Source organism: Chionomys nivalis, chromosome 17 (assembly GCF_950005125.1).
Source record: "Chionomys nivalis chromosome 17, mChiNiv1.1, whole genome shotgun sequence".
NCBI classification, from domain to species: Eukaryota; Metazoa; Chordata; class Mammalia; order Rodentia; family Cricetidae; genus Chionomys; species Chionomys nivalis.
The window spans coordinates 13,974,986-14,047,074 of NC_080102.1; the positions used below are offsets into that span (position 1 = coordinate 13,974,986).

The 72,089-nt window shown below is 40.6% G+C and overlaps 1 protein-coding gene across 2 annotated transcripts; it reads left to right on the plus strand.

Moving 5' to 3' along the window:
• The first annotated feature begins 25,304 nt into the window (after positions 1-25,304).
• On the plus strand, positions 25,305-57,333 carry Slc30a8 (solute carrier family 30 member 8). 2 transcript variants are annotated; one of them, XM_057792578.1, is made up of 8 exons: positions 25,305-25,375; positions 34,119-34,318; positions 42,538-42,684; positions 47,171-47,324; positions 50,886-51,036; positions 53,823-53,928; positions 55,646-55,780; positions 57,188-57,333. In XM_057792578.1, exons 1-8 carry the CDS (start codon positions 25,305-25,307, stop codon positions 57,331-57,333), a joined length of 1,110 nt encoding a protein of 369 aa, XP_057648561.1. The 2 variants fall into 2 exon arrangements, with proteins under 2 accessions (XP_057648561.1, XP_057648562.1); XM_057792579.1 differs by having other exon boundaries at positions 34,122-34,318.
• The last annotated feature ends 14,756 nt before the right edge of the window (positions 57,334-72,089 follow it).

Consider the following 72,089-nt stretch of genomic DNA (forward strand, 5'->3'; position numbering starts at 1 on the left):
AACATTCCCAGATGCTAAAATAAGCAAATGGTATTTAGAACGATGTGTCACAGAGAACATAGCAGGTCTGTTATGTTACCTTCAGATTTTTCCAGGTTCATTTGTGTACAGAATTATCAGAAATGTCTTGAAGAATGAGTTCACAGTACTGCTTTCCAAAGAGAGAGGGAAAGAATGTAGAAGATGTTTTCAATGCTTAGTCCTGATTGATAAACGGAAAACAAATCTTCCCATCCAATGTCTCTTTTGCATCTCAAAATTGTCCTAAAACAAGTTTAGAATCTCTCTCTCTCTCTCTCTCTCTGTCTCTCTCTCTGTCTCTCTCTCTGTCTCTCTCTCTGTCTCTCTCTGTCTCTCTGTCTCTCTCTGTCTCTCATATATATATATATATATGTGTGTGTGTGTGTGTGTGTTTCTGTGTGTGTATTAAGTGTTTGCACTTGGAAATCAAGAGCTGAGGTCAGGTGTCTTCCGCTATTGTGTTCACCTTTCTGATTTTCAAGACAGGGCCTTGCACTGAACTCAGGGCCCTTCAGTCTCTGCTTCCTAGTTCTAGAATTACAGGTGGGTAACACCATACCTATATTTTTTTAACATGGGTGTTGGGAGTCTAAACTCAGTTCTTTGTACTTGTGTGGCAATCATTCTCTCTACTGAGACATCTTCCAGACCAAAGAAGAAACTCTTTTGAGGGGTTGCTCCAAGAGAAATGGGTACAAAGCAGGAAACACCTTCTCAGAAGAGTCAGCTCAATGCCTGAATGATGTAGATATTTAGAATCTTCGACTTTTCCAAGTCATCTCTTTCTTGAAAAACTGAATAGAAGTACCAAACATTTTGCTCCCTAAAAGGATAATTTCCCAATTGTTTTTATGCTAATTACTTCTCCTCAAGTACAACTGTTAAGGATATTAGGATAAATGGCTCTTCCTTAAGAGGAAGACATACTGTTATTGCTGTGTGGAGTGGGTATTTGAAAGAGAAATGGAGGTATGTTCAAATTCCTTTTAGTCTTTAAATTTCTACAACCTCCTTCCTTTTTAAAAAAATCTTACCAAACAGGTGCAAGAGTAGTATAATACCATGCTTTTTGATACTTGTTTATTCTGTTTAGAGATAATGACCTCACTCTAGTGCCAAGGGTACAATCTGTGTAAGTGCTAAAAGGATAATAAACTGTGTATGTATGTGTGTGTGTGTGTGTGTGGTGCCACAGCTTAGCACATGCCATGGTGCCTTGGGTAGGAAACAATGCCTCGGAGAGTAGGGATATGTCCTTCTAGAGGCAGTCATTGGATGTATGGAGCAGGATTTGACCTGGCTGGATACCAGGGTGTTCTTAGGACATAATATGAAGCTTTGCTTTTAGATGGATAAAATAAAAGAAGACCGGGAGTTAGCAGAAAACGATTCCCTTTTCCATTGGGCTGGAAGTGATGAACTGTTGTTTCTATTTCATTGCTCTGTGTCTTTCTGCAACTTTCCTGGATTATGTGAGCAATAATTAGGGTCATCATGCTCCTCCTCTATGTATCCTGCCTCATTGAAGCCTCACAATAGCACCATGAAATGAGATAAGCATTTTGGAAAGGGATCATCTTTCTCACTTCTCAGAAAAGGATGCTGAGGTCAGAGGGCGCCAGGTGATTTGTGCTCAAACAGGCAAGCATTAATTGCGGGCAAATCTGTGACGATATAACCTTGAAACAGAGCCTAGTGATTAATGGCTTGGACCGTGAAATCAAATACTTCCGTATCCAGGTTCTTCTATTCTCGTGTTCTTAGGGGAGCTCACTAAATACGGTTCCGGTTTTTGTTTTTGTTTTTGTTTTTTTTTTTCAGCTAAAGACAGAAGAAGGATGAACACATGATGATAAAACAGAAAACACAGCTCCAGGAACAAATAAAGGATGAAGTACTACCAGGTTCTGCTCCCAATGTATTCAGGCAGGTCACTAAAATAGAGCCCAAGCTGCCATGTCAGGTCTGGGTTTCAGAGACGACAGAAATCTAGTGGCTAGAGTTTAGGCAAAATATGAGCTCAGAATGAGAAGTGGACCCCTCCTTTGTCTGTTTACCTTCCTGTTTCAGTTTTAGTAGTAGATTCCAGGATTCTTTCTGGGAACTACCCTGTTTAGGTTTAATTGAATTCTTCAATGTTGTGATCCAGGGTATCTGATTATTTAAGGGCTATTGTAACTGGCTTGGTTCTAACGTGATCAGCGCATAAAGCCAGCCTCACATTGGAAATCACTGTGTAGCAAAGGGTGACTTTGGATTTCTTTAAAGAAGAATTTTAAGGATGATGATGATATGTGTCTATGACATGTGAATGCCCTCATGTGACTACCATGGCTCATGTGTGGAGGTTCAGAAAACAATTTTCTGGATTAGTTTTCTCTTCTTCCTCCTTCAAGTGGGTTCTAGGGATTGAATCAGACCATTAGGTCTGCTTGGTAAATATCTTGACTAAGTGAGTCATTTAGCTGGTCCTGACCTTGAACTTCTATATTACTCCCTCCTCCCAGGTGCTGAGTTGACAGGTATACCAGTCTATCTGGTTGGATACGGTGGGGATTGAACCTAGGATTTTTAAAATTCCCCCCAACTCCCCTTCTCTCCACCCCTCTCTCTTGCATCCTCTCCTCTGTCCCCCTCCCAGTTTACTCAGTAGATCTACCTAGGATTTTTTGCCCGCTATTCAAGCACTATACCAACTGAGCTATAGCTCGAGTCCCAAATTTTGGGACATCTTAAGGAGATACCATCTTTCCATTGGGACTGCTATGTAGGGGAATAAAGATGGGAGGGACATGAAGCCATTTTGCCTGTAAAAGAGAAGCAACTTACTGGTGGCAAAGTCAGCCTGGAGAGGTGCAAGCCTGGACATAGAGCCAGTAGCCCTCCAATGACACGGCTTGAGTTTGCTGGCAATTAAACCATCTCTGTCCCTAGCTGAGGCAGTTCCGGCTTCCATTTTCTAATCGCATACTTTGATTAATACTAAAGCATCTTCCTCAATTATCACCCGGAAATAACTAAGCAGTGAAGTGACCTTGGGGAGGTCCACAGTGGTAAGAAGATGAAGGCTGTGGAGACTGCCCCACAAGCAGCAGCCTCCCACTGGCTTCATTTCTAAAGAAAGGAAATGTCGAGCTGGAGGGTTAGTGGCTAAGAGTGACTGCTCTTTCCGAGGACCTGGGTTCAATTCCCAGCAACCACATGGAGTTTCGCACCCAACTGTAACTCCAGTTCCAGAGACTCTGACACCCTCGTTTAACCTCCTGCTGGCACGGGACGTGCATGTGATGCACAGACTCACCCCTACACATAAAAGTAAACACATCTCTAAAGGAAGTGAAAGGGACTGCCCTTCTGTTCCTCTCTAGTGATGTTTTGATTTCCTCTCCTTTAACTCCATATCGAGGAACTGCTGCTTGAGTTTGCAAACATAACACTTTATAGGCTCCTTTATAAATGCCAGATGACGTCATGCTTTATCTGGCAGATTTAAAATGGCATCTTACACTGTGTGAGGTGGGATTGCTGGAACATGGTTTAATGTATATTGTATTGTGCCATTTCTAACCAACTGTTCACAAATGTTTGCTTGTTTGTTCATTAACAGCCCCAGCGCTGAACCAAAAAACCATGTGTATGCCAGGCAAGAGGTCTAACGCCAAGGTTCTCAGCCCTGTCGAGAGAAGTTTTACCAAGCTCTGTTGTGTTCATCTCCTTATTCTTGATAAAGCCCTTTATCTCATGATTTATTCAGAACAGAAAGTGTTTTGTTTGTAGCACAGACCCCAGCTATCACATAACAAAGCTGTAGTATTGTGCAGGAGATGGAGGGTATGAACATGCCCTTGAGAATCACTGAAAGGTCCAGGCCTAGGCTGTGATTTCAGCAATAAGACAGACAGCACTAACCCAGTCCTCTTTCCCCAGAGCAAAAAATAATATGCCGAAATTGCCTTATTTCACTCGGCTGTGGCAAAGAAGGGTTGGGAGGCAAAGTCTCAAAACATAAAAACACTTGGGGAAAAACTCATCACTGTGCTTATAGGCTCAAGAATTCACTCCGGTGGATGTGGTCGCATGAAGAAATTGTGTTATGAGGGACTCAGTGTTAATTTGGGCAAATTCAGGGGGTTGTCCCAAGGACTCTCTTGCTCTGTAAGTCCTCTATTTCTTGCAGAATGGTGTTGCATGAAGTCTGTGTAGCCAGTGCTTTCATTGATGGCTAATTAGATCATTAATTCCCGACTTATTTCCCGAGGGCTTTTCCTATGTGCTCAGCACTAGAGATACAAAAGTGGGTTGAGCCTGGTTGTTCTTTCATTGAGTCAGAACATAGTTGTTAAATATCCACCACATGCCATGGAGTCAGGGTGTAAAGGTGGATTGGCCACAGCCCTGCCCTCTTACTTCCCAGACTTGCTACACAAATTGTAGCATAGGACCAACAGCTTCGTCTGAGTTTGTTAGAGAAACAGGTCCGCAGGCCCACCTTCAACAAGCTGAACCAGAATTCGCATCCTAACAGGATTCCAGGTAATTTGTGTGCTTGTGGATGTGAAAAGACCAGCTTTAAGAAGGTTTGCGAGAGGGCGGGGAGATAGCTGGAGGTAAGAGCAGTTGCTTTGCGAGTGTGAGCACCTGTGTTTGGATCTCCAGTACCTGTAAGACCAGCCTTGAGCGGGTGAGGATAACTGCAGCTTGTTTGCTGCTGGTCTAGCCCAAAACAACCCAGATAGCTCTAGGTTTTAGTAAAACTCCTTGTCTTCCAGGAACAAGACAGAGAATAATAGAGGAAGACCCCTGACATCTTCTTCTGACTGGTACACACACACACACACACACACACACACACACACACACACACACACACACACACACACACGACATACACCTCCCCCACCAGCACACACAAAGGGAAAAGAAAAACAACTGAAAGAAAAAGCTTGTGGTGCAGAGGAATCTAATTGAGAGAAAATGAGTGAGTGGCTTGGAAGGTTGGCTGCCTCTGCTCTGCGCTTCTTGGTCGGAACTGAACCAAGCCTCTTATCTATATTAGGACTAAGCGTGTGACTTCAGAGCAGAAATGACCGTGGCTGCTCTGCCTCCTTCATGCGCTATTGTAAAAAGCCAAATGGAAAAGTGGCTGCAAACTGTTAGCTCCATCTGAGAGTTAGGCATGGCTATTGTATCATTTTGAGTTTCGAGAAATATCTGTGCATCGGGCCTGGCTTCCTTGCCCAAGAACTGGGATTTAATACTGACTTAAAAATTCCCTATTGTGCTTTGCTGTAAGGGCATTTTTATTTCCACTTTTCAGAAAAAAAAAAAAAATAAAAGTCTTCTGACGGACCGATCTGCAGTCAGTTTCCAGGGCTCTTAAGATCTGAGTAAATAGAAATAGTCTGTTTCGTACATTTTATATTCAGTTCATTCAGTAAAACTAACCAAGGGCTTGAGCACAGGTCATGCTTACTTGGTTTCCACCCTCAAGTGAAGCTTCTATTGGGACTGGGATAAAGAAAATTCTCCACTGTACAGTAGTGTACGCTCCAGGATATTATGGGCCTGGTATAGAAAACAAGGGAAGGCACTGGGCATATTTATAAGAGAGAAGATTTGTAAACCAAACAACACAATAGGCTGACACATTGTTATTACTGTTGCCTGGGCAAATTTTTGGGCAGAAATGTTGTGAGACATTCTGACATTTCATGAGAAAACTTTTGTTAGATTATTAGAAAAAGCCAGCTCCTGATGGGAGCAAAGACCCACTCTTGGCTATGAAGGCTCAGGACATAAAACATGTAAGAGTAGGGGTTAATTTCCTCCCTGTGGTCTCTGAGACTCTCAGAAATATATTGCTTTTACTTATTTTACTAAAATAGCTTTTGACTTGTTTCTACACTAGGAAAAATTGTTGGACAAAATCATAGTAGGATTTTGGTGAGGAAAGCCATGTCGGGATTCTGTGGGCAAGAACTAGAGCTGAACACTCTCTCATGTTCCATAGCTCCTCCTGTCTTGTCCCTCTGAATCTCTATTAAAAGCAGTATTAAGATAGCGAATGAAAAGATTTGGTGTTGCCCATGTTAGAGAGTGGGAACCAATGTGGGGCATTAAATTTTCGGGCTGAACAATGGGACAATCCCTAGTGTGGAACTCTTGGCTAGTACTCCTCTTAAGGAGAGGTTAGGGGAGCACGGACGATAGGTTGGACAATTGAAGGCTTAGCTTGTAAAGTTTCAGAGGGAAGCAAAGACTCCTTCAGTGCCATTTATGCAAAGTGTTGGATTAAGAATCTGTGCAAGTAAAACTTTGCTTCACTGGAACAATCAGTGCTGGTTGACTGGGGTTGGAGAATTAGCAGTGATTAATAAGAGGCTAGCATCACTGAGATGAAATCATCGGAGAAGTATTTCCCGTAGTCAGCACAGAGAAGCTATCATGCAGAAGGGAGGCAAAGATGCATCTTAAATAGTCAAACAAGTTTACTCATTTGCAACCATCTCCACACAGTACTAGTTTAGATAGCATTGAGGTCACAGAATAGAAGGGGTCATGGAGAGTAATCGAGGCTTGGCATGGAGAGTTTGGGGGAGACCACTGATGAAGAAGCAGACTTAGATACAGTGGAGACCACAGATCAGACCATTTTAAAGATATTTTATTATTTTATATGCATGGGTGTTTCACCTGCATGTATGTCAGTGTAACACATGTGTACCTGGTACCTGAGGAGAATGGGATATTGGATCTCCAGGAACTGGAGTTACAGGTGGTGGGGGTCAGCATGGGTATCGAACCCAGGTCCTCTGGAAGAGTAGTCAGTACTCTTAACTGTTGGCATCTTTCCATCTCTGAAGTGAGATTGCTTTGATGCAGGGTTTCTTCCCTCTTGGAGTAAGAAAGCAGTTAATTTGTTTTTGAGACTTTAGATATTTTAAAGATACCTTGAACTTTAAAATGTTTGAGTTTTTAAGAACTGTGGTACTTTTACAGTGTTACAATGTTTTATATTGTGATTTTGACATGAGATCTTGGGATAAACAAAGGCAGTTTTGCAGTTTACTAATGTGATCGTTGTGTGTCTGGATGACAAGGGTGCCATTGTGCTGGCTAGTTTTTGTCATATTTGGCACAGACTAGAGAATCCTGTGAAGAGGGAACCTTAGTTGAGAACGGCCTCTCTTAGACTGGCCTGTGGTCCTATGTATAGGGCATTTTCATGATTAATGATTGATATGAGAGGGCCCAAACTGCTCTGAGCTCTGCCACCTTTTGGGCACGTGTCCTTGTTTGTGTAAGAAAGCTAGCTGAGCAAGCAAGCCGTGGATAACAAGGAAGAAAGCAGCATTCCTCCATGGTCTCTATAGTTCCTGTCTTCAGGTTTGTGCCTTGATTCCTGCCTCGACCTACTTTGATGGTGGTCTGTATCATCTCTAAGCCACACAAACACTTTCCCACCTTAAGTTGATTTGGGTCATTTCTTTACCACAGGAGAGAAAACCTGACATGGGCTGGCATCTTTTCTCGGCCATGCATAAGCTCTATGTGAATCTCCTCTGTCACAAGTCCAGGTCCTCCTCCACATTTTCCTTGCAAATTTTTTAAATTAGCAATGGATGTTCTCATTAAAATCATCCTCCCATGAGTAGGTGTTGAGCACTTGCTGCTGTATATTAGATATTAGGTCCTTTCTTTCATCAAGACTCTATGTTTTTGTCAGTGAACCAAATACATAGATAAACCACCAAATGAATGAATTCTCAGTTTGTGAGACATGGGAAGACAGTTCAGAAGAGACCAGGCTGAAGATGGGGTAAAGGTTAGGGGTCTCTGTCTCCAGAGTGGCTGGGGGGCTGTTCATTGAGGCTGTGATATGAATTGAGACCTGCACAATGAGAAGAGGCCAGGCATACTGAGATCTACTTCTCTTTGTGGCTCTTGAAAATATACGAGGGCCCCCAAAGCAGCGAGCAATAATTCATAGCTATCAACATTTTTTGTTTTTTACTTCTAAGAATGACCTTTCTTGAAAGAAGCTTTCATTTGCATGATGCCAATAGGCTTTTCTGACTAAGCTACACACAGGAACATCTATAAACAGAAGCCAATGCCTCTAGTGTCGTCTGTGTGCCAGCCGCTGGTCTGAGCATTTCAGCTATAGTAACTCACTTATTTCTTGCAAGAGCCCTGTATAGCAGGGACTCTTGCCACCCCCATCTTCCAGACAAAAATGAGGCATTTGTGATAAGTTTATACATATAAATATGTGGACATTTGGGAGGTCTGAATATGTAACATAGTTTCAATAAAAGCTTCAAACATGAACTCTAGTCCCACAGGATATGATTTATTAATCGCCAAACTCATTTTTGTAGAACGAGCCAAAGGCTTCCACTGTTATGGAGAAAGATGCTGTATCAAGATAATTTATTCTTGTTAAAGAATGTAATAAAGCGAGGGAGAGGTTTCCGGCTCTTAATTATTAAACGGTGAAATAGAACTTCAGAAAAAAACACCCAGATGCAATTTATATTATAATATTTTATGTACGATGTCAAGAAACATGGCTCAAGAGAGATTTTTACAGAGCTTAAGGGAGGCCTTACACCCGAGAGGCAGGTCTGTCTTTGTTTTTGCAGAGACCTATCTTTGTTACGAGGACCAATATAATGACATCTTTGGGGCGGCCTGAGATCAGATGCAAATGTCTTTAGGACTAAATACGTGGCTTCTGTGGTAAAATGCGAGCCCATCTCTTCTTTTACTTTTTTAGTGGCATTTGTCTTTGCCCCATGAACGTGCTCCAGAATTCACTTTTTGGAAGTCACAAAATTCACGCAATTGCTCCATTCCCAACTTTTTAAAACTTGTAAATTCAACACAGAGACATCTTAGTTTATTTTTCCAGTTACACCTTTACTCTCTTTCTCAAAAGTAAAAAAAAAATTTCTTACAAACAACAGTTGCTCACAGATAAAATAAAAGCTACTGCCCATCTGTCACCATTGGTCTTTGAAAACCACAGTTGTTTTTCTAATTTCTCTTCAACTTTTGACATGCAACTCAAAACAGCTTTCCACAGACAGGTGATACTGTTCTTCCCAGTACTGCCTGCAAACTGCATGAAGGGAGTGGATTAAAATCGAAGTTCAGATGGCTGTTTTTCTTACAATAATTGCTGCTTTGGGAGTCAAACATGTGAGAACTACCATTTATTTCAATTTTAAGTGAAGAACTGATCTAAATTAAAATCTAAGATCAATAGCTCATTTCTAAAGCCACAGGACATTCTTAGTACGGCAGAGAAGTTGCATTTTCAGAACTTGGGTGTCTGATCTGATGTAAGACCTACTACATAGATGGAACCTATACTCATTGCTGCTTGGGTGACAAAGAATCTGAGACCAGATAGCCCAGGCACCTAGGGGTGCACCAATTACTACTGTTCTGCTAAAGGAATGTAGCAATAAAATGACTCCTAATGATATTCTGCTATCTATACTCATCAGTCAGTGCCTTCCTCAGCCGCTATCAGAAAACCTTCCTTCTACAGCAGATGGGAACCAATGTGGAGACCCACAGCAAGACAATATACAATGAGTGAGAGACCTTGGAATACTAAGACCTAAATAGGATGTCTCCGTCAAATCCCTTTCTTCGTGGCTCAGGGTACCATGAGGAAAAGAAGGCAGAAAGAGTGTAAGAACCAAAGGGGATGGAGGATGCCAAGGACACAAGACCCTCTAAAGACTGCAGCCCTGACCCATGTGAACTCAGAGACTGTGGCAGCATGCTCAGGGCCTGCCTGCACAGCTCTGCACCAGGTGGCGTCCTAGAGCAAAAAGGAGAATCCCCAGTCCTAACCTGAAGCTATCTCCAAAAGATAACCATTTGCAAATGGAAATTTGGTCTTCTCCAAGGAAGTCTCACTGTTAAAACTCCTCTTAAGGGGAGACCACGAATTCCACAGTAGATGGCAACAGAAAACAAACTCAAGGGCACCGTTAAAGGTTCCTTGTCTCATAACGTCCTATTGGGGCTTTATAAAATTTATTTTTATTTAAATAATTAATTTATTTACTTACCCCACAGGCTTTGTATGTAATATGGCTTCTGGTTTTGTATTGTTGTGGGATTTCTGAGTGTGTAAACAAGTGGGTCTCTGCATCTATATTTCTTGTGTTGTTACTTGGTCTCTTTTCCTACTCTTTTTTGTTTTGTCTTATTCTGATTTCTCTGTTTTATCATATTATATTATGTTACTCCTTACAGGCCTGTTATAATTTTTTAAGGAGAGACCAAAAAGAGGTGGCTATGGATGGGACAGGAAACCATAATCTTATGCATGGAAGGAACAATCTATTTTTGCTAAAAGGAAGAAAAGAAAACCTGTGGAGGTAAAGTTTGCTTTACTGAAACAATCAGTGCTGGCTAGCTGGGGCTGAAGAGTAACCTGTGATTAACAAGAGGCCAGCACCACTAAGTTAAAATCATCAGAGAAATATTTCCTGTGGTCAACACATAGAAGCTGAAATCCAGTAGTGAAACCCCGAAAGGCTGAACATAGAGCGACAATTTCCAAGTCCTATGGTAGGGAGAACTTGTGAGTTGTTGTTTAGTAGTGCTGTGGATTGAACATGGTTTGTTACCCACACGTCCATCTATCAGAAGTGAGGTCTCTAGTGCGGCCATGCTAAAAGGTGTTGGGACCTTCAAGAGTGTGGCCTAGAGGTAGTGGATTATTTAGAGTATTGGCCTCAGCGGGGACTAAAGGAGTTTATACGCCACCATAAATTAGTTCTGTGAGAGGAGCTAGTGTAGAGAAAAGATGGGCTGTCCTTGTGTCTGACTTCCTGTCTCACCATATCATAGCTTTCCTTATCTTGGCACAAACCTAGATACACCTGGGAAGAGGAATCGCCTCTATCAGAATGGCCTACTGGCATGTCTGTAACACATTTTCTTAATTGCTAACTGATGCTGGAGGGCCCAGCTCATGGTGAGCAGTGCCATCCCCAGTAGGTGGGTTTGGGCTGTATAAGAAAGGTAGCTAAACAAGCCAGAAGACACAAGGTAGTAAGGAGTGTTCCTCCACAATCCCTGCCTCAGTCACTGCTTCCAGGTTTCTGCCTCAGATTCTCTAGTGAACTGAAGTAAACCCTTTTCACTCTGAGTTGCTGTTGGTCACTATAACAAGAGAGCAACCTAGGACATCATGTAATCTGCCTTCCTCATGTACTTATATGATGATGCCATCCACTATTATACACCTAGGGGTTCAAGTGCCCACCGCAGCTGGTAACATGCCTGTTCATTATTAATCCTCCAAGTTGCACGAAGAAAATAGCATTTTTTTATAAGTCATTCACGTGCTGGTATTGTTGTGTCCTAGTAGTAGTAGAAAAGAAAGAACAAAGTCTCTCTCAGGCACGTGAGTAAGCGCTAGAGCTCTTCTGTATGACATTGTGACCTTAATGAGCAACGCTGTATCACGTGCGTAAATATCTTCAGGGAGGTCATTGTCATGTTGTGTCCTTTTACTACCATCAAACAAAAGGCTAAAACGTAAGAAGTCACTGTAGTGTTGGCCAAGATGTGTGGAATTTTATGGACATGGAACCAAGGATGATAGAACAGTGGTCATTGATAACTGATCTAGTTTCAGTGGCTGTTTATAAAGTCAGGTACTTACTTATTAGTAAATATCTCAAGTGATGGTGGCGAGTTTTGGATAGCTCCAGAGATGCTTTGGTCTGCAGCAGGATCCTATATAGAAAAATGCAGTTAGAGACCCACTTTTTTTTTTTCAACATCTAGGCACTGGCATCCTTTAATACTAATAATAACATGCCATGAAAGCATGTAGATTCTAACAGTGTTTGAAGCAGTGTTCACATGTTGCTTCATCTAAATATTACAGCTACCATAAATGAAATATCGTCATGACCATTTAACCTTTGCACATAAGGAAACTAAACTACTTTCCCAAAGATGCATAACTCAAAACAGCAGAACTGGAATTCAAGCTTTAAGCTTTCCAAAGGCCTTCCCCATTAACGCGGGGTCTGAGAGTAAAGCCAGCGTCCTGTGCGGGCTTCTGGGTCCCGCTGAAGACCGTTCTCTTCTCCTGCATAGATATTTACCCCACAGAGGACCTTACTTTCTATTCTGCTCCTTGGGTCTTTTCCTCTATTTAGACATTCTTTAGTCAGTCTTAATGGTGTTCACCACATAGTTCTCCTTGTGACCAGACATTCCTACATATCAGTGAGATACACACCCAAAAGAGAGGGCCTGGGTGGGGTAATTCACTGTGCCCTGAGCAGGTTGGGTAGACAAGCAGGAAACAGTGTGTGGGTTCCTGGAGAGTGTTTCTCGCTTCAGAGCCCTTAGGCCAGGCTTCATCAGTTCCTTCCGACTTCACTATTCGACCCTTGTCACTCAGACATTAGCCATGCTCTTCAGGGCCGATGTTTTAATACCTCACAACAGAATACACCAACATTCCAACTTCCTCATTTGTTCAGATGACACCGAGACTAAAGATCTACCCCCAACCAAATGAATGCGTGTTTTAAAATGTGACCTCGTTGATTTAATGCAATACATAAACTGGCATCAAAATGAGACTAATGGGTGGCATTTGCATAAATCGTCTATCAACACTAAAAAAACAGGGAAGACACTTTCAATACAGCATTAATTAGAAACCTGAACTAATTTCACTATTAACCATTGGTACCCTCCAAACATGATCGTACTCTTTAAAATACTGAGATAAAAGTTTGTGAATTATATTTTATGTGTAGAATAATATAATGATTTAATAAAATAAGACAATATTTTATTTTTAAACTTATACTTTTGTAAAAGAAATCACATGCTTCATTTTGTTATTTTAATAGCTTTTTGAGAGATAATTCTTCAGATGCAACAAAGTTAACTTGTCTTAAGCACACAATACAAAGATTTTTAGTAAGTTCATAAAATTATATAATATTAATAAATTACAATTTTAGAAGATAATGTGTAATTCTTAATGTACCTCACATATAACATAGCCATTGACTTTAATTCCTTAATTTGTTAATAAGCCAGAGAAAAGACACTGAAAATATTAAGTATTGATGAAGACACTGAACAAAACTTGCATTGAATATTGTCTGTATAGTCACTGTGAGAAAACCTTTCTTTCTCATATTTTCTTTTGCACATTTTCATTATATATTTCAGAAATAATATACAGGCATCAGTAACTTTAACTTGACAGCTTAACTCTCTCTCTCTCTCTCTCTCTCGACAGGGTATTGCTATGTTGCTCAGTTTGGTGGTTTGAAAGAAAATGTCTCCCAAAGGTGATGTGGCTTTTTTGGAGTATGTGTGACCTTGTAGGAGGAAGTGTGTCACTGTGGGAGTGGGCTTTGATGTCTCCTTTGCTCAAGCTTCTCTCAGTGTGGTTCACAGTTCACTTTCTGTCACCAGTGAATCAAGATGTAGAACTCTCCAGTAGCACCCCTTCTCCAGCAGCACCATGTCTGCCTGCAACTACCGTGTCTTGCCATGATGATAATGAACTGAACTGCTGAAACTGTGAGCCACTCCCAATTGTTGCGGGAGGTCCTTCCGCTCCTCCAGCCAATAGCCGCTGAGATACCTCCTGCAACACCCAATTAAATGTTTTCCTTTATAAGAGTTGCTGTGGTCATGGTGTCTCTTCATAAGCCTAACTAAAGTAGTCAGCCTGGTCTTGAACTTGTTATCCACGTGCCTTACTAGGGGGCAAGTGTCATTGTTGTGTGCTATCATCTTAGCTTCTGACAGACACTCTCCTCTCCTCTCTCCCCTCCCCTATCCTCCTCTCCTCTCGTCTCCTCTCCTCTCCTTTCCCTTCCCCTCTCTTCTTTACACTGACTGCATGTTTGCAGTATTAAAAAATTACATGTAGCCCCTTTTAATTAAAAAAAAAATGTTCTTTCAAGACAGGCTCTCACTAAGTTACCAGGTTGTCCTTGAGAGTACGTTACAGTCCAGGAGCGTTGAATTTGTAATCTTCTTAGCTCAGCCTCCCGACTGGCTGGGAGGTCTAGGCCTATATCACTTGTCCCAGATTTTGTGATAGACAATTGATGGAAGATATCCAAGGGAGATGCAAGCTGTGGAAGGATGGAAATAGCTATAAAGACCGACAGAGTCACGCGAGCACCACCACCCCCAACCCAAGCAATGCCTTTCCAGACACTGGGAATATCTGAAGATTATGTGGAACAATTTTGAGTGCTAGCTGTCTTAACAGTAAAATCTGTACAAGGGAATGGAATCTTTGGCCAGAGGGTAATCAAGGCAAGGAACTGTGTCAAAAGTTTATACTACTAATATACTTTATGTTGCAGACTGATAAGCAACACAAATTTAGTTGTTTAAATTGTAGCCTCAGAATTTTTTGTAATAAGAGCAGACTTTTTATTTGAAAAACCACCTTGAGGGACAGCTGGGTCATAACGTTAACAACTACCAAACAGGCGAAAAAGGAGCATGCCAAGGGTCTCTGAATGTGTAAGTTGCATGTCTGCTCTGATTCTATGAAAAGAAAAGAAAATGTTTTATGAAAGGAATCACGTAGAAGAGGGTAAACCAGAAACCAAAAATAGCAAACATCTCCAATACATAAGTAGAACAACTGAAGTACTTTGGTTCCATCTCACACCATCATCTCACAGGTCACATGATCGCCAGTGAGCACATCCTATGTTATCCCTCCAATCTCTGTAAATTAACCACATTTAGCAATTCCCCACGTGCAGAGATTTCTTCTGTGAAGGAGCCGAGCTCAGTTTCTTTCCTGGCTTATGGCAATAGCTTGCATGAGAGCTTGGATGGAGATTCCATCTCTTTCTTTTTCGTTCTTTCTGTTTTCCCAAGAACACTGTTAAAACATACACACAGAGAAGTCTTTGGGTTTCCATAGTCTATGAAAATCATGGCTAAAGTCAAAGAAAATATGGCCAGAACCTTTTATGAGTTTTGATACCTTGTAAGTTTTTCTACTGCTTTATATTTTTGTATTTCACACGAAGGCATAGGCAGTCTGCCTTTTCAAGACTCTTATGTGGGTCAGTGGAGGAACCAGGAGTCTGCGCCGTCAGTTTTCATTGCTACTTCAGGATTGTCAGCTATGTGCCCTTTAAGAGTTTTTTCAGCTCAAGTGTTTTGAATGGAGATGTTCTTGGAAAATTTTTATTGTCTGCAGAGACAACATAGAGGGGAATACAGGCTTTCTAAGAGCAATAATTCTCAAGGTTTTGGAAGTCAGTGGGGCTTGGGTACTTGAAAATCAAAAGCCCCCCGCACCAGCATTTGCCAGGTGGTTGTGCCCATTACTAATTTCAGCGGCGGCTATGAGAAGGATAAAATGGAAAAATAAATATTTGTGCAATGGCTAGAAAAGCCAATCAGTTCTGCACCAGCGAGAAATAATGCAGAACTCCTCATGTCTAATAATAAATTGGCTCTTTCCGTATATGTTTTAAAATTCATGTTTACTGCACAATTTAGGAGGCACAGAAATAAGCATATTTTGTAAGCTTTATTGTAAGATGTAAGACTATGAAATACCTGAAATTTAAGAATAAGAGTAACGAAAACAGGATCTAGGTATGTACTAATTTATGTAGCCAATGTCAGAGCTATTTTGTTGTTTTTGTTTCTAAAATACAGGAAGATCAGTCCTACTTTCCTGTTCCTAGCTGTCTTTCCTTCTCAAGGAAGCATACAAGCAAGAGTTGCCAGTTAGCAATATCATTCCATTCTTAATATCCCTGACAATTCCATGTAGTGTTAGGTTTTAAAGATAGAAAAGTCCAATTTAATATAGATTTTTCCTCCATGTTGCTTGATTTCAAAGCTAGAGCTGAAAGTGTTTGATGACTTGTTCCATATTTAATGACAAATCGTTGCCTATTTAATAACAGACCAGTTATGTATTTGAAACGTTCATTTGACTATCCTTTGTATAGTGAACAATTAATTAGAATGCTAGTTGTAAAATGATTCTTACATACACTATTATATTTAATTTTTATAATAAGCCTAAAAAATTTTGGAGTAGAAAGAAACCAAATATCCCCCATCTTATATGCAATCATACAAATTCAGGAAGGTTATGGAAGTCCAGTTGGTGATATTTAAGCTTCTGTGAGTTCAAAGGCTTTAGCCTGAATCATTGTGCCGTGGTGTCTTTCTAGTATTTCATCTCTTCTTCATCCACGCATCCATTGATTTCTATAAAAATGTTCTGCCTCCACGATAAGCCAGACATTATTTACTCAAAGTTGGGGGTACAGCATTCAGGAAATAGGCCAGTCCTTGAGTAGCAAGGGCTCACATTTTCATGGGTAGGCAAATGGGGAGGCAAACAGCAATTAAACAAAATAAAATAAACAACAAAACATATAGCAGAGGTTTTTCAAGGAGTAACTGCAATTTCCTAAAAAGCTGTAGAGGCCACCGGTCACATTACTCAGGTTTTTATTTATGGCATTTGTACTGCTTTCTTCCACAGGTGATCATCTTAGCTGAGTGCTGCCTGAAGAAGAAACTGGGAAGGGCTGGCCTTGTGGTCTCCTTGTCACAGAAAGACATGGAGGATGGGTCTGGCAGGAGGTAGAGGCAGCAACCCTCTGCATTGTTAGAAAGGGAGTGGTCTAGAAGAAGACAGGCTATTTGCAGTTGCCTAGCAGTGTTATTTCAAGCCAGCAGAGCTGTACTCTCTTGATTGCCTATTTTGAGAAGGGACTGAGTATCCCACGAACGATCTATGAGCAGTGAATGCCACCCTTTCTTTTAGAAGAGTCTGGGGATGTAGAGAGGTGGCAGAATGCTTGCCTAGTATTCCTAAGTACTGGGTTCAGTCCTCAATACTTAAAAAAATGGAGCAGCAGACACAGTCCTTGGGTTCTCACTGATCACATTGAAGTCACCATTACACTCATCTTCGTTGGCTCAGCATCTCTAAAGTCTGATTATCATGTGTGCCGCATTTATTTCTGGAACTTGGTAGGATGGAGTCTCTTGTGGACGTTCTTAAGGGAGAGCGATGGGCAACTCACACTTCTAATTAGCCTTTTCACGTTACTTAATGTCTTAGCTAAATTGCTTTCTCTTTGGTAGCCTTCCCATTTCCTCTCCTCGGCTGAATAATAAGTTGTTGAGTGTTTGTAAACACCATGCTGCGGAAGAATAACTAAAACCCTCAAGTAAATGAGATCCTCAACGCGGAGATGCAGGCTAATTTTGCCCTAAGGGTGTTAGAAGAGAAATTATGTCTTCAGAAACTGTCATCACTCCCACAATTAGACTGAGCCAGAAAAGATTCACCTTCTTGTGACATTTTCTAAAAGATAGGAAAATATTTGCATGCATGTGACAATGTGAATGCTTCGTTTTGAGTCATGTCACTATGAAGGATAGTGTTGTTTTAAGTTTCAATGTCTGTCATCTCAGGCGGTAAGATTTCCCCTAAGCCGTGCAGAACTATAACTGTAAGATAATGTACGACGTCTGACATCCTTCTTGATGGATATTGTTGGGTTTAATAGCCTGGGGGATAAAATAGGAGTTCATGAGATCTACCGTTGACATTGGGGTACCTAGATCGGTGATATTTACTTGTTGGGGCCTTAACTCTTTGCTCCAATTTTATGAATGAATATTATAGACTTTATGGATAAAAGGCTGGCATTCGAGTGACAACTTTGAGATTGCTGGGTGATATTACTACTGGATGCATTGCTTTTCAAGGGCAATTCTCTCTTAAAAACTCTCAGGAGAAGGTACATGGGTTTGTACCTTAGTGTGTGCTTGGAGCTTAATCGTGAGCTGCATGAATTTCCCCAGGAGTGGGGAGGGCGAAACAGGTGAAAAAGAAGCGGCTGTTTTCGGGTTGAGCGGGGAGCTGAGTTTTCTTCCTATGGTTCGTCCTTGAGTTTTTTTGTTTATTTTTTCCCCAGCGATAAACAACTTTTGTGAACTTGTACAGTTTGCTAGTAAAGAAGACATAAAGTGGAAATGGCTTAGTCCTTGTTCACTTCTTAGTATTTTTCTTCTATCTAGGAGACAGATTTTAGGCCAAATCTCATTCTAATAAACAACTGTTACATTTTTACATGGATTTATGTTTCATAAGTAGTATTTTAAGTAAGAGAGCATTATCACTGTGTCTTAGATGTTATTTTAAAAACAATTTTGTACAAATCTTTTCCCATTATTCAGTCAATAAATGTTTACTAAAAATTTGTTAGATGCTAATCACAAAGAATACAATACTAAATTTTCAGAGAAAAATTTCAATGATAAAAACATTTGGGCTAAAGATGTGGCTCCGTGGAGGATGTTTATGTGCAAGCCTGGAAGCACAAAGCAAAATGAAAATAAAAACACGAAAATTCTAAACAATATCCTTCTGAAGCCCAACATGTGGTCACCTACTTGCAATCTCAGTGCCTAGACAGTTGAGGCAGAAGATACGGTGCCTGAGGTCATTCTGGGTTACATACTGACTTTGAAACCCCCTCACCAGAACAAAACAAAAACCAAAATGATAAGACTTAAAACTTTGGGTCAGCTTGCAGTGCAAACTTTTTTGAATCTTAAATGTAACACTCACTGTGGGAACGCAGAAGGAGGGCCACATGTTTTGTGACGAATCAGAGGATAATATTCATTGCTAGAGAGTCTGCATGCCTGAGGGGAATTTAATCCTAGCTACATAAGCCTTTATAAGATCTGTTGCTTATACATTGTTTCCAATAATGCTTTGAAACTTCTTGTCCTAATTAAATTAAGAGTTTTGTCTTCTAGAGTTAGCTGGCTATAAAGAAGTGGAATCTCCTGTCATTTGGTTCTTGATCAGTGTCTGAGTGACTGGGTAGAGCCTTATGTCGGAGGCGACGACTCCCTTCTCTCCCTTGGATGCTAACTCCAAGAACGCATCCTCTGACATTAGTGGTGAGATTAGCCACAGTTGAACTAGCGGCCCTTGAAATTGTAGAGGCTTACTGGAAACAAATTCACTAATACCAGAAGAGGCGACTTAGCTGTAAAACCTTGTAGTTGTGTTACCAAGCAGAGAAGACAGCACCGCGATCCCTCCATGCATTCAGGAGTTCACAGGAAAAGCAGTGTTCTGCCTTTGTGGGAGAACCTCCGAGGCAGCCTTTGTCTGTTTTCTGAGAGATGCTCCTGGCAGCCAGAAGCCTCACAAATCCAGGCTTTGGAATTCACAAGGGAAGATGAGCTCTGCTCTCTTGCGGCTCATTTGGGGGTTCTGTGGAAATTCTCCTTAAGACAAGTTACAGGCCTCACAGGCCACCCAAGAACAGCCAATCCACAGTACTCGTGTGGTACTAACACTGTGTTCCAGGTATGGTTGAAAGAGTTGTGTCGCTGTGATTTTTAATTAATGACATTTAGGGCTTTAGCTTTCAGTGGCTGTTTTGTACACTTATAACCAAGGAAGAGGAATATCAGGGGGTGTATTTGACCATTTTCTGTATTGTAGTGCCCCAGTCCACAGTTTTGGTCTTTACAATCCCCCCTTGCTTGCATATATAAAATAAAGTAGAAAGAAACAAGTACTTGGGGGATTAGAAAGGCTCAAAACAATTGCTTTGAAATTTGTAAGATCAAACAAGTCTGACCTAGAGGGTGCTGGTTAGGGTGAACTAGTTCAAATTTGTAGAGTGCTTGGCACAGCAATTGCCCCATACAGAATAATTGAACCATACACTCGACTTAAATGTGCCAACCAGCTAGACCCAATATCTTCCCAACTTGTTCTAGTTTATTTTTCTATTATTTATTTGGATCTATGAGTCTTAATAAAGTGTTTCTTTTATTGTTTTAGTATCAATATTTTATCATGTCTTTTCTCAATAAATACAAATTGGATCTTCTGTGGACATGTTTCTGATGCTCAGCATCTTAAAAAATGGAAACGGTTAAAGGAAAAAGTTACATGGCTTTAATTTGTCAAGGAAAAAAATAAAATTGAATGGTTTTCAGTTCATTTGTCAGTAATATATGAGATATTGGCAATGACTGTTGCTTTGTATATGCTTACTTTAGACAAAAATAAAAGTTTAATAAGGCTGTTTGTAAGACAACCCAATCAAAATTTCAACTTTCAAAAAACTGACGTGGTGGGTAATAGCCATAAAGTCGCCTTGCTGTGGAAACGCTATTCAACTTGGAAATAAGACTGTTATCGTCTGGGTGGAAACACCGAAGCCCGGACTACAGTAGACACTGAATTTCTTGCCCTGTTGTCGAAGAGAGCATGTAATGGAGGAACTATATGGAGTGGTATTTTACTGGGAAGGGGGTAGTTAGAAGTGGACGGGAATGTCTCGGGTGAGACAGTTGCGTCCAGAGCCTTTGAAAAATCGAAACTGATGTTGATTTCAAGGCCCCAGACTCTTTCCAGTGGCTGCTACCTTCCTCTGGGATGCTTCTATTCATTGGTAATTCTCAGCCTTTCACTAAGACTGGGACGTTACGTTTGAATGTGACTTGAATGTGAATGTATAGTGTGTGATTTTATATTAGAGATTAAACTAAGAATATACATATATTATATATATCTATAAAAACTCTATTAGATACTTTTCTCTTTTTTTTGCTTCAGAAAAACTCTGTATGATGAACTTTATTAATGTTCTCATTTTCTAGACAAAAACCTGAAAAAAATAAAGGGGTACACAATTTGCTCAAGGCCACACATCTAAGGGTGCAGAAATCAGAAATGCAAACTGAGCCTCTCTAATTTATAAGTTCATGCATTAAACTGATGCCCCTCTTCTGTCCCACACAGTGTGAAAGGACCAAGCATGATGAAAACCCAAATACATGATTGAAAACAAGATTGCTTCTCTTTCCCCTTTACATGACAGTTACATGTAAACACCAGCACTAGCAAATGCTCTTGAGATATACATTTTTTTTGGAAGAACACAAACCGAGAGAACTTGGTAGTGCTGCATCTGGGGTGAATCTGACAGCACTTCTTAGAAACGTATATATTCTGTAAAAGAAATATAAAACAATGTGTAAGTAGGATGTTGTGTTGGGCTGGTGACATGGCTTAGGAGGCAAAGGGGCGTGCCACCAAGACTGACTATCTGAATTTGATCCCTGGGACCCAGAGGACAGAGGGACAAGGCCAACTCCCATGATTGTCTTTTGATCTCTATATGCATGTTATGGCTTATATGCCACCTTACTCAGCAAATAAAATGTAGGAAAGATTTTTTTTTTAACAAGGATTAGCTATTGTTTGTAAAATCCCAATAAGACAGTGGTGCCGAAAGCAGCCAGCACCAGGAAGCTAAAGTTGCTGTGTCCATGATGTTCTGTGGCTGACAGAATTTTTATTCTCAGAGGTAACTCTTGTAAATTGCATTTTGCCTCTTCAGTTGTGGTGAGTTTATGATGGAGAGTGAGTGGAGAGGACAACCTGTAATTCAGGATGCTTGGGAAGCTGGTTGCCTAGGAAACGGAGATGAACAGCAGAATGCCCACCAAAACCAACTGTCAACAAGAGGGAATTTTTCTGTTCTGATCCTAGTTGCTTTTCTAATTTATTCCCTGGGTCTCCTGCGGTATCCAATTAGTACTATTTACCCTCAATGGCATTTTGTGCCAGATTGACCCACATTAGCTGGGAGAGGGTACAAAACTATCCATAAGCATTGTGTCAACTAAATATTTGGAAGGAAGATGATAGTACAATTAAAAGGGGTTTATAAAGTTGTAATAAATATGAGAATATTTTAAATATTTAACATAAGGTATTTAATTTTTTAATGCTGTTTCTATGTGTACATGGTGTGTATGCATGGGTGCATGTATAGACATGTGTACCCACACTTACACGCGCAGAGACTGGAGGAAGAGTTAAGCTGTTTTCTTTTACTTTTTAATTTATTTTTTTTTTAAAAATCCTTTTTCATTTTACATACCAATCCTAGTTCCCACTCTCTCTCCTCTATTCCCTTCACTTTCTCCCACTCCCACCCCATTCACTCCTCAGAGAGGGGAAGGCACATTGTTTTGGGGAAGGTCCCAGGCCCTCCCTACTATATTTAGGCTGAGCAAGGTATCTATTCAAAGAGAAAAGGTTCCAAAAGGCCAGTACAAGCAGTAGTGATAAATCCTGGTACTGCTGCCAGTGACCCCACAGTCTGCCCCAGCCATACAACTGTCACCCACATTCAGAGGGTCTAGTTTGGTCCTATGCTGGTTCCTTCCCTGTCCGGTTAGAGTTGGTGAGCTCCCATTAGCTCAGGTAGACTGTTTCAGTGGGTGTCCCCATCATGGTCTTGACCTCCTTGCTCATATTCTCACTCCTCCCACTCTTCAGCTGGACTTTGAGAACTCAGCCCAGTGCTCCGATGCTGGTCTCTGCCTCTGTTTCCATCAGTTGCTGGAGGAAGGTTCTATGGTGACATTTAAGATAGTCATCAATCTGACTACAGGGCAAGGCCAATTAGGGCACCCTCCCCACTATTGCTGTGGTTATCCTTGGGGATTCCTGGGAATTTCTCTAGTGCCAGGTTTCTCGCTAGCCCCAGAAAGGCTCCCTCAATCAAACTATCCCTTTTCTTGCTCTCCGTCTCTGTCCTTCCCCCATCTCAACTATCCTGTTCCCTCAAGTTTTCCTCCCTTCTCCCCTTGTAAGCTGCTTTCTTCTAACTCCCTCCACCATATTTATTTAGTCTTAAACGCACCATCAAAGGTGGGCTGGCTGAAACTAGAGCTCCCAATATCCACCCATCTCTGCCCTCCAATGCTTAAATTACAGGAGTGCAGCCACACCTGACTTTGATTCAAGTTATCTGGCTTGCATTGTGAGCACTCTTGGCAACTGAGCCGTCTCTTCCAGCTGCACATAAAGGCAACTCTTGATCATAACTTAGCTGTGCCTAAATTTATGGTCATAAAACTTACTTCTGTTTCTAACATGGAGGTTTCATTTGCTACTATCCACTTTTCTCTGCTCTTACGCTACTTACATGAGATACTTTGGTGTACAGTAATTATCTTCAAGAATAACACTTAGAAACTAATAAATACTTGATGAAAATGGTATCTAATTTCTCAATACTTTAAAATATAGACATTTAATTTTTAATTTTAAATATATTATCTATGTCCATGCATATTTTATAGCTATGCATATTTAATAAGATCCCAACATATGAAATTTCAGAACCGAGCCTACGACCAGGGTAATTTCTTTTAGTTAAATTTATAATTAGATGGAAGCAATCCGTATTTTCTCGTCTTATTTTGTTTGAGTGCCCTGTTCCCGCTTTTCTCATCTCTGCTTCATCGTATCCTCTACCATCACTACCTCCTGCCCCTTCTCCTTACCCATGGGCAATCCACATGGCAAGGTATGTGACCTCTGTACTCACAGAGCCACGAACACTTACAAATATGCCTGCACGTCCATGTCAACTAATAACAAAGCATATGGCACAGTCTCAGACTCGCGGGTTGCTCTTTTCTGTTGACTTCTACAGCCCCTCTATTCCAGTGTCATCGATCCTTTCTTCCTCTCTCCTTAGTGCGTTTCTGCTTGATTTGTACTTGCTTCCTTGTCTTTTCAACGCTCATCCTTCTAGATTTGATTTCTCTCCTCTGTGCCAGAAACTGTTCACCAATGATCCATGCCGCAGAGTAGAGTCTGGTGTTATCCAGATGGATTAGTAGCTGCTTTCTGCTTTTTCCTAATTTGTCTCTACAGAAAAACTTGATAGTTTTCTCAGGTAACTTAGGGTTACATGAGAAGGAAATGCTTTAGTTTTTATTCTGCCGACATTAGCTTCTGAGATCTATGCCTTCTCCGACAAGGGCAGATTGCCTCCCTGGAGCTATTTTTTTTTTTCACCCTTCACTGTCAGAGCAAAGTTAATAGCCAGACAGTAGTGTTCTATACAGAGCCTGTAGAATTAATGTTATGAATGAGAATATTTGAAGTCTTGTGGTTTGCCAGATGCATGGTTCCTACAGACTAGGGTGGTTTCTTTCTCATGGTCCATTCCCAGTGCCACCAACATTCTATTCTCCTTGTAAAGGAGAACATTGATCCTATTGGGGCATAGAGAGTGGTCTGTGCTCAACCAAATGGCATACCCCCATAACCCAGGCTTAGAGGCTATTCTGTAGTCAAAGCCCTTTGACTCTCCAGTAGACAGAATAAAAAGGGAGACGGCCATGAGGACTCAGTGGTTTAGGGCTCTTCTTCTCTGCTCTGCCTCACAGTTTCCCCCACTAAGTCTTTATAGGTCATTGGTCTGTATTCAAATGACTGCTGTTTGACCAGGCTCTTGATTCTGCTCATCTGTGTAAAGGAAGGTAGTTTGCAATTAAGCAATTTGTCAATCCTTGGAATTTTGTGACTTGTTCTTTTGGGAGCCACAGGGAAGGCTCCGTTCCTGACCAACTGTGATGGATGTGACTGATGGCGCTGCCTGGGCTGGGTCTTCTCCACTCAGCTGAGGGCGGTACAGCCAAGGAAGATGGACTTTATTGTGAGGGGTGTTATTTACCTAGCAGGGAGCTTGTCAAGGAGTTTCAAAGATGCCATATCCAGAAAGGTTCAGATCATAGACCTCGGCGACTAATGACCTTTGCTCCCCATTTCAGGAGGAAAATCCCAAAATGATCCTAGGGGAGGAGAGGTAAAATGGTCTCTGAACTAAACCCCAGGAGACATGCTTGTGAGGAGAAACCAAGCAAAAAGAAAATAAAATGAGGCTAATGTAGAGAAGACAGCAGGTGTTTATTTGCAGCTCACTCAGGTGTGCTCTGAAGGTCAGCGAGCCACAACAGCATTACAGGTAATCCCTGAGCAGCTCCACCCCTTAGAAAGCACAGCGAGATCACACATTATATGCATCTGTACACACACATACACACACACGCACACACGTAAGCAAGTACTCACGCACATGCACGCAGACTTCTTATGATTCCACCTTCAAGTCTCCCAGAAAAGCAGTTTTTGTGGCTGATAGATTGAGTCCAGGTGATCTTCGAAGAAGATTAATTTTCACAGACCTATTTACAACGCTGATACAGGAGGCCTGTGAACTCAATAGGAAAAGCTTATCCCCCTCCTATTGTGTGAATATAGGAATCCCAGGGTTCCTTTTCTCCAAAACTGGATAGTGAATCAAACATCAGCAGCAACAGCAACAGCTCCTGTTCTGCGTGCCATGGAGTTTCTTGAGAGAACTTCCCTTGTGAATGACCAAGCTACTAAGATGTACACCTTCACTCTAGACAGGTAACAAGATACTCATGTCTGTGTTGCCATTTTCTGTGGCTTGAGCACACAACAAGCTAACCTATATTATTGCTTCAGAATGGTAAACTCTTGCTTTACAAATTGGGATCATTTTGGAGCATCTCAGAAGAGTTAACTGATTTGTATGATTCATATCCCGAAACATACTGTAGTCTGTATAGTTGCTATGATTCCTTAAATATTATAAGTTCATAAAAGAAATACTCATTAAGGCATTTTTCTTCGTTGGTTTTTATTACAGAAAGCATGCAAGAGCAATATAATTGTTTACTGTTGTTTTATTCAAATTTTCCTATTTTTAAGTTAAAGAGTAAAGTGTCAAAAATTATATCTAGGAAAAATAATACTTTTCAATGATGGCTCAAAACCAGAATTATATGTATCTTAAGATTAACTAATGAATGGATTATTTTATATCAATAGATGTACCTGCAATAAATGTAGCTGGATTTAATGTTTCCATAGTTCCAGTTTTTTTAAGGTCTTCAATGGTGTCATGTGTAATATATTCTTTGATTTTCATTTAAAGCATTATTGACTTAGCATATTTATCGTATGTGCTGTATATATAATTAAAAAGAAAATCTTTCTAATCCTAGATGTCTACTTTAAAACTAAGAGGCTAATATGAATTGTGAATGAGGATGATTACAGAATAGGTACAGAATAATGCTAGAGACATTTAATGAGAATTTTAGGAGAAAACATTAAGAGAAGCTATGGTTTACCTGGGCTTGAGGATGAGAAGTAAAATTCATTCAAGAAATGATAGAATAAGGACTCAACAAAACAAAATAGAATTGCAACAGATTTAAGGGAAATCTATATAGAAAGTGAGGAAATGGGCATAAGGATGTAGCTCAGAGACAGAGTGTGTGTCTAGCAAAAGGCCCTGGGTTCAATTCTAAGCCCTGAAAAAACAAAAGGAAAGAAGAGGGAAGAGAAATTTGATCATAATAAGACCATTGCAAAATAAGTAAAGATGTATATACACATTGTAAAAAAAGACATATGTCGGATAAAGAACTAGGTATATATGGGGAGATCATGCCAACGAGGAGTTAAAAGGCTAAGCAAGAACTTGAAATAGACTTAGGTAGAGCAGATTTTTAAGAGAAAAATGTACTTATTAAAACTATATGTAATATTTTCACTTATTTTGTAGAACCAAATTAATAATCTAAAAATAATGTTATATTTGATTGCATCACATATATCAAAACTGCAAAGAGAACTTTCCCTAAGGAGTATCTATAACTTAGTTTTACAAATGAATGGCCTACAGCATGGGTTGTTCATTATCAAATATTAAAAGAATCATTTTCTTAGAAAATTTGAGGTGCCAATTATTGATCCCACAAGTACTAAGAAGCAAAGTCTCATATGAGCTCAGGTAGAAACATTGGAAATATGTTGTTAGCCCTAGGAATACCTCTATATTATTGAAATAACAATAATGCCTATTAAAATCGATTATTAGGATGCTGTAATACAAGCAGTCAACAGCTTATAGTAATGGTCTTGTTTACATCATAGGGTGAATGAGGTATGGCTTTCAAGATATAGTACTTCTAAGAGTCATAAAATCAGTGTTTTCTTTTCAAATATAAAGATTAAATCTTGAGCAGATTAAAAAAAAACAAAACCCAATTTCTCCATTTTACACTGAAGAAAATGAATGCCAAAAAAGAGGGCATACCTTTGTAAGGTCAGATTGCTGAGTTGAAAAGTTGACCTAGTTGGTCAGTTTAATGTCTTCGCCTCTCCTTCACCTCCACTCTGGATGGCCTCAGCACCTAGTCTAACTGTTCCCAAGACAATCTGTATCTTTGTGGATCTCTTAGACCTTCCCCACCTCTTCCAGCCCTCTTACTCATACGTTTTCTTTCATTTCCGAGCTTTTTCTCTTAGCAGTCTTTTTCTTCTCCCTTCCTGAGGCTTTCTCTTACCCATCGTGAGCTCCTTATTTAAACTGTGATGTGCTGTTGAGATACTTAATCTTGAAGGAAGCCTTGTCGATTTCCATAGAGGCATTGTTTCCAACAGCTGCTGGTTTGCAAAGAACTAATCCCAGAGCTGGTGGCATATAGCACACAGTTCTACGAGTGAAAACTTAGGCATGACTTTCTTCTGGTTTGCTCAGGAGCCTGTTTCCTTCTGGTGTCTGGACTAGGAGATCCAAGTTGCTTTTCCTTACATGCCTGGGGTCTTCATGCTGATGTTTGGCTAGAGTCTTTGTTATTTTCTTTATGTTTGCATCAGCCTGAGATTTTTTGAAATGGAAGTTCAGGACAGAAGTACAAGACTGGAAACTGGTAGCTGTCACATAGCCCAAGCCCACAGCATCACTGTTCCCACGTTAACAGGCTGTATCAAGCCTCAAGGTCTAGATTTTAACATGACAGGAGTTGCTGGGTGCCATCTTTGTACATACTTCAGCACAAGAAAAAGGAATGTTGAGTTTTGTGTGTACCGTGTTCACTAGGGTGTACCCTCTCCTTCTGCAATTCTTGATCCATTGTTAAGAAGTGCAGTGGAGCTGGGTGGTGGTGGCATGTGCCTTTGATACCAGCACTTGGGAGGCAGAGGCAGGCGAATCTCTGAGTTCCAGGTCAACCAGGACTACACAGAGACACCCTCTCTCAAACCCAAAACCAACCCAAAAAGAAAGGCAGTAGAAGCGAGATAAGGTGCTAGAATCTTTTCAACTGTGTGTGTATGTGTGTGTGTGTGAGTGTGTGTGTGTGGTGTACTGCTGTGTGTGTATGCGGAGGACATTCCTCAGGTGATTCCCACTATTTTCACTGGCCCGAAACTTGTTAAGTAGGTTAGGTTGACTCCTCTGTGAGCCCCAGAGATCCATTTGTTTCTGCTTATCCAGTGTTGAGATTACAGACACATCCCACACAATTGGCTTTATATATTGTTTCCGAGGATCAAACTGAGGCCCCTCTCCTCGCCGGGCAGGCGCTTTACTGACTGAGCTATCTCTCCAGTGCTTAGCAAACACTTAACTGGCAAGTTTTATGTGTTTGCTGTCTCTGGAGTTGTCCTAAGGGCACATGCAGAAAATGAAGAGCAAAGTGTTCACAAAACTTACTGTGTCTCAGTAAGGAGTGAGAAATTGCCTATTCCGAAGCAGAACAACATTGATGAAAACAATAGAGGATTTTTTCTTTTTTCTTTTTTTCCGTTGAGAAATGAAGCCTGGCCTTGATACTTCTGGAGAGTAATAAACCAGTGAAAGAGCAGCTAAAGCTGAGCAGCGACGGCCAGAGATGTCAGACGTGTAAATCCTTCTGGAGCGGATGCTCACCACAGACTGGCATCACCCAGGAACCCCGCAGAGGGTGTGTGATGAGTTGGATGTTTGGATTCTCCACGCTCCAAATCCACACGTTCACCCTTGATGGCCCAGTGTGGGTCTCTTAAAAGTACACGACTTCTAAGGCTGTAACCAAGTTTAAAGGTCATTACAGGAAGGGGTGCTTTATATGACAAGCCAAAGAGCTTGTTTTCTCTTTTTTTGTGTGAGCAACTAGGAAAAGCCATGAGAGGATATATAAAGACAGTCATGACTAAGCCAAGAAGAATGTGACTGATGTCGATATTTACTAGCAAACTGACCATAAAGGTCTAAGCCCCAGATCTGTGAGAAGATACATATCTGTTCTGTTAAGTTATCCATACTGTCATGCTTACTTGCAGCTCAAGCAGACTAACAGAAACCCCAAATTTAACGGAACCGCCTACATCGTGGAGTAATTTATATCTTAGAGCAGTTTTGAAAGCAGCAGAGTAATTGGGAGTCAATTAAAGAGCCCAAACTCTGGGTAAGAAACTAGCACAGACAGAACACCCAAAGGCTTAATAGTGAGGCCATGGAAAGAAACAAAGAAAGGGGAACTAAAATGGGCACCGTACTTGGAAGGTGGGGAGGGGGTGAAGTTATACATGTGCAAAGATGGGACTCCTCAAGGAACACAGGGCATTAATGGGCATGGGAAACCAGAAAAAATGGTTGCTGCTGAACCAGATAAGCCAAGTCAACAAATAAGAAATAATAATACTAGTAGTAAAATAACTAAAAAAAAAATCCACATAGGATCAGTATCTAGCATCATAACAATATATATTCTAAATATTTTGACTGTCACCAAAATCATGAGATACAAAAAACATGGAAAAAATATACAAATAGTAAAAAAAAATCCATTAATAGGAAGTGCCTTTAAAAGGGTCTAAATGTTGGCCTTAAAGTTCTAATGTTTTAATAGCAGCTACTATAATATATCAAAAGAACAAGCTGTAATTATATTTACAGGATTAAGGAGAGACTGGATGGCAATTCACAAATGGAGGATACTAATACAGAAATAGAAATTATAACATCAAAATGTAACTTGTAGGGTGGACAGGATTAATTAGTAAAATAAAAGAAATCATTTAAAGGACCTAAGAACAGACCTTTGATATTGACATTAGCTGACAGAACAAAAATTCAGTGTTCTTGACGATAAAGCAATACTTACGTACTTACTGCAATGAAAGTAAGGAAAAGGGGAGAATGAACAGAGCATTAAAATGTGGCACATAGGCAAATGCACTAATTTGGTGATGGTAGTGACAGAGAGAGAGAGAGAGAGAGAGAGAGAGAGAGAGAGAGAGAGAGAGAGAGAGAGAGAAATGCAAATGTCTTTAAGCAATGCCTCTCTAAAATTTGGTGTATATTCATTTGTATTTCCTTTATACTTAGTGTTGCTGCGAGGCCTTGGTGGTCAGAGGTGGCAGTCTGTCATGGCCTGGGAGCTCTCTCCAAAGCTTGGCAACAACACAAGGGACTCACTCCCCAGCAAGACTTACCAAGTCCTACTTTACCTTATCTGGGGACTGTTTTCTAAGCCCAGAGGACTGACCTTATCTGAAAGCTGTCTCTAAGGCTGGAGGCCTGACTTATCTCTAGCATGACCTTGGCTAGGCACAGCTTCCCCCCCCCCTGCTGTGTGTGGTAACTAAGATTTGCACTACCAACCTTTGCTGTGCACTACTGTCACGTACAAAGCCTTATGATAGAAGGCTTCCACTTAATGCAAATTAGGGTTTGTCCCCAGGCTCCCCAGTTCTGTATATTTCCTATACTTTGGGATAAAGTTGTGCTGCTTCACTGAAGTCTTATCCTGGAGGGCTATGTCCATCATATCCACAGCTATCCAAATCCAAGTATTTTGCTCTCTCCACACTTATGGACCAGTGGTCAATGATCCTGAGGGAAGAAGGAGACCCACACTTAGTGAAGTATGAGAAGAAGCAAGCAGAGGGGCGTGGTGGTGCACACCTTTAATGCCAGCACTTGGGAGGCAGAAGTAGGTGGATTTCTATGAGTTTGAAGCCAGCCTGGTCTACATAGTAAGTTCTGGGACACCTAGGGCTACATAGTGAGACCCTGTCTCAGAAAAACAGAATTAATTAACTAATGAGAAAAGAAGACACAAGCAATCAGATTTATAACCTGACATTTCAGACTAAAATACTTATTTGACTTTTGTGTGTGCCTGTGTGTGTGTGTGCATGTACACACATGCACATGCACACATGTACACTTGAGTGTATATAACTGAAGAGGTCAGAAGAGGGTACTAAGTCCTCTGGGGCTGGAATCGCAGTAGTTGTGAGCTGACTGACTTGGTAGGTAGCTGTGAGTCCTCATGTATGTTTTCAGAACTGAAACCCAGTTCTTCTGCCAAAGTGCTAAGCACTCACGTACTGAACCATCTCTTCAGTCCAAAAGAGAATCTCCTGTCAACCCAAAAATGGAGTGTTATAAATATGAAGAAAGTCTGACAGTATTTCAGACCAGGTAGAAGATAACAATGCCCAGGATCACCGCTTCTCGTCAGCTTTGCACTGTGTATTCTCACCAGAACTTTTATGCAAGAAAACAAAACGAGTGGCATCGAGTTAGAAAGGAAAACGGAAAACTCTATTTGCAAATGATAACATATTTTACAAATAGAAATGTCAAAGAATAAACTGACAAACTTTGGATTTAGTAAGTTCTCTAAAGCAGTGGTAAACAATAAATAATAAAAGTAATTGTGTTTTGTATAGGAACAGCAAGAGCACTAAATATTCACAGGCTGAATAATTAATTTGTGTATATTTCTGACACCATACTAAAAAAAAACTTCACTAAAATGGATTATAGGCGTTAAATAGGCGTTAAGGTAGGTGCTAACATTATACACTTGTAAATCTTCTTCTTCTTCTTCTTCTTCTTCTTCTTCTTCTTCTTCTTCTTCTTCTTCTTCTTCTTCTTCTTCTTCTTCTTCTTCTTCTTCTTCTTCTTCTTTTTGGTTTTTTGAGACAGGGTTTCTCTGTAGCTTTGGTGCCTGTCCCGGAACTAGCTCTTATAGACCAGGCTGGCCTCGAACTCCCAGAGATCCGCCTGCCTCTGCCTCCTGAGTGCTGGGATTAAAGGCATGTGCCACCACCGCCCGGCACTTGTAAATCTTCTAAAAGGAAACAGGCATGAACCTATGAATTTTGGATTAGGTATACGTTCTTGATAAGGTACTTAAAGCAGACATGTTAAAATTGTATAAATTAAAAGGCCAAAAGTAAACATGTTGTTCTTCACACAATAGTATAGAAACAATGCCCGCACTGTGCCAAGTTGGTGTATGTATGTGTAGAATTTGTTTTCTTCTCAGCTCTAGGAGGCAGCATGGTTGATTTTAGGCAGCTAAATGTAGTGAGGTCTGAGCTAATAGCCCTCTGGATATAGTAAACAGGTCTCATTTGACACAATTGGTTGACCTCCAGACTCTTGGGGGCAGTTTTGAGAGAGAATATTATATTGGTTTTCTCATTTCTGTGACAGACACCCAACAGAAGCAAGTTAAGGGAAGAAAGATTTAGCTGTGGAGAAGCTGTCCTGAGGTTTCAGTCTACCGTGACATGGCAAAGTAGCTCCCTTGTGATGGGAGCCTGCACCCGGGGCTCTCATCATTTTACCAGAAGCACAGAGAAGGAGACCAAAATCAAAGAGTGGTTACAAAACTCATAGGTTGGTCCTAGAGCCCACATATGCAGCCAGCTCCCATACTTGAAACCTCCAAGGCAGTTGCGGAGGCTGGAGATCAAGAGTTGAAACTCATGAGTTCATAGTGGGGGGGATGGCAGATAACTTCTCCACTTGCACAGTGAAAACCCAGGAATATAGCTGATAAACTCTGACAACCCTTCCAGGCCAGGAAGAAAACCAGTCTTAGGATCAGAAATGGCCAAGAAGGAGAGAAGAGGCTCTGGGGCCCTGTGCAGACAGCGCTTGGGTTCCTCTAGGTGTTTGATTGGCAGAACCAACAGTTTTCATGTATTAACTTTTCCATATGATTTTTGTTTTCTTTACATACTTCATACCATTCTAACTAATATTGATTCTCACTGTATAAAAATATCTATGATATCTAGCAAGATATCAATAATTGTATTTTGGGGGTATGATTACCAGTGATTTTTCTCTGCTTTGTCCTCTTTTTATAATTCCAGGTTTTCCATAATGATATGTAAATATTTTTTCAGAAAAATTCAAATATGACCATAATTAGAGTGATCGTAATACTTATTAGACAAGCACAGATCATCAGACTTTTAATTCCAGATGGTGATAATCCGAATGAAATAAGCCCTCAAATAGAAGCTAATTTAAATTTTTAACTTTTAGAGCTTTAATTGTAAAGGCTTCAGTTCTAAGAACCCAATTAGTGTTTTCAAATAAAATTATGAATTTAAAAAATCCTATTAGTTCAAGATCTGTGGACGGTGTCATCTGCACCAGCAGATTAGGTACACTGATATTGAGACAGCAGCTGGTCTGTGGCGTGGTGAGAGAACGGTGGGGTTTTGTCGTCTTGTTTTGGCATATTTGACCTTAGAAAGTCATATTGCTTCTATGAAACTCACTTACCCCACCCAAGAAACTATGCATTTGAGTTAAATTTTATCAATAGTCCCCCATCTATGATCCCAGGGGAGTCCCCAAATAAGCCTTGTGTTAGAGCAGGAATAATAGTTACTGTCTTGGGAAGCAGAAGAAGGATCTAGTTTTCATCTTGGCAGTGGGTATTTAGTAGAGGTAATGAATGATGAGGTGTCTGAGGGTCCCCAGGTCCCTCAGGCATTGTGGGACTATTGATGTATATTTGCTTATGCCTTACAGTCTAACCTGATGATGGTGGTGGCAGGTTCTGTCCATATGCAGAATCTTTTAATAATGAAACAATCAGAGCCCATTTCCTATGGTGGGATGTAACGTTCAGTCTTAATGCAGTGGGGAAGGGCTTGGTCCTGCCCAATTCAATGTGACAGACTTTGTTGACTCCTCATGGGAGCCGTTAGCCATTGGGAGGAGTGGATGGGAGGTGGGCTGGGGGGGCAGTAGGAAGGGTCAAGGGAGAACTGTGGTTGGAATGTAAAATGAGTTTTCTTTTAAAAGAAAGACTGGCCCTTAAGTATTTTCTTTCATTCTGTTCTCTTAGCTCCACGAAAGTAGTGGTTGGGAGCAGTTGTGAACCCAGAAGGAAATGTAAGGAGAACTCTGAATTCTAACCCCTTTGCTAACTTGCCAATGTCCGAAGAGCCATGTTGAGAGTGAATAGGGATGCCAGGGAGGTGTGTGCTTGCAGCCATGTTCACCTCTTGCTCCTGTCAAAATCGTCCTCAGCAGAGAACTTCGACAGAAACCTGTGAATAAAGATCGGTGTCCTGGAGACAGGCCAGAGCAGCCAGAGGCGGAAGGCATCTATCACTGCCACAGCAACACCAAGGCCTCAGAGAACGGCTCGAACAAGCAAGTGCATGCCAAGAGGAGACTCTGTGCCGCTTCAGCAATATGCTTCATCTTCATGGTGGCAGAGGTGGTCGGTGAGTACCGCCCAGGAAAACTCCAGCAGGACCCTGCATCGTGATGGGAAGGACAACTAAGTTGTTCTTTAAAAGAAAGAGTTAATATCTTCTGCATGTATAGAATGACAGCAGGCACATAGTAGTTGAGTTGCAAAATAGAAGAAAAACAAAATCCATTATTATGTCACATTCAAATGATCACCTCGTATAACACCACAGGTATTTCCTATAGTTCATCTGTGCATAGCTCTTGGGTTTTGTTTGTTTACATAACTGGGATCAGGCTGAATGCTCTTGTCCATCCTCTTAGACACTGTTTAAAAATATGTTTATTCCCAAACAATACATCCCATTGTAAATCACATTTCTCTATTGATAGAAATTTGGGGAAATTCTTCCTGCTTCTGAACTATACAATGAAGAAAATCTTAATAAAATTCTGCCTACTGTTCTAGTTAATCCCTTGAAAGGAATTCTAAAAATGGAAATAATTGATTGAAAGACATGAATATTTTTCCTTAATTCTTGAATCATTTTGTTAAACCTATGTTCAGACACTTGAAATGATTCACCAGTATGGAAGCCCATCATGAAAATGATTTTCCTTCCAACTCCTCAAAAATCTTTGCTGGGATTAGAGAGATAGTTCCATGATTAAAAGCAATCCTGTTCCCTCTGCTACCCATCACACTGTTACTGACATCTTAGGTGCTTCCTTTTTATCCTGTGTTACAGGGGGCGGCTTGTTCTTCCTGGCCACCCAGCTAGCTTAGCCTTAAAATAACCACACAGAAAGTGTATTAATTAAATCACTGCTTGGCCCATTAGTTCTAGTTTTTTATTGGCTAATTCTTACATCTGAATTTAACCCATTTCTATTGATCTGTGTATCATGTGGCAGTGCTTACTGGGTAAAATTCCCAGTGTCTCTCTCCAGTGGATCTATGGCGTCTCTCTGACTCTGCCTCCTTTCTTTCAGCATGTCTTTTAGTTTTCCCCACTTACCTAAATTCTGTTCTACCCTATCAGGCCAAGCCAGTTTCTTTATTCATTAACCAATGAAAGAAAAACATAGACAGAAGGACCGCCTACACCAATCCTGTTACCAAAAGAGAAGCCTAAATGAGTAAGGAACAGAATAGAGGAAAATAGGCTTTACCGATTTCCTTTTTGCATGGTATTTTCTAGCTTCCAGAATAAGTCGTGTTGCTTCTAGCTGTGGAAACTTCTTTAGACTTTCATAGTTTTTAAAAATCAGATAAAACCTTAGACTAAATCCAAAACAACCACAGATTTGAAGTACAGCATTTTAGCCAGAATTTATAAAAAATAATCAGTATCATACAATTTCTATACCAAATGCTATATATTTTGAGGAAAGAGACTGAAAGTGTGATGGAGTTTCAAAATAATTCAATGAAACGATAGGCAGTCCAGTCCTCTTTAAATCCAGCAACATCTCACAAAAATGCACACACACAGACAGCGTCTATACAAATATGTATGCACATAAATATACACATGCACATATATCCCTAGAGTATATTTAGATGTACAAATTGAAGAAGGAGTCTACAAATAAAAATTTCACTCCTTCCTTTCCTATTGGAATACTTTCTATTCCTTTGTTTTGTTCATCTGGTTAAGGTCTCCAGAGCATGCCAAATAGTGGCTAAAGGGAATTCCTTGGTTTGCTCTTGATCTCAGAGGAAGGCCGTTCCCCTCTTCCATCTTGTGTAGCTTGAAACTGTGTCACTTGGAGCCTTCATTTCCTTCAGCCGTGCGTATACGATTCCTCCTTTGCTTGTTCAAATGTTTTGTTTCAAAATCAAAATGTTTTGAGTGCGGTAGGCATGGGCAGCTCTCTGAATGGAGTCCCCCTTCCTCTCTGATTCCTGGGCGTCCAACTGTGTGAGTTCTACCTTCAGTGTCAGAAGTGATTGCACCAGGAAAGGGATATAATGGATGCTGACTGGTCCTTGCTGAGTTTTGAGCTGTATCAATATCAAGCTGATTGTTCTCAGCGTGGCTCTTAGCATCCTACATTCGTCTTTAAAATTCTCAGCATTCTTCTTTGGCTTGAAATATTCTTGAGCATGGGGCTAAAATGACAAGAGCGTGTGCCGCTGGAACAGACTGGTTCAGATGCTGCTTCTGAGCTCGGCCGCACTCTGCTCTCCCCCACTCTGCTCTCCCAAATGAAAAGTGATCAATATTTTGGAAGTTTCTGTTATCTAGGGCAAAAGAAAAGAAAATTATGTCTTTGGATTTTCAGATACTCTACAATCAGTCTGCCATATAAAGTATTAATACTTTTTCTCTTGCCACATCCTTATGTAATTATTCAGTTCTAACTCAGACAGACTTTTCATTCCTTGCAAAATAATCCTCATGTTTTTAGGTTCCCGGTAGCTTTTTCTTTTTTTTTAAATTATTTATTTTTATTCTTTTTTAATTAAAATTTCCACCTGCTCCCCGTTTCCCATTTTCCTCCCCCTCCTCCCAAATATTGCCCCCTCCCTAGCTTTTTCTTTAAATACAAAAGTCTTCTCCATCAAATTTCGAGCCATCACTCAAGATCCCAGTCCACAGCACACCTATTCCCTGAAGTCAGATAAAGAAACGGTTATTATCAAGACTTTTTAGGAGAATCTGGGAGGTCCTTCTTCAGGATACAGATTCTGAGCAAGGTCTCGAAGCTTCCCATATAAAATGAGGAAGTCCTTTTTTGAGAGAAGTTCAAAAGTGATGCAATTATGGTTTAATTTTAAAAACTATAAATCAGTAAATAAAACAAACAAAAGCACAATGCAATAGCTCATTGGTTATTCTTGGGGTCCGAGAGGTGGTAACTCTCAGGCCCTACATTCAGATGTCCCTATGGGTCTATCTGAAACAAAACAGGGCATAACATCCTTAGAGATGCAGGCACAGTAGCTTAAAGGAGGCTGACACTTCTGTTCAGCTTGGTTTCTCACTGTCCACCATGGCTGCAAGCCTGGGTCTGCCTGGCCTGTGGACCCTATACTCAGAGTCTCTGGCCTTTCTTTACATAAGGAGACTGAATAAAAACTTACACTCTCTCCTGCAAAAATATTAATGTGGAATGATGTAATCCCAGAGCCCCTCCTATATCTTATCTGCCTTCAATAATCTGCCTTAGTAACATCTTTTGATCCTTAGACTTAAGACACACCTGCTCAATCATCCCCATATTCGCTTGTATTTATACGAGCCAATAACGAAAAATCTTTCTGTTGTTTAAGCTAACTTAGTTTAAGCTTTTTATGACTTAGAACCAAAAGAGAATTTCTAAAGTAGATTTTGTCAAAGACATAGCTAGAATGGTAATTGGGGGTTCATCTGGGGGAACAGGTCCTTTCATAGAGCTTGTTTTTTAGAATAGGAGCGAATCAGGCCATTGGGCTGCGTTTAGGGAGATGACCGCCACAGTGTGCTCAGATGAGTGGAGGAAGAACTAAGGAATGACAGAGCCAGGCACAACATGCCCACTCTTGGGCCTTTGGAGCTGTCAAACTGGGACTGGTTTTGGCATCTTGTAAAAATTCTTCTTTGTGTGACGGCCGTAAAGGGGGAGTTATGTTGCAGATATGAGCACACATCTCTATTCGAAAAGATGAAATACAGATACCGAGAGCTCAAGAAAATAGGCTCAAGTGTGTCACTGCTAGACGCAATTGAGAGTAGGCAATGAGAGGCATCTGAGGTACCATATTCAGGGTTATGTAAGGATGGGAGAGATGATATTGCCTAGCAGTGATGGAGAGCTGGAGCAAGCTGAGGAGGACAGGAATGCGAGAGTGAGAACCTTCTGTCTTCCTAAGAGAAAGATGTAGCTGTAATGTGTGATACCCACATGTTTGGTTGCTAGTTTTTTTACTTGCTTTGTTTTGTGGTTACCATAGTGACCCAGGTCACTTTTTTTTTTTTTTTTTTTTTTAAACAAGGACAAGGGAACTGTGTCCTGGCTGCCCTGAGGAGGGAAGGGACACTTTCATTGCCTGTTAGTTCTTTTTTTAATAATTGTTTTTATTGAGCTATATATTTTTCTCCACTCCCTTTCCTTGCTCTCCTCTCCCCTTCTACCCTCTCCCATGGTCCCCATGCTCTCAAATTACTCAGGAGATCTTGTCTTGTGGATTAGATCCCTGTATGTCTCTCTTAGGGTCCTCATTTTTGTTTAGGTTCTCTGGGATTGTAAATTATAGGCTGTTTTTTCTTTGCTTTATGTCTAAAAGCCACTTATGAGTGAGTACATATGATATTTGTCTTTCTGGGTCTGGGTTACCTCACTCAGTATGATGTTTTCTAGATCCATCCATTTGCCCGCAAATTTCTGAGAAAGCACCACTCTCATATCCAAAGGGGCTGTACCAGTTTCAGTCCCCACTAATGTTTTTTGATTTAACAAGTTTACCCTTTGAGAACTTTATACACGAGCACAAAATTTACATCACATCGACCCCTTCATTTTCCCATCCAACCCTTCCTGTGCCTACCACCTCAATTTAGGGCACAGGTATTTTTTTGAGGTTCCTGCTATTAGGAAAATTTTAAAACAGAGTCATGAAAACTGTGGTATATTTTAAATACTTGCCAAATAATAACTCAAGGATTTGGCATATAATGCTAAATAGTATAGTCTACTAAAAAGCCACCCATACGATAGCTAAATATTTCTTAAATATGAATAACATCATACAATGTTGTAGCCCAGTAGTGGATGCAAGGCTGTTTGGGGTACTTTTCTATTGCCAGGATAATACACCACGGCCAAGACAATTTGTAAAAGAATGAGTTTTCTTGGGACTGACAGTTTCGGAGGGTTTTAATCCATCATGGCAAAGAAAATGGCAGCAGGCAAACAGGCAATGCTGGAGCAGTGGTTGAGAGCTCACATCTTGAGATACATCTATGAGGCCAGAGAGCTAACCAGGAATGTTGTGGATATTTGAAACCTTAAAGCTCACCTTCAATGACACACCTCCTCCAAGAAAGCCACACCTCCTAATTCTTCCCTAACAATTCCACTAACTGGGGAGCAAGCATTCAAATACGGGAACCTTTGAGGGCCATTCTCATTCAACCCCCCACAGAAGCTAATATCATCCGGTGAACAGTTGTTTTCTCAGTACTGCCAATGTATCTCATCTTCCAAGGGAAAATATCATGGGAGTTTAAACTGTTCAGATCTGGAGGAGCCTGTGACTGGGGGTGCAGGCCCAGTGTTCTACTGTCGTCTTCACTGCATGGGGCTCCAACGATCTGTTTCCAGGCCTGTGGCCTGCCTGTGCCTATGTCCCCTTGATCTGAGCTCATTCTGCATGCATCTTGCCATGGCTAGGAATAGAACCAACAACACTCTGCTCTCTGCATTCACCAGAGTTTCCCTTCAGCAATTACTGTTATATGTTTTTTAATTAGCATAAAATTATGAAGTTTCTTTATGGCATTCTGAAGTATTTTTGTTGCTGTTTTTGATCTCTGGTGCCCTCTTCACTCTTGGAACCATTTGGAGTCCCGGCCTGCAGCTGCTCTTCCCTGCTAGAGATCTTTACTTTCCTTCTGATTTGAGTTACTAAAAGCTGTGTCAAAGTTGTTTACCAGCTCTGCTTCATGAGCACGCGTTGCCTTGCCTTGAGGATCAGAGGATAAGGTTTTCACCTGTTGGCCCACGTGACTGTGTTGGGTATATAAGCCTCCGTGGTGCTATTGAATAAAGGGCTTCTTACCAGTGACTAGAGGTCCGTGTCTCTGTCTGAACTCTGTCTCTCTGTGTGTGTTTGTGTGTTTCAACCTCCAGTCCCTTGCCCGAAGTTCGCGAACTGTATGGTAGCGCATAGAGTGCAGACAGGCTTTGTGTGCTGCACTTTATCTGTTTCTGCTCTCCACTTAGACCCTTCAATCTCTACATCATCCTCTCAATCCTCTTGTCTTATTGTATTGCCCTCTTCCTCAATAATTCTTTGTCGCTAATCTCATGTTTTCTTTCTAGTTTCATAGCTTGTGCACATTTGCACCCATTGTGACAGACACATGCACGCACATGCACACACATGCACATGCACGCACACACACACACACACACTAAAAGCTAGGATCCACATATGGGAAAGGTCATGCGATGTTTGTCTTTCTGAGTTTACATCATATAATGGTTTCAGATTCATGTGCAGTAACCACAGGCTTCATGTCCCTCAAAGTCAGCCTCTATATTGCTGGCAAAGATTTCTCTCAAACACAAATCTAAAGATGCCTTGGGTTTGCCTAAAAATTCTAAGTAGGTCCCCTCAGCTCATAAGTTAACCTTCAACTTCTGCTTGACATGGAATATATCCCCAGTTGTCTCTAGTCCACCACTGAGGTCTCATTTCCCATAGTTCTCTGATATACTGTGTCTCCTATTTTTATAGAAAAATGGTGCATTCTTTTATTTCTGTTTCCATGTCTCTTTTTACTCATGAAAACCCACTACTTTCTCGCTAATTCTCAGGACTTTGAAAAGTTCCTGAATACTGCAGTGCTCTCTGTTCCCAGCCCAGTGGCAAGTCTTCAGTACAGCGTTAGGAGATCACCGGAGAAAGGGATTGTAATTTGTTTATCTTTGTGCACTTTGCCCATGCTCCCACGCGCAGCAAGGGCTCAATAAATGCTGACTGGATAGTTGTATTAATGGTCAATAATACCCCACGCTTTTAGAAGCAAATGTACATGCTCCCTTTGGCCAACTGTTTGCTGTGTAGCATTCAGGAGCGCCCACGGTTTTTTGGATAGTTCTTATTACCAGTCGTGATGGCTGGAAAATGATTGTGGGGTCCCAGGTCCCCACATTAACATGCCTCTTCCAAAGCAAGCCTCTTTTCTTCTCAGTCGCCTCCAGACCAGCTGAGCCTGCTTAAGGAATTCCTCCAAGACGTTCTTCCTTTGACTTAGTGGGCAATTTCAGTGTGGCGCACAGAACCCTCATCACTCATGGCTGAAATTGCAGCATGCTGCTTATCTGCATGTAGTCATTCTCCGGGCAAGAAATAATGCATTATTAACACAGCTTTATTATCAGGATCGCGTTTGGCAGATAGAGGAACATTAGAGGATAATTGGAAGGACAGCTGATTTGTTAGCAAAATGTTGCCTTTTGGCTAATGAATCATCCCGATTTTTGCCCCGACAGCTCAGTAACAAGCTTGAAGACTCCTTTACTTCAGACCATTAAACTCTGACAAACCAGTTATTAAGTACAGCTCGAGCCACCAGTCTGTGGGGAGTATTGCAATTACGAGCCATCTAGGTAATTTTTTTTAATCATTAGGCGAGACAAGGTGAGTCTGATGATGGAGAGTCTGGTGACTGACAGCCTCCACCGCTGTGCGGTACACAAGGCAGTAAACAGCTGCGGGAGGACTCATCAGTCAGCACACGCTCTTCACTGGGAAGAGGTGGCAAGAGTAATAAAGGTTATTGCTCTCAAACAAGAAGCCCTGTTCCGGAAGGAAAGGACATGGTTTTTCTTTATTTCTTATCTGGAGGCTGAAAGTCTTTTCAAAGGAGAAACAGAGGGGAGAAACAGGGATGTTACCAATGCCCAGAAAAGCAAGGTGGGCTCACGTGCTTGGGGTTCCCTATCCTACGCTTTGTTAGATTGTTTTTGCTCTTGGTAGGCCCACGGCACTAAGCCTCCATTTCTCCTTTCTGCTCTGCTCTCTCACTATTTATAACATGACTCTCCAGTGCAGCTGGGTAGCATAACTCAGCAGAACAAAGGGGGCAGTAAAGACTACGCTAAAACTGCAAAATAGATAACAAGGCTGTGGGCAGATCCAACACTGTTTTCCAGATAAGAGGGCAAGTCTACAGTCTGAATTATGAGACCCCGTGAATCTAGCCAACACCTCCGCAGTCATATGTCCTTGGAGACCTATTCCTAAGGCTTCCTGCCTAGTGTAATCGAGACACTGTCTCTATTTGCCTCATTTTTCCTGTCTCTGTGTTTCCACAGCCTCAGAAATGGCCCCTTTAACATTCATTTTTACATATTCAATTTTGTTCACTTTTTAAGGTCCCAGTTATTTTTCTAATTGGGGAAAAGGTGGGTTAATTTGACTTGGATTGCTTCTTTTTCTTCTTCCCAAGTTGTGTAAGCCAACAACGTGTAATAAGCATATGAGTCGAACTGCACTCTGGGCCTTCAATCCTGTGTGATATTGTGCATCTCACAGGTGGACACCTTGCTGGGAGCCTTGCTGTCATCACCGACGCCGCTCATCTCTTAATTGACCTGACCAGTTTTCTGCTCAGCCTCTTTTCTTTGTGGTTGTCATCACGGCCTCCCTCCAAGCGGCTGACCTTTGGGTGGTACCGAGCAGGTAAAGTTCCGTGCTTGTGCAATGATGAATGCATAGTGAACAGAGTCAAAACAGAGGGGGAAGGTAAAGAGCAAAGCCTTGTTCAAAAATTCCCACCGGGCCACAAGTTTGGTGCTCAGGCTAAAATAACCATGTGGGAATGTGTGCTCTCAACATTAATTCACCTGACAGCGAGATTAATAGAAGTAGGCTCCTCTCCTGTGGGACTGCAAGAGTATGTGGCTCTTGTTAGCAGCTACGGCATCCCCAGGGTCTATGCCTAGCAACAACGAGGATATGTTCTCTCAGTTACTCTGAATCCATGAGAGAGACGTTGACAGCAAAGCTTCTGCCACATTGCAAACTAAAGCCCCAGAGTCCAAGAGAGTGGCGGGAGTGAAGGATTTCTCCCCCAGGGAGCCGGGCCTGAGATACAAGGCTTTCTCAGTCACACACGGCCTTTAATCATTCCTGTAGCTAGAATGTTACCTGTGGATCTAATGCTGGCCTTTAATGACTGTTGGCACGGTGTGGGGGCGGGACTTCATTAGGTCCTGAGAGCTGGGCTCTCGTTAGTGGGTCATCCTGTTGTTGTGGGAGTGGGATCCCAATAAGAAGGGTGAGGTCAGCATAATTTCTTCCCCTGGCCTCTCACACAAATGCTTGCTTGCTTTTCTATCACGCCATGATGTGGCATAGAAATGCTTGCCAACTTCAAGAACTTTGGTCTGGTACTTCCCAGCATCAAGAACTGTGAGCAAAAAATAAAATAAAATTAAAGATAAAAATCCTTTCATTATAAATTGCCTAGTCTGTAGTACTTCGTTGGTGTAGCAGAAAATGCACCAAGACAGCCAGTCAGCGAAGGCGTGGCCCAGCTGAATACTTGTTCACTAAATCACCACCAGCAATAGAGAGGAAGAAAATGCTGACAGTGAGAAGGAAGAGGAGGCATAAAATCCACTGTTTCATCATTTCTCAGAGCTGCTTCTTTCACTGAGTGACTGCCTGCTCTTGCCCAGGAAGAAGCTAGTCTCTGGGAAATGTTGGCTAAGGTTCTCCATACACTATCCCCTCACCCATCCACACCTGGCCCAGCTCGATGTTCCCTCTCTGCTGGGGGAGCTTATGTTAGCTGAAAGAGTTTCTGTTGGAATATTTTGTACCAGTCTTGAAAATACATAGTTAAAACTCTTTGATTTCACACTGCCTGAGAAGTCAAGGCTAAGGTGACTGGGCAGGAACGCATGGGCAATTCAAGGATAACCTTCACAATGAAAGATGTGGGTGGCCACAAACCACAGCTTGTTTACTGACAAGGTGAACTATCAGTGTTTGAGGTTAGGATACTAGCGAGCTTGTCTTCAGCAATTTATTGGTGCAGGTGTTCGGGGTTGGCTTACCTTCCACATTCAGAGAGAAATAAACACCAAGCTCGTGAGAAGTTTAGAGAACACTTCAGCTGTTGCTGCATGCTTGGGAGCCTTGTGAGTTTTGTCACGCTCTCAGCATTTATCAGCACAAATTTTGATGGTTGCTCAACACTTCCTGGTATTATTAGAACTTTTTGTTTCTTTAGAATGGTTTCTTTTTAAGGGAGAGTAGACTCAGAATTTTACATCACTGTTTAGACCAGTTGTTCTCAACTCCTTTGTGTGTGTGTGTGTGTGTGTGTGTGTGTGTGTGTAGGGGGCAGGTGTCGAAGTATCCTTTCATGGGGGATTACATATCAGATAACCTGCAAAGAAGATATTTACATTACAGTAGAAAATTTACAGTTATGTAGTACCAATGAAAATAATTTTATGGTTGGGAGTCACTACAACATGAAGAAGGGTCACATCATTAGGAAGATTGAGAACCACTGGCTTAGCCTATGTTCCCTTGACTGTAGAAATCTATGAGCCCTAATAGTCTGAAAGATCAAGAATGTTCAATACAATTCTTGCTATTAGGGAAAACATTTTGAAATAAGGTGTATGATATAAATATTGAGAACTCTGTGACTAGTATGACATAATCACAATATTTTAAATTCTATCTAATGTTTAGTTAAATGGCTGCACATGATTGGTGGGTACCATGTAAAGCATCGCCTAGATACCTAGGTGGGCCCTGTGAATTCATACTAGTTGCTAGTCTGCCCGTTAATGCTTGACGTTGATGTGAGGGCTTTATTGGCCAAGCTCTTGTCTCACTAGACATTTGCAAACTGGGGCTTAGGGTAGGACATACTTAACTTGAACATTCTGATTTCGATGCCCCAGGGATGGGAACTGTACTACTCACCATCTGTGAATTCTCTCTCTGTTTCTGGATAAGCAGAAAGTTTTTTAGCCTGAGTCTCATTAATTTCAGCAAAGGGAGCTTGAAACAATTTAACTAATTAAACCGTAATTCTTGAGAGTTTGTTCAGTGGTGTGTGTTTCCCTGAGCTGCTTTAGCACCATGGTTCCAACTGGCCAGCTCAGAGAGACACTGCCTCAGAGGTCTAGAGGAACAGAAGCGGGAGATAAAGGCATGAGTGAAGTTGCCTTCTCTGAGGTCTGTCAGGGAAAACATGTTTCCTAACTCTCTCAGAACTGCTGCTGGTTTGCTGCAAGTCTTTGTTGTTTCTTGGCTTCAATATCTCGGTGTTGATCTTGATATCATCTTGCACTCTGTCTGTATTCGTGTCTATTTTCACATTTCCCCTTAGAATAAGCAAACCAGTCATCTTTGATATAGGAATACCCTATACCACAATGATTGCGTCTTAACTAGTCAGGTGCAAAAACCCATTTTCAAATGAGTTAACAATATGAGTTGCTAAAGAATAACATTTTTACACGCAAATCTTTGAGGGGTAAAATGCAAGCCACAACATATTCCAACTTGCCTTTATATATTGCTTTAAAAATCTATCTTATAGAGAAAGAAACTCTTACCTGTATAAAGCCAGGTAAGTGTCATTGGTATGCCATATGGCTGTGATACTTGAAATCAAATCCTAAATATCAGCATCAGCACTTCCTATAGTGTGAAAATGTTCCATGGACGAACCATCAGATGTCTTGACTGTTGCGTGGGCAGTAATCACATATGCATTCTATTATGCTTGAAACATTTATGCATAAACATAATTTATAGATAACTTTTTAGAAAGAAGCTAATCATAAATATGAGTTAATGTGAGAAAACACAAAATGACTAAGGTAAGTGGTACATGAATATGGCAAAATAATTAAGATTGTATATGAATGACTATAAAGGTCAGGGCAGCAGTAGCCATATCGTGAGTAATAGTACATAATTCTGCTTTTGCAGGACCTAATATACAGGAATAATGGAAAGGGAATGTCGTAGTTGGTGTTAACTGTCATCTGACACAACCTAAAGCCAACTGAGAAGGGACTCCCAACCGAGGGATTGCCCAGACCAGATTGGTCTGTGGGCATATCTGTGGAGGATGCCCTTGATTGCTGTGGTTGGGCCCTGCCTAATGTGGGTGGCATCATTCCCTAGCTGGTGGTCTTGTGTTGTATAAGAAAGCTAGCTAAACACAAGCTGTCAAGCAGCATTCCTCCACTGTTCCTAGTTTAAGTTCCTGCTTGAGTTCTGGACTTGACTCTCTTCAGTGATAGCCTGTGGCCTAAAAGTTATGCCAAATGAACCCATTCCTCCTCTAAATTGGGTGCTTGTCACAGCAACAGACTGAGGCAGGATTGAGAGTAGAGAATAGCATAATGGAAATTTGCCTGACCAGTGGCTCACAGGGTATGTCTAGACACTTGTGGGTTTTAAAATCTCTCTACAAGGCTGAATGAAAGAACAGGGTGAGGTATTAAGGAAGGCTCGCATGAGCCAAAGGGCTTTGTTTCTTAAACAAGCACATTGAGATTGCTCTTATCTTCAAATATTCATGCAAATGTCTCCATTTTGATGTTTCTTTTCCTTGCAGTTGCTCTTAAAAAGCCGTTGGAGCGCAGAGAAACCCTTGAATTTGCCTCTGTGCTTACAATATGTCCGGTTGGCAAATGAAAGCCATTTGCGTAAAGCACATGCTGAAGCCTTCCCTTTTTCATAGCTAATTCCTCTAAAGGTGCGGCGCTGGCAAGCTGTAAATGTTTTAGGGTGAAATTAAGAGTTTCTAAACACATTTTACTCATTGTATCTCATTATTTCATTCCCTAATAAGCTTCTATCATTTTAGCACCTGCGTAAATTAAAATCCCCAAGGAGAACAAGGGAGGGCAGGCAGCAATTAATATGTTCTAAAAATTTGCTGGAAATTACTCAGTAATAGGGAGCATAATGAATTCTGATGTTTGTGCTTTATGGAGGGAACGCTAAAGCGCCTCATCTCAGTTCTCAAATCCATTCATACTTCTGTTTCATGAATCATGGAACAAAACAGTATGAAGCCATTTTTACAGGCAGGAGGGTCAAAGAATCTATGGTCCTCTGGTGGGGAGTGGGGGATGTGATGGTGATAACTCATGCCGCTTCCTGTGAATTTGACTCCCAGAGATCCTTGGGGCCCTGCTGTCTGTCCTCTGCATCTGGTTGGTGACTGGTGTCCTGGTATACCTTGCCTGTGAGCGCCTACTGTATCCCGATTACCAGATCCAAGCAAGCATCATGATCATCGTTTCAGGCTGTGCGGTGGCAGCCAATATTGTGTAAGTCATTCCATGCCGAGTGTCTGATGGGCTTATCTTCAGTCCTACTGCGAGAAATATTATTCAAAAGAAAAAAATCTCCTGGGTCTGTGAAGATGCTAAAGTTCTGACATGGTATTTGGGTGTCATTAAGACTTAAAATAGTATTGGTCACTATGGATTAAGGAGTTTTAAGCATTGACTTTCACGAGCTACCACATTTGAAAGCTTCCAACACGCCAGAGGGTGGGAAAGGATCTCGTGACACACACACATATCAAATTGAATTTTGCCGTCTTCCAACCCCATCAAGTATGAAAGGGAAGCTCAGCTATGTTAAATAGGTAGTGAGACATTAGGATTTGAATCTAGATCCATGCATTTGGAGTAGAGGTCCCCTCCACACGCTACTTTCTCATGTGCGTTAATGACCCCATGGGATGTGGCTTCCAAATGGTTCAGCTCTTGTTAGGTAAGTAGATAATGAATCTTCAGATGGCTGAGTTGACAGAGACCTTAGGAATGATTTACTGTAGTGCACAGTCTGTGTTTAAGGTCACGTTTGCTGTATCTTTGGAAATGGGCCATCACCTTCGTCTATTCAAAAAAGCAAAAATGGAGGTTTTTCTTCCACCAGATTCTATTTTGTCCTTAAAACATACTGCGGCATGAAAAGCTGTTGGGAAAAGGAAATTCTTCCCACAATTGCCTTCAGAAAGAACTCAGTCTTTCAAACCTACTTCAGACTTCTCACCTCCACAACTGTAAGATAATGAATTCATGTTATTTTAAACTCCTAAAGCATTGTGGTAGTTTATTAATTCAGTAACTTGAAAATAATATACAGATTGAGCATTCCTGATGCAAAATCTAAAATGTTCTGAAACCTGAAACTTTGAAGTATGCTTCAGGCTCAAAATTCAGGAACTTGGAGCATTTTGAATCATCAAATCAGTGGTATTTAACTGTTAATTTTTATGTAAAAATTTACACACACACATTTAATTGGTATTTTTTTTGTAAAAATTCACACATATACAAAACTTCAAAATTTTAAACCTTTCTAATACCAAACATATCATCTTCCAGTCTTCCAGCACAAACTGACACATATTCTAAGGTAGATTTGACATCAAAGACTAGACAGTGGTTGAAGAAATAAAAAATGGTACTTACAGCATTCTTTTAAAAGAGAGAGCATGATGGAATCATCGTAACTTGTAGATATTAACTAGTATACTAGCTTGTACAGTATGAAAATTCCCTCGGGTTGTTGTAAGAGTCTTACATTTAGACACCTCCATTTTTCACTTCCTAGTTTGTACGCAACATAACGGAGCTGAAAGTTAAAGACAGCCATCTGCTGTCATTGTCTAGGTCCCACGGATGAATATGCATCTCTCTTCTCCAGAAGATAAACCCTCAGAACATGTGTCCTGCTCACTGGGGTAAATGCATAAAGAGAAAAGTATGTCCTGAAGGCAGTAGAAAGAGTAGAAGCTTTATTTCCAGAGTCACGTGTCATGTAGCTTGTGTCAATCCCATGCAGAGACGGTGGATAATGTAGCCACCTGCTACATTAACCTGGGGCCTTAAGGTGGGTCTTGATCATCATAAAAGAAACTATTCGGATTTTCTTTTTATTGCAGCTGCTTGTGAACATTGACCTGACCATGGCTAGTGCTTCCCATCCTTAGAAAGACAGCCTACTTGGTTGCTCTGCCTTCTTCCCCAAGCAAGTGAGCAGGTGGTTATTTATAGAGAAAGGGACAGAGAGACTAGAATGTTTCCCTCCAGGAAAAAGTATGTAGGTTTCAAGGGCTACTAAATTCTGGATTGTTGGAATATGTAGTGATATCTGAAGTGAAATTTGGGAGTAAATCTGCTCCTTGGGAATCCCAAACCAGGACAGAAAACTCCAGCAGCAACCGTGAAGAGTCTTTGATAAAAGTTATAGACAGAGCCCTGAAGCAAATATTTTTCAGCCCAGTTGCTGTGTGTATCTAAACAAGACCCTCTTCTGGTACCAACTGTAGTGTCTATTTTAGTAGACATGAACATAAATGTGTGTGTGATCCCTACTATCTCTGCCACAAATGCTAGGGAGATACCATGCCCAGTTTATGATACAAACATTTGACAGTGCCTCAATATGTGCTTCCCATTATCTTAAAATAAAAAAGAATGAATGACAATGTGATGAGCATAAATAACAGATCTAGAAGATCTATAGACTGCCAGCCTATCAGGCCATCTGGGGCGGGTGGAATGGTAACTCACAGTTGACAGTGAATTTCTATCCAGATCCTGACAATCTGAAAACTGTGCCATGGAATGATCAAATCTGGGTAGGTATCTTGATTCTGCTTTGGGTGAAGGCCTGAGATTTAACAGATACATTGCCCAAACATATTTCTTTCAGGTTCCTTGGAAATGTCATGCTAAACTTTGCAATACATTGCAATACGTGTGTATATATACAAGTCCTTTGCACTATATCAGATGATTTCATTCTCTGTATGCAGCATTCTCTTTATTGGCCATTAGAAAATTATTCATAGTTCAAATAATCACTCAAATGAACCAAAGTAAATACAATGAATGATTCTAATTTTGGAAGGAGAATAGATAACTCAGTCAGTAATATGCTTGCATCGCAAGCATGCGAACCTGAATTTGACCCCCAGAAGCCACAGAAAAAAGCTAGGTATAGTGGTTTGTAATCTTAATGCTGGGGAAACAAAGGCAGCAGTTTGCTGGTCAACTTGCCTAGCCAAATCTCAAGCTAATGAGACTCTCTCTCACAAAACAGGGTCGATAGCTCCTGAACCAAGGTGGCTCTCTGGTATCCACATGTACATGTACACAAATAGATTGATAAATTCTCTCCAAAAGCCATAGACCATATAACAAAACATCAGTATCAGACAGAAGAAACTTCCTGAGTGTTGGTCAAGGGAGACATAGAGATTCCTCAAGAATTTCAACTAATGCTGTCCTCACTTGCCTCCCAGAACTTGAAGGTAAAAACTTATTGCTGAAGTACCACATGCTTTGTACAAAGGAGGAATTGATCTAGAATTGACCCAGCAGCTTCCTTCCTATGGACTAAACCTCATAGAATTTGAAGGTTCTATGTAACCTGCCAAGGGAGATAAACAGCCAATAATCCGAGATAGCTATAATATCTGAGAACCAGAATGACAAGCACAGCAAGATATACTCAGGGCTGCAATGGTGGCACATTGGCGACAACCAACAGTCCTCTAATTGGACCAAGATTTGGGTTTCACGAGAGCAATAATGCTTCCCAGTTTTACTGTGGAAGAGAATAGCATTATGTTGGTAAATTACCCAGAAAATGGAGATGAATTTTTGAAATATTTCCCTTTGAGAGTTTTTTTTAAAGTTCTAAGATAGACTAACAATCAAATATAAGTCCAACATGATGCAGCTTAAAACTCTGATATTTTAACTACCTAACAGTTTGAATAATGAATGCTACCAGTCACTCCTCCATCATGCTGTGTAGGTTTTTAAAGACTTTTTGTATGTGTGTCAAAACACTGTGATCTCTTTCAGACTAACTGCAATTTTGCACCAGCGGCACCTTGGCCACAACCACAAGGATGCACAAGCTAATGCCAGTGTCAAGGCAGCCTTTGTGCATGCCCTTGGGGATGTACTTCAGAGCATCAGTGTGCTAATTAGTGCTCTTATTATCTACTTCAAGGTATGTGTCAGTAATGATAGTAATTCTATGAATGCAGTAGCATTAGCAGCCTGTGTGTGCCAGCACAAACCACTTTACAATGTTAAAACTAACAAATTCTGAGACCTTAATATTCCCTATATTCCAAAGAGCTGTCTTTATCTGTTGGGCTTTGAGTCTGTCAAGAAAATTCAGTTTGATATGGTAAATCAGTGAATCTGTGAACATCTTGCATTTTTAGGTGTAAGCAATAGATAAGATCTCTGGTTTATTTAAATTATATTAATGGGCTAAAATTTATGGAAAAAACTCAGAGATAGAAATCAAGGTAGAAGGGCACATTTTAGTATCTGTGGGTATCATGCTGAAATAAATATGTCGACTCAAGTATTTTTTTCTGTTTTTATCATTACTGAGAGTCATATTTCTTAAAGATTTATTTGTGTTTGTTTTATAAATTAGTCTATGAATGAATATGTGCGTATGAGTGCAGGTGCCTGACCCACAGAGGTCAGAGGATTTGGATTCTCTGGAGCCTGATATGAATGCTGGGAAGTGATCTTGGGTTCTCTGCAAGAGCAGCACTCACTCCTCATTCCTAACCACTGAGTTATCTCTTTAGCCCTCGGAGAATCACATTTGTTGGGAGGGTGTCCTGTTGACTGAGGTTGGGACTGTGTCCACTACTTGGCTGGGAAAGGGTAGAGCACTTGATTCATGGACCTGATTATATTGTCCTCAGTGTGAAAGGAGCTTCTTTTCCCCAAAGCAGAGATCTCAGGCAAAATGAGAATGGAGAAGGGTCTCCCACACTAAACATGTAAGTGCTCACTGACAGAGATGTGCATTGGGACAGAGAGAGTGGAGCAAGAAATAGCATTCAGCTCTTCCTCTACCTATCAGGCTGTTATGATTTTTCAATTTGGAGAGAATTGTGTTTTTTTCCTAAAGTGTAGCAAAACATAAGTCAAAGTAAAAGAATTCTGAACTCAGATGGAGAAAATGCACCTTGAAAGCTTCAAGTCAGTAAATAAATAAAAACTTCTAAAGTGAAATAAAAGCTTCAAGTCAAAGGCAAAGACAGTTTAAAGTCATGAAGACTAGTGGTTTGAGTTTGCCAGAGGGGATGGAGAATACCCATGAAACAAGGCCTTCTAAGCCCAGTAGGACCTGTGTACATGTTAACTTGAATATGGTGGCAAGCATATGGCCTGTTCAGAACTGGGCCTGATATGGTCCCAGTGCTGAGAGGGGACATGGACACAAGCCCACATCCCTAATGCAGAAGCTATTTCCCATTGATAACCACTCACACATGAAAAGTTAGTGTTCTCCAATGGAGTCTCACCATTCCTGAGGACAGGGCCCTGCCAACAGTAGATACCATGACACAATGAAATCGGTCGCATTTGTGAGGTTCTTTGCCTCCTAATGCTCTGTCATGGAACTTTTCTCTTAATCTTACAGGTCCTGTGTGTGTGTGTGTGTATATATACTTCTGGTTTTGTGCTTTTATGGGATTTGTGTGTGAATGTGTATGTCTCTGCATGTATTTGTATTTCTTAAGTTTTATCTTTGGCTCTTTTCCTTCTTTTTTTTTTTTTTTTTGGTTTTTCGAGACAGGGTTTCTCTGTGGTTTTGGAGCCTGTCCTGGAACTAGCTCTTGTAGACCTCTTTTCCTTCTGTTTCTTTGTTTTAGCCTATTCTGTTTGTTTTATTTTATCTTTTATTATTATTAATTATTATTATTATTATTATTATTATTATTATTATTTTAGGTGCCTGTGTGTTTCCTAATGAGAGGGAAAAAGAAAGGGTGTGGATTGGGTTGGTGGAGAAGTGGAAAGGCTCTGAGAGGAGTTAGGGGAGGGGGACACAATAATTGGAATACATTGTATTAAACAAGCTATTTCAATTAAAAACACTTGCAACTCTGTATTGAAAATGCAAAAATAAATAAATAAACTTGCAGGGCATTCTTAAGAGATCACAAGTGTTCACTGATCCAAAGCTCAGAATGTCATTAGATAGCATCTGAGATCTATAGTAGAATTTTCCCAGCTTTGCTGTAACTACCTAGCCATGGCCCACACGATGACTTTCTTTGCTGTGTAATTAATAAAATCTCATGTAGCAACTTTAGAAAAAAATAACTCGAGTTAGGTTGATGTTGCGTTTCCCAAGGGAAGTGGAGCATTGGCATTTCTGTGTCCCTGAGTTTCACTACAACACTAAAATTAGAATGGCGTGTATTTCTCTCCAATATCAAGATTATCAATCAATGGAGGGAGGAAGAGAGGGAGATAGCGAGGGAGAGGGAAAGAGAGGAAGAGAGCTGGAGATATATAGAGAGATAGGTAGAGAGAGAGATGAAGAAAGAGGTAGAGAGAGGGCTCAAGAATCAAATCATGTCTGGTTTGGACTTTAATGGCCGAAATAAATGACATTCCCCTTTCCTCCGTCACCATATAAGTGTTGGCGAGTATGATCATCTTTTCACATATTTCCATGACTACAGTGTTCTCATATTAATTTGAGAAAATTAAATCAGTTACGTTTTTTAGAGCATACTGAAGAATATGTTTGAGTTTAATTCCTAAGTTATGGGGAGCACATTTAGAAGCTTCTATTCCTTAGTCACTAGAAATTTAAAACTTCTTTGGTGACTGAGTGAGTTGAATGCCAAGGGTAAGGAAGGAAAATGGGAAACAGAGAAAGAAACGTTCCGAGAGGTTTACTTAGTTTATTAACCAGGCTTCTTGACAGAAAGGTTGAAATCAGCTAACCAAAGCTGCTGTGTTTTCCAGCCAGACTACAAAATTGCGGATCCAGTGTGTACATTTATCTTTTCCATCCTGGTTTTGGTCAGTACCATCATGATCTTAAAAGATTTCTCCATCTTACTCATGGAAGGTAGGAGGGCTTTCATCATTATTCCTAGGATTGATGCTGCTTTGCCCCTCTGGTCATAAAGGGATGACTTCATGGCATGTTCTCTTCTATTTGTATTATAGGGCAAAGTTAGAGTGATAAGGACTTTTAATATTTGATTTTGCTTGAACGAATCAAATAGAAATGATATATATATATATATATAAATATACACTCACACACCATTTCGATTTGTATGTATATATGCATGCATGCATATATATGTATATAAGTATGTATTTATATATACATTTATACAATTTCTATTTGTATATTTATATAAACACACACATATATATATATGTTAAATTGTGTCTTACAATGTAGTAAAGATATCAACATAAACACTAAACACAACATTAGTGGCAAATATTGCAAAAGTTATAAATATGTCCCCAAGAATAGCATAAAATATCTAAAAAATACGAGAAGAGTTATGCTCTTAGGCAGCATTATAATTGAACACTTAGGTCTCATGTGTCTCAAAGTACAAGGACACTGCAATGACCTTCATTTGTCCAGTAAGTCCTTGCTCAACCCTGCTAGATCATGTCCTTAAAATTAGTCTTAGAAAGCAAAGGACAGCAGTGATTGGCACTCTCCTAATGGAGGGAGCTACATGTGAGTGAAAGCAGAGATTGTCTATACCATGAATAAGAATAGAACAACATGCCAAGCGTTGGTGGCGCATGCCTTTAATCCCAGCACTCGGGACGCAGAGGCAGGTGGATCTCTGTGAGTTAGAAGCCAGCCTAGTCTACAAGAGCTAGTTCCAGGACAGGCTTCAAAGCTACAGAGAAACCCTGTCTGGAAAAACAACAATAACAAAAAAGAATAGAACAACACGTGCTACCAAAGAAGAGGAATGGGGTTTTAACAAGGCTGAGGAAGAGGGGCCAGTGGGCAGCTGGGGAAATGATGCTTCCAGCTTGTTCTTAGCCCAAAGTAGAATCTTTGTTTCTTACACAGTGAGAAACTCAAAAAATAAATAAAAAACAAAACTAAGCTGATTGGCTGGTGGTCTTCCCATCTTCTCATATGTTCTTCATGATTATTTAGAATGAAGAGAGTGACAGTGAACCATGATAGTCTGAGATGCAGAAGTTGTTTCCTGACTTGGGCAGCTAAAACAGCGGGAACTTTGCAAACCAAATGATAAGATATCATTGCAATGTTCCTCTTAACACAGTTCCTGGAGAGACTTATTGGACAGCCGACATTGCATAGCACTATAATTTACAAAGAACAGGTTTGTTCCATGAAATCTCCATATCATTCGTGATGTAGCATTGCTCATATTGGCCATATTTTACTATGTATATGATCAGAGAAGCCTCATGATTTGAGAAAATTTGCAGTAATTACAGTCAGAAAGCAAACCCAAAATTTATGATGCCAACCTTATGTTGTTCATTATGTATCATAGAGCATGTGCAAAGATAAAATCACTGTTAGTTAAATGTTATTTTAGGGATTATTACTATTGCTAGGATGCTGCCTAGTAAATTTGTGAGTTGTTTGTGGACTGGAGATTGGTGACAAACCCTTTGACAGAGTCAGGTTTTTAAACATTTGAAGTACAAAACCAAAGAAGGGACTGATGGCAAGTTGGTGCTTTGGTGAGGACTGCAGCCGAGTTAGCCTTCGCAGCAAGCACAGTTATGTTAGTAACACGAGGGTCCTACTTTTCCTGTGTCAGGTGTTCCAAAGGGCCTGAGCTACAACAGCGTGAAAGAGCTCATCCTTGCAGTTGATGGCGTGGTGTCCCTGCACAATCTGCACATCTGGTCGCTGACAGTGAACCAAGTGATCATATCTGTTCATGTTGCTACAGGTCAGTGAGCTCTGGAAGCACCCCAGGCAAGATTCTCTCCATAACCTGAGAACTCAGTCATTTTTCTTCCTTTTAGAGCTGCCCTTACTATCTATTGTCTGTCAAAACAACTGTAAAATGTGTTGCTCTAGCCAGCGCCTCTGAAAACCAACCCACTTATCAATGTTGTCATAGCAACAAGGATCCCAATGGCATTCTCTGGGCTGATTGCATGGGATAGAGAGATAGTACAAACAGCTAAAATATCTCCCCAACTTCAAGCCCTTGGCCTCAGAAAAAAAAATGACTTTACCTGTTTGTCTGGGTGCCTCCACAGTCTAAATAATAGGAATGAATTTGACAACAAAAAAATTCAATGGATTATCTCCTGTGTAAAAGATAGTTTTCTGACCCTGAAGACAACAAAAGGGAAACGGAAGGTCAGCTTTGAAATTCCTACAGGCTAAGAGATGTGCTGAAAGACGGTCAGAGATCCTGTCATGTAAGACACTTCATAGAATAGAGCCAAGCCTGCTTCTTTCAAGTAGATGGGGATTATGTCTATGATAAGTTTTCAGACTGAGGGGAATGAGAGGTAGGAGGTTTTTCTTCCTCTTAAGAGAACGCTCGGGCTAGGGAGAATATGTTAGGTTGTTTAAAAATGACTAAAGAAGTTACTTAGAGGCAGGGGATGGGAACAGCAGTGACAGTCTGTATTTTGTCAGTTGTCCTCATCTTCTCCAAGGGGCACAGATAGGACTCCAGGAAATTTACAGCATCATCTGTACAAATATTTCACCCCAAGTGGAAGAATATAGTAAACAATCAGGTTATGATGGAGGAACTTCGCAGCCTCCTGTTATTACTTAAGACAGGAAAAAGGATGGCCATGAGGGTGGATGCTCTAGGGGAGGCCTGTGGGGAGCTCTAAATGCTTCCTTGTTCCTGCCGCTTGTCTTGATATAAATTCTAATTAAATCCAAGGGCTACAAAAGGGAGGTTTCTGGGGGCTGGTGACCAGGGCTCTGTAAGACACAATAGCTCAGCCTGGTCGTGCTTCTTAGCAAGTCTTGTCTCTCCTTCTGTACGAAGCTCATATGACTGCTAGACTACAGAGGTAACTGGGCAGGAAGAGTATGCGTAGTGAGGGGTACTTTGTGCGCAAGTTCCCCCACCTTGACTCTGTGAACAGCTCAATTTTGGAGCCAAAGACTTCTTTAGAGGGGTCTGCCCTGACCTCACCCATCAGGCAGGACCTAACACTTGAAGCTGAAACCAATCAGTTCCTGCCCCCCGCCCCACCCCGTCTCTCTGTCTCTCTCTCTCACACACACACTGAGAGAGAGAGAGAGAGAGAGAGAGAGAGAGAGAGAGAGAGAGAGAGAGAGCATTATCCGTGTTAATCTCCCCGTGTTTCTTTATCCACAGCTACCAGCCAGGACAGCCAGTCCCTGCAGACAAGGATTGCGCATACTCTCCACAGTTGCTTTGATCTGCACTCCCTCACCATTCAGATAGAATCTGCAGCAGCCCAGGACCCCAGCTGCCTTTTCTGTGAAGAGCCACAGGACTAGCTGGGTCACACTGCCAGCTTCCTGTGTTTCACAGGCGATGACAAGCTGCTGCAAAGTTTCTGTAACACACAATTAAGCAACCAATGGAATAGATATTAGTAAGTCAGGACAGTGTAACGTGCTCATTCTTCCTTTTTATTTATCTCCATCTACCATGAATGAGGACACACGAGATCCATCAGTTTCCTGGATTCTTTCGTAATCCAATTATAGGAATGCTTGTATAGATTACTCCTAACCCGGAGGCTGAAATAGCAGATGCTTGCAACCACAGATAATATGGTACACTTCCCTGCAATAATGGGTGTAGTTGAATTCAGGAATGCCTTTCCAGAAGTCCTCAGCATGAGAAACAAATATTTGAAGAGAATCTGGAGGCATTAGAACTCGGCTCTTTCCCCCATCCCCAATGAGACATATATTATTTGTGAAATGGTGGAATTCCCGCTTTTAATATTGTAGGTAAATTATGGTGCGATGTGTGTAAGCTATTGAATTATATTTTACATGTCCACAGTGCTCTATGTTAAGCTACTGAATTATGTTTTAGTTCTCAGTGCAAAGGGTATGGGAGAAGGAAAAAGTTCTGAAATTGCTAACTTTTGAATGCTTTCATAAAGTGTAAGTTAATAATGCAAGAAAATGAGGAGTCATGAAACAAGATGTTTCTTATCCAGGTCACATGGAAAGGAATTCAAAGGATTAAGATGAATGTTAAATATTGCACAATATTTATGGATCACTGTTGTTCAATAGCTGTACTGCATTTTCTAATGGCATAATTTTTAGAATTTCATCTTAATACTATTATTATGTAGATAAAATAAAAAAAAATCAAAGAGGATAAAGTAATTTAAAAATCTTATTTATTCACTCATTCAAAAGATATTTGATGTCAGACTTGGAATGAGGACTGGGGAATAGCTTTGTTTTTTATTTCTGTAACTAAATTACAGTAGGTAATTAAAAAGAAAAAAATATATATAGTTCATGGTTCTACAGACTGGGAAGCTACACATGAGTGGTGGATTTAGGGGATGGTAATGGAAATTTGCAACATCCTTAGAAAAGGCAGGGCATCACAGGATGTGAGGACTGAGCATCCCGGCTTACTTCTTGCCTCCTCTTCACTTAAAGTCACAGTCCCACTGAATTAGGGCCTCATCTTTGTGTTCTCATTGGGCATTATTTCCCAAGGGTGCCACCTCCTGCCAAACCATAGTCAGACTAGGATTCTAGCCTCTTAGCTAGCCCACTAGGGGCATTAACTTTCAGTGTTAGTTAGTAACTCGGGATCAAGAGTAAGGTTTGCCTTGTTGAGAGACTTCAATTGGAATAGTGGTCTCTTTCTTTATAAAGTCAAACATCTTTTTAACAGCACTGTTCTTATTTGAGGCTGAATCATTCTTTGTTGTGGGGAATGCTGTCTTGTGCTTGACAGTGTATTTAGTTCCATTCCCAGGACTTAGTTACATGTGCTGGTTGTGGATGTAGTACACACACACACACACACACACAGAGAGAGAGAGAGAGAGAGAGAGAGAGAGAGAGAGAGAGAGAGAGAGAGAGAGAGAGCAGGCAGACTTACAAATCATCAGGTGAAAGAGGTTGAAGGTTGTGGAGATTTGGAGTTTGAATGGCTACCTTTGAACAAGAAGTCAAGAGGGTGCCTTTCATGTTGGGTCTACTTCTGTCTATTTATTTTCTAGACTTTTCATTAAGGAGACAGGATATTTAATTCAATTCATCTGAAACTAGAACATACATTGGCTAACTTTAGATATTTTCCAAAGTTATGCTGTATTAAAGCCAGAGAAACTCAGGCTCATATGGTCCTCTCTATTCCCCTTGGTATATAGGTAGATAGAATATGTCTCTGAGAGCCAGCACAGGTATGATTCACTCCGTTCTCTCCAACTTTGGTGAGCATGGGTTTAGTAGATGAGAACAGGTCCTCTACAAATGTACCCACCCATCTCTCATTCCATTGTCTGCATAGGAAGATTGAATGACCTGGTCTCAAGACTTAAGTTGAAACCACAGAAAAATGGATGGCTTATTTTATATTATTGTATATTTTAGCACCCAAAACATTTCATGAGGTTCTTGGATACTGACTCAAGTATTAATCAAGTGGCATTTTGATTTGTAATCTGTTATTTATAGGTTTTCTCCAAGGACCTCCTCAGGAAGAAGGACAATTGGCAAGACAGGTCTATATCATTCCAATTTTTTGACTATATGATAATCATATAATTCTAAACACTGGATTTATTTTAATAAGAAGAGGAAACATGTTCCATTTGAATATGTTAATTATGAAGGTATAAATCTGTGAAAAGTTTTTAGAAATTGGTCACAGTCCTTAAGATAGATAATTTTTTTCTAGTCTGAATTTGGACATGGGTATAAATTTACAAAATCATTTTCAAGTCATTATTCCTTTATCATCTTGGCCATAAATCCTTTCTAGCTTTAAATTCTAACCAGTTTATTAATAGGCTATTAGTTCATGAAAATTTTAAAGAGATGCTACTGAAAAAGGAGTATTTTTGTCTATCAGAGTGTTATATCTTGGAACCCACCAAAGAAAGGGTTTTCTGAAACCCAGAGAGCTCCAAGAAGAGTACACAAAAACTTTGAATTTGATTCTTCATGCTGTTGAAATAATTAACCTAAAAGGAGAAATCAAAATTCAACGACATCATTGATTCCATGTATGCTCTGAGCTCTTGCTTTGCAACAGGCTTTGTGTTTGACAGTTGGGTTATAAACATAGTATATGCTTCAAACCCACAGTGGTAATTCACTCTTTGTCTGGTAATTCAATTAAAATAAAAGTGTGCGGGCCGATGTCTAGGAAATCACAAGCCAGTAGCTATGGTTTATAACCTCTACTTCTGCATTTATGTAAATACTTCAAGAGGACGCTAAAGAAGAGGCACAAACTGGAAGCCACAGAGGAGTGTCAGATACTTAGATAACAACAGCAGATTCTCACATTATAGGATGAAGGAAGGCATGAAAGGGAATGGCGAGAGTTACCTGGTGAGCATCAGGATTTATGCCATCGTGGTAACAATCAGGCTGGACTTTGAATTTTATAAGAGGGTTCCAAGCAGCTAAGAACAAGCCATTCTAGGCAAAGGCACAAAAGTGAGAAAGACACACATGTCATTCTGTTAGCCTTCCATTTAAAGAGCAGTGAGCATATGGGAAAGGACTCTTTCAACTCTGTGATTCTTAACATCATATAATTATGCAACCTTATGGATTTAAATCTATAGATCATTGCCAGGCTCCAGCAGGATGCTAGAAACCCAGAAGCCATTAATGATGATTGGGGCAATGCCTCTAAGTCTAGAGGTGGGCCTTGTCATGGCTTTTTCATTTATATTTGTAGTTTTCTGGAATTCTGAAGGCCAAGAACACAATGATTTTGACATAGGAGGTCACATCTCTTCAGCTCAGTCAGTCAGCTCCACAAAATGCTGCTTAGCATTCTGCTGACAGGTGGTCCTTCTCCATGGCGACAAATTGATGTGTTCCCCTCTTCAATGAACACATCCAGGCAACTGCTCGGGTTTCTCATGTCTCAGGACACATCTGGCTTCCCCAACATCTCAGATCATGCCAATTTGCTTCCTATGTCTCAAGAGCCATGGGGTGGTTTTTTATTTTCATATTCTGTGCAGGTCAGAGAACTAACAATGAAATGACCTAGCAAGCACACTGGTTCTACTGCAATTTCAAATCATGGGACTATTTTATTTTATATAAAATGCATCATATGCAAGGCAACCATAGAGGTGAGAGAGTGATATGTTTACCAAAGGAATGTCTCATGGCTTCTACTTAACCCTCGAAAATGTTTATTTCTTGGAAATTCCAAATCTTTAAATCAACTTACTCCAACGATCTAGATGTTAAGTTGGAAGACAATTAAAAATGACGATTTTAAAGATCTTAAAATGAAGAATCAAATGTTGCCAAGCACATTTCCATGCTGTCTGTCCGTTCCAAAGTTTTGACTACTCACCCTTTGCCCCTTCCTTTGCATGGTCAGAATTCTGAGCCCTTGAAGAGAGTGGAAAAGTATAGGCCTCTTTGCTTCAAGACATTTTATTCCCCCACTTCTCAATATCATTTCTCTCAAAGCATCACTCCTCATTCTTCTGAGTGCTGAAGTCAGGTCAACTTCTCTGCCATCTCCATCCTTAATATGCTTCTCCATCATCCAGCACAGGGTAGAGACTCAGCTAAGGCTCTATGGGGATCTTAGGGCTCATAAAAGAGATTTATATGTTCCATCTGTTTGGTTGCAGATGGAAAATGGGAATTCTGAAGGACATGACCAAGAGAATGCTTCTGCGTGGAGCCTTGATCTGGAAACTAGATTGCCTAAGTTTGGATCTTAGCTCTTTATCTTATTAGCCCTGCAACCTCTCAAGATAGTTACTTAAATACTCTGAGCCTCCATCTCATGAGTGGCAAAGCCTTTCTATCTAGGTGTCTGAGTAGCTAAAACATTGGGACAGCTAGAAGATGTAGATCTGTGTGAAGTGTTTGGTCATCATTCAGGACATATTAGCTATTATCACTTATATATGAAGGTGAGTGTGTGAGAATGCATGCGGACACATGCATGCACACACACGCATACACACACACACACGAAACAAACACAAGTTTAAATCATCCAGCACTTTAGAGGCTCTTAAGTCATCACCACAAATACTTCCAGAGACAGGCAAAATGGTTGGTGAAAATTAAACAGCTTTTCCATAAGAAGGCGTAATTGAGACTTGCTGAGATAAAGGCGTTTACTGAGACAGCGCTTCCTGCTGAGGAAGTCATGGACTAATTAAATCAGCCTGACGTCTTCCTGTCAGCCTCTGAAAATTTTTACTCTCATCTTTGAAGTAGAAGCTGAATTAGTCTCTCCAGGTACATTTATTAACAAAAGGTGTAAGTGTCTAGTTCCAAGAGGGCAGACATAACTTTCTAAAGTCTTACACAGTTCCTGTGAAATATCACACTATGTCCTCTTTCTTTCTCCCGATCTCTCTGTCCCAACTCATCCCCTATGAATGTTTATTTATTTATATTCTGTAGTGTGTGTATGTGTGTGAGCATGTGTGTGACCACTGTATGTGCTTGTGTGAATGCTATTGTGCTTGCCCTTGCGTGCTTTTTGGAAGCTAAGCAAGGAGAACTGTGCATCTGACTCTCACTCTTTGCCTTACTCATTTGAGTCAGGTTCTCCCAGTGAATCTGGACCTGGACTGGCATCCAGCAAACCCGCAGAGATCCTCATTTCTCCACCCACTGTGGTGCTGGGGTTATAAGGACGGGCAGCCACATCTTGCTTAACACGTGGGTTTTCAATCAGAGCCTCACGCTTGCACACTTAGTCTCTCTTTCAATTCATTCTCTTCAAGTACATCTTCTAGTTTCTTACTAGTCAATTTAAAATGAGATCACTTGAGATCCTCACGCCAACAAAACCCTTCATAGAGCTCTGGTGTCAAAAAGAAAGAGGTCTATTCTCAGGCACGTATATTTTATAGAGTCATGGTTACTCTCCAGCTCCGTTCCCACCTAATGAAACATGATCTGAAGACCCCTTCACAGAGAAAAGCCTTGTCTTCCATATTAAGCTCAAGAAAAGCCTTCAGGATATTATTTTCTCTCAGTTCATCTCCCTGACTCCCCCAGTTCTGGATCACAGGGCAATCTGTTTAAGTGACTAATTACAGACATCATTAAAATCACCAGGCAAATGTTGTCTGTGAATACCCACTTCCCAAGTTTTACAAGTCTTTTTTGGCTTGACAGTGATGAGGCCACTTAACAGGCCATCGCAGGCGGATGTTTTAAAGAAAAAAAAAAACATTGACCATATGTGGTTTAGTTTCTTAACTTTCAAATTTCACACTTAACGCTTGTCACTCTGTTACTGGGCACCTGTTTAAAATCTATTTTAAAATGTTAATATATGTTGTTTAGAATAAACTCAGGAAGAAGAGTGTTCAGGTTAATTTGTCCTTTTTTTTTCTCCAATAACCAAAATCATGGTGGAAATACTTTCCATTACAGCAAGGAAGCCTGCTAGGAAAGTTTTTTTCCAGCTCTCAATCAAAAACATAGATGACTGCTAATGACATAATTGTTTTATTTATAGCTACTGAAATGATATGGCCATGGCTCACAGTCCAATGGTACCATCAAATATTATTTTCCTAGATTTAGAATGCTTCGGTGTGGTTGGAGATATTATAGATAAGGGCATCAGACGAGTTAAAGATATTAAATGGAAGCAGGTTAGCCTGCACAACGGGATGACGTGTTCATTTGGTCCAGGTCTGAAAGTTAACCTCATCTTCAAAAGGGGACTTAGTAAATTATTTCCCTGTTTTCATGCACTCTCCTGTGTTTAAAGACATGAAGGAGATGTTGGAGAGAACTGAAGAACAACCTCTTGCTGCCCTACTTCCACTTGAAATTGCCTGTAGCATTGCAAACGTTCACAGTAGAAAATGGAATACTACATAGGTGTTGATATTTGCTTAGAGCAGTACTTAGACAAATAGTGACCTTCAAACATAAGCCCTCTTGTGACGTGGGAGGGAGTGTCAGAGAATCTAGCATCTTTTAGCAGTTTGCATGGGAAAGAACAGTTCATAAGTCTCAGTTATTAGTAGGTCATAAACAAGAAGCAGCCCCTCCCCATTGAACCTACAATCCTTCCTGCACAATAGGCCACAGAGGGTATTTTCAACATCTCATTGGATCATTTTTCACAAGGGTTATAAAGAGAGTTCAGATGGAGACCCTGGGTCAAGAGGACATACAATTATTTTTCTTCCTTTCCTTATTGCTATCAGTCAGTTCGGTACTTTTTCGAGTGTCCTAGAATTTGCTACTCATCTTTCGAATGTGATTGTCATTTGCCTCCACAGAAACATTTGTACAACAACAGAGACACACTAGTTATGTGGGGGTTTGAATAAAAATAACCTAATGCTGTGCCCGGGTAGTCTTCATTTAGTCAATTCATTTGTTCACCTAACCTTTCCAATACAGATAAACTGCAAGCCAATCCCAGTGGCAGGGATAGAGTAGTGCTTTAGAAAAATTGATATTTGTCCGAAAGATCCCTATTCACACCCAAGATTAGAAGCTACTGAGTATCTAAACTCTCGGGGTCCTCAAAAAAAAAAAAAAAGCCTCATATTTGTGTGCTAGGCATCAACTCTGAGAAACGAGCACACCTGCACTGATTCTCCCCGGGAAATAGAGTACCTAACAGAATTGCTCAGGTGCAATCAAATCATGGGACCAACCACAAGCATTTCCTGATGTCTTTTTCCTGTTTACTCCCAAACAGGGAAGTGTTTCACTGCATTTTCCTTCTTCAGTTACTAAAAGTTAGTGTCTGCATTGTTAGGAGCAAACGTGGGTAGTGATATGAGTGTTTAGTTTTGAATGCTAGTGCTTGGATACTGCTCAGGAGTAGAGCTGAGGAAGTTAAGAGGTGTGAGTGGTGTGTGTGTGTGTGTGTGTGTGTGTGTGTGTAGTAGTAGTAGTAGTTTGGACAAGATGAGGAGTTTAGTGGGGAACAGAAGCTTAATTCAACAGCTGAGAAATTAAAGAGATTCATTTATGTGAGTATGAGCTGAAGCAAGAAAACATAGCACTCTTGATGTCTCCACACAATCAAGGATATGTAGATAGGCAGGTACTTTTTTCTTTTAAGTTGAAGCCTCAGGTCAGATGGAAGGCAATTGGAGAAACACTGGTTTTAACTCTACATTACAGTTTTAAATTATATTATCTTCAAAATGACCTTTCTCAAGTCTGCTGAGTCCACTGGCCACACTACCTCATCTCTAACCATAGCAATGTTGCCTCCCACCTAGACTGCTTCAGTGTTGCTTCCTCACCTCTTTGCTGTTCAGTTCTTCAGTCTACAGCTAATATTTTACGTAAAAAATAAAATAGTTCGCATGCCCTTGTAAGGAACCCACGTAAACTGAGACACTAAGAAGACCAGCAAACAGTTCTATCTATCTCTGTTTCTGTTTCCATTCTATTCTTGACAAAAGAACTAAAAACAGTCACTTTTTGTGTAGTTGTGACTGTTAAATGAGATATTATTTGTAAATCATTCAGCAAACAGCAACTCTTACAGTAAGTTCTCAATAAACCCTAACCATCCAATCTCAACTCACTACTTTGCTGACTTCTGGTCCAATGCTAGTCATCACTAGTCACCACAGAGCAATCGATGCCAGTCATCGCCAGCAACAGAGCCATCCCTCTCAATCCTTTTCCGGCTGCCGTGTTTATCGCTATCTTGGAAAAAATTCTGTTTTGTTTTTTTTTAATTTTTTTTCTTGAATTATGAATTTCTATTTTGTTTTGTACTTTAGCCCTTAGCAAAACCCTTGGCAGAAAGTAGCATTCCATGAGTTGCCTTTTTCAAAATGAAATAATCTTGCCTGGGAGATTATTCTCTTATGAATAAAACAGTGAGTCACTTTAATTCTTTCATGTTTAATTGTAAACACAGATATCTGCATTTGGGCTCTAGCCTTAGATTCATTCACTCTACCCTGCATGAGATGTAAATTTTTATTTTGAGCTGCAAGATTTTGGACAGATTCTGAAACAGAGTTTAGTTCCTCAGAATTAAATTGGGATAATGGCATCTATGCCACAAGTTTGTTATAATCATTAGGTAACTAATGTGGCTGGAACATAGCATAGCCCAAGGATATGATTGCTTGTTTCTGTTTGAAATATATCCCTGCTCACAAATGTGAATGTGTGGATGGCAAGGATAGAATATATTGAAGATATATATTATGAAATCGAGAGATTTATGGTCTTATTTGAAGAATTAAATGATCAAATAATGAAAAAAATGATCATTCCTGTCATAGAACCTTAACAAGAAGGTTGGATACCGGCGGTACTGTAGCTCATTGATTCCCCACAGTGTGTTCAATGAACTATTCAGGAAAAGTTAAACAAGGAGAGCAGATTGAATGTAGAACTGTTTTAAGGATTTGATATAAATAACCAGGAGATTGAGAAAATAGAAATAAAATGTTTAAAAAGAGAGTGATGGAATTATTATACAAATTTTATTGGTGTGTATAATAAATTTCACTCAGAGATCATATTTAGGAAATGCTTAGTGTGGAGCCTTGTAGGCTCCTAGATATTATTCTAGATAATGAGATGAGGGTATGTGCTTTTTCTTCTGCTCACAGAATGCATAGGGAGAGTGGAGGTGTGGGATGGAGAAGGTGGTGGAGTTGGAGGAAGGGTAGGGGGGTTAGGAAAACGTAATACAACTGACTCCCAGTTATTATATCCTGAAGTGAAATGGAAATGTATATGACCATTTCTGCCTCCACCTGGAACAGTCCTATAGAGACTCAGGTGCCAGTGTAGAGCAGACCTTAATTTGCCTTCAACCTGCCTTTGCTTTTCCATGAATATGCTTATTCAGTGAACATTTAATGAGTGCCAGTTTTGCAGACAGCCCTGTGGTGCATTTGAGTATCCAGGCAATACACTGGTAATCTGCAGTCTAGTGAGGGACACTATGGTAGTTTGAACGAGCTATCCCCCATACTCTTGGCTATTTGAACTTGTTCTTCAGTTGGTGGCACTGTTTGGGAGGCTTATGTGTGATCTTGTTGAGGGCAGAGGTATGAACCTGAACAATCTGGGTGTTAAATTCAGGTATTTTAGCTCCCAGCTTCTAGCTGAAATCGCTGTACCTCTACTCTGCCATCGTGGACTCTCATCCCCCTGAAATTGTAAGTCCAAATAAATTTTTCTGAAAGTTTCCTTGGACATGGTGTTCTATCACATCAGTAAACATGTAACCAACGCAGATGATGATAATAATCAATAACTGGAGATATGAATGAGGCATTTGGGGGCAGCGACAAGAAGACTAAAATGGAGCCGTGTGATGTGATAATGATTAGGGGTACGGCAGAGGAAGGCAGCTGCACAGATAGCAAGGTCATGGAAGTCCTATTGACAAAAGGGTGACATTTGGGTTGAACCTGTAGAGCAGGAAGGTCCAGTCATCTAAAGAGATTGAGGAAAAGAAGCAAGCCTTCAGGGAACTTGAGGAAAAGAGTAACCAGCACGTGTAAAAGCCAAAGTAAGAAGAGCGTGCTATCCCAGAGAAAAGACAATGAAGACAGCGCGTTTGAGCATTGTGAGCAAAGGCTGCACAAGTACAGCCATCTGAATAGACAGGTGAGAGCCAGGAGGCAAAGACTGGCACCGAGATCTCACTGTAAGTGAAAAACCTTTCTCTGATGGACAGAAACCACAGCAAGATCTGGCCATGCTGCAAGTCTTTAAGGTACAGTAGTTTGAAAAGTATGTTTCCAAATAAATCTGTTAAATATTTAACAAGGCCCACAAACCTCTTGCAAAGAAATGTTTCACTAAGTATGGATTGTATAGTATTATAATTAAAAGAAACGTGTGGAAAAATAAAGCAGGGCACATGGGAATGACCCACAGGAAGTCCTAAGGAGGATTGAAAAGTAGGATGGATGCCTGGTGAGTCCGTCCTCACACCTCAGAGAAGTAGCTTCTCATGAAAGCTCTCTGGCAATCTGTCGTCACCAGCATTAAAACAGGATTACAGTCCAGGAAGTCCACACACGGCTTGGAGTTCTTCATTTTTGTTTTTCCTTTTTTGACTTTCTATCCGGGGTCTGCAGGGGCAATCTGTTTTCTTCGTGTGGTCACCAAGGAAGAACTGTGGGGTCCAGTTACTGTGTATCTGACCACAAGGCTTGTATTCTATCTACATCTGCCATGGAACAAGCTTGGGCTTCTAGAGAATCTCAACATTGATTCAGATGCAATACTTATTTTGACCTTGTTGTCTTCTGAAAATTTATTTATTGTTTTTAGAAAGGGAATAGGAGTTTACTTGGGAGCCATTTTGAGTGACTCTGGGCCTGGGAAATGCAGATTTAGGTTACCCAAGGTCCATGTTCCAACATGGAAGCAGTTTCATGAAGGCTTTATAGTTTTAAAGAACAGAGAACGTCATAAATTGCAGCTGCCAGATGAAATGATTACCTAATTTGTTCTAGTATAATAAAAACTTGGGAGTCAGAAATTGAGATAAAGACCTGAAAAATGCAAGGAAAGCTGAATTATTGGCTGACCCTCTCTCCACATTCTCTGGAACCTCAGTACTGGAAAATCCCACAAACTCCTCCCAAGTCTCTTTCTGTCCCCTCTAGCCACCCTACAAAGTCCTCCAAGAACTTTATGGATAATCCTAGTCAGTAAATCACTGTCTCTGTCCTGGATTCAAGGTTGCTTTAGTGACAGTCAATTGACTGTACGGACAAGTCTCCTGCAACAATAATCAAGGCAAGTTCAAAATACATCGATGGGGTGGTGGTATAAATAGGAATGGTACCCACAGACTCATGTGTTTGAATGTTTGGCCTATAGGAAGTGGCACTATTAGGAGGTGTGGCTTTACTGGAGTAGATGTGGCATTGGATAAGGAAGTGTCACTGTGGAGGAAGGCTTTGATGTCTCATATGCTCAAGCTACACCCAGGGTGGAACACAGTTACCTCTGCTGCCAGTGAACCAAGATGTAGGACTCTCAACTCCCTCTCCAGTATCATGCCTGCCTGCCTTCTGCCATTTTTCTCACTATGATGGCAATGGACTAAGCCTCTGAAATTGTAAGCCAGTGCCAATTAAAGATTTTCCTTTATAAGAGTTTCCGTGGTCATCCTGTCTCTTCACAGCAACACAGACCCTAACTGAGACAGGTGCATATATCAGAGAGGCAGTTATAGAAGGATGGGAGAAGCTTGTCTACATGCTGCCACGTGTTTCCCCATGATGGTAATAGACTAAACCTCCAAAACTGTAAGCCAGCACCAATTAAATGGTTTCCTTTATAGGAGCTTCTGTGGTCATGGTGTCTCTTTACAGCAACAGAAACCCTAACTAAGCCAGGTGGGTATACCCGAGAGGCAGTTACAGAGAGGTGGGGGAAGTTTTCAGGTGCTCTCTGAACTTTCGTGTTGGTGGAAGTTATTTGTCTCCTATGTTAATAGATTCCAAAAGGTGTTCAATCTGTTAGTCACAGGATACTGGTTCTGACACACAGCAATGGCTGTTCTAGGGGCTAGAACTGGCCCAAGAAAAGGCAATTAGCTTCTGGACCTGCAGAATTCCAATATCTCCACAGCACTGAAATTCTAATCAATCAACCTATCTCTTCAGACACAGCTTCTTTTCAGGAGTTTTGTTTACACTTACCCGTTTGACAAGCATCATGTAATATATGACATGCAGAGAAGCTATATTACTGATATTATTATTATATTAATATCATGAGGTCCTTCATAGATTGGAAGGCTCATTCCTAAGATTTGATGCAGATGAGGTTTAGTGGGAGAATCTATATAACAGATTGGATTGAAACTAGATTTTTCCTTGCGGGTCATCGTCTGTCTGTCACGTCACTCTCCGTCTATCAAGTCACTCTCCTTTCATCCCTAATGCACCAAGCTGCCTCATTTTCACCAGCTGCCAATGCTCGTTCCCGGCTCGGTGCCTTTGATCATTTTCTCTCCGTGGAATACACTCTCATCTCTTCCTTGCCTTTTGTGACTTAAAATCTCCATTAACCTTTTAAGGCCCTGCTAAAGATCAATTATTTCTGTATCTTCTCTGGATTCTGGCACCTTCCTTCTGTAACATTTTATAGGTACTTTATCAAATTTATTATTTTGACTCTTTCAACTAGAGTTTGAGTTCTTCAAAAGCAATGATATCGTTTTTTTTTACTTTGTCAACTAGATTGGTATTTCTAACAAATCAGTGATTTTTTTCTTACTCATTTTTTTCCTCTCACAGAAGCTATCATGGATCCTGGGCTCTAAGTTATCATTGGAGGGTTTTCTGAATGATAAATTATATAATATGTCAACTCTTAAAGTATAGACTGGATTTACTAATCTTTGATTAGACTCTTCGGGGAATGGTGTAGCTGGAGCATGTGGGGACAGGTGACAGGAAGTATGACAGGATAGAGACCAGTATAACCAGTTCTGTCATGACAAATTCTTCCTTTGCAAAAGTATATTGGAAATAAGAATCCACCTCTTCATTATTTTCTTTAATTTATATGGAGACCAATGAGATTATCATAGGTGAAAGCCCTTTGTGAACTGCCAACCATCTCATAATAAGAAGGTATTTTAACCGTGATGCTGTGCATGGTAATATATTATAGAAACTCTACAACTAGTCTACCTCTTACTTTGGCAGTATAGATGTCCCTCCTCCCTTGTAGCCACCAACATATTGAAAACATACACTTGACTGTTTGCTTGGCTGAAGACAATGTTCTATTCATTGATCTGACTGTGAGGAGCTGCCTCCTGAGAACTTCCTGTGACACTATTTGATCTCAATGTTTGCAAAAATAATTTCAGTAGAAATAAGGGAGAAAATACAAATCCATGGGAGAGGAGAAGTGATCACAGCAGCTGTAACCAGAACTGTGCCTGCAAAGTCAGGGTAATTGGGGTGTGAAGCATGGGGTCAGGGCTGAACTTTTACCCTGCATTAAATAAAATAGTTCACGTTTGTAGTACAGCATTTTGGTAGGATGATCTTGCTTCCTTTACCATTGGAGCATGGACACAATCAGACTTCTCCAAATGCCATTTGCCTGGGCTGGAGTCATGTAATAAAATAAAGAAAGCAATTACAAAGTGTGTTTCCTGGCTTAAAATATATTCCTAGTTAACCTGTGGGGGCAATAACCTCTGCGCTAATGTTTATTCCATAATGCTGAACATCTTTGATCTTTGAACAAATTTTAAGAAGGCAAGAGGTCAAGGGCTAAGTGATTTTAGAAGGTACAGTTGGCTTAAGAATCCTGCCAACTTTTTCTTTCTTTCTTTTTTATTTTTTTTGCAAAGAAGGAACCTGGCATGAATTCTAAGAGTGGTATTAGCGGGGTAGCTAAGCCGTAAGCTCCAAATTATGTTGAAGCCTCTTAAAGTGAGAGTTTGGCAGGGGGTGTTTATTCAAATTAGGTTTTTCCTTATTTAGAAAGAAGTGTCTCTTATTTTCTAGTTTATCAATTCAGCTGACATAAGTGAGACGAGGCAGAAGAAAACAACAGCCTGATTGATGTGGGCTTCTGTACTTCACATGACTCCTCAGGAGAAATGAGCATCCTAGACAGGAGGACTTGAGTATTTAATGTTAAACTGATTACAGTACAAATAATGTGGTCTAGCCACAAGGTCCCAGATTCCCTTGGAGCTGGAACTGAGATGGTGAACGTGGTCTTTTTGGCTGTACAGTTCTCAGTCCTGTCTGACTAGCTCCAGGCTTTCTGCTCCGCCGAGGGTAGGAGAGGATGCCCCTGTGTTCCCATAGTGCTGGGCCACCTCAGCATTCAGTAATTACTGAATAATCTACGTGTCAGTAACAGCGTGAGCTTGGCATATTTATTCAATGGCCTCGGACAAGGGACAGGAGATACTGAGCTAGCTGCTGGAGGGAAAGAATGGCGTCCAACTTCCTTTATCATAACTGACAATCTTAACAACAAAATGTTAATAATACAAAAGCAATAATATCAAAAAGTCCAACCAGTAAGGTGGACTTAACAAATATATTTCTCATTCAGCTCTCAGTAAAACATGACGT

Coding starts and splice junctions, on each gene's coding strand:
- Slc30a8 (XM_057792578.1), top strand. CDS start 25,305: ATGGAGTTTCTTGAGAGAACTTCCCTTGTGAATGACCAAGCTACTAAG. Junction 25,376..34,118: donor TACACCTTCACTCTAGACAG/GTAACAAGATAC, acceptor AATCGTCCTCAG/CAGAGAACTTCGACAGAAAC. Junction 47,325..50,885: donor GCGGTGGCAGCCAATATTGT/GTAAGTCATTCC, acceptor GATCTCTTTCAG/ACTAACTGCAATTTTGCACC.